The 53,412-nt window shown below is 55.6% G+C and overlaps 3 protein-coding genes and 1 long non-coding RNA gene across 7 annotated transcripts; 2 read left to right on the top strand and 2 right to left on the bottom strand.

Annotated features, from left to right (window-relative positions):
• Positions 1–201: 201 nt before the first annotated feature.
• On the bottom strand, positions 202–8,454 carry ZNF319 (zinc finger protein 319). Of its 2 annotated transcripts, XM_042918154.1 has the most exons (3): positions 8,155–8,454; positions 7,227–7,346; positions 202–6,127 (listed from the first exon to the last, which is right to left on the bottom strand). In XM_042918154.1, the coding sequence occupies exon 3, from the start codon at positions 5,873–5,875 to the stop codon at positions 4,118–4,120; it is 1,758 nt and encodes a 585-aa protein (XP_042774088.1). In that variant the 5' UTR covers positions 5,876–6,127; positions 7,227–7,346; positions 8,155–8,454; the 3' UTR covers positions 202–4,117. The 2 variants fall into 2 exon arrangements, with proteins under 2 accessions (XP_042774088.1, XP_042774087.1); XM_042918153.1 differs by lacking the exon at positions 7,227–7,346.
• A 557-nt stretch (positions 8,455–9,011) lies between these two features.
• On the top strand, positions 9,012–19,632 carry USB1 (U6 snRNA biogenesis phosphodiesterase 1). Of its 3 annotated transcripts, XM_042918155.1 has the most exons (7): positions 9,018–9,324; positions 10,119–10,285; positions 12,372–12,555; positions 15,248–15,301; positions 16,099–16,204; positions 17,418–17,501; positions 18,545–19,632. In XM_042918155.1, exons 1-7 carry the CDS (start codon positions 9,221–9,223, stop codon positions 18,647–18,649), a joined length of 804 nt encoding a protein of 267 aa, XP_042774089.1. In that variant the 5' UTR covers positions 9,018–9,220; the 3' UTR covers positions 18,650–19,632. The 3 variants fall into 3 exon arrangements, with proteins under 3 accessions (XP_042774090.1, XP_042774091.1, XP_042774089.1); XM_042918156.1 differs by lacking the exons at positions 17,418–17,501; positions 18,545–19,632 and adding an exon at positions 17,260–17,409 and having other exon boundaries at positions 9,012–9,324; XM_042918157.1 differs by lacking the exons at positions 17,418–17,501; positions 18,545–19,632 and adding an exon at positions 17,263–17,409 and having other exon boundaries at positions 9,012–9,324.
• On the bottom strand, positions 18,817–31,768 carry LOC122207871. The gene is made up of 4 exons (XR_006197048.1): positions 31,668–31,768; positions 31,407–31,464; positions 30,144–30,315; positions 18,817–18,896 (listed from the first exon to the last, which is right to left on the bottom strand). It is a non-coding gene; the product is annotated as an uncharacterized LOC122207871 (long non-coding RNA).
• A 492-nt stretch (positions 31,769–32,260) lies between these two features.
• Positions 32,261–51,799, top strand: MMP15 (matrix metallopeptidase 15). Its single transcript, XM_042918152.1, has 10 exons — positions 32,261–32,637; positions 43,718–43,866; positions 44,549–44,677; positions 45,981–46,288; positions 46,655–46,816; positions 47,767–48,020; positions 48,400–48,538; positions 49,443–49,593; positions 49,677–49,792; positions 51,145–51,799. Exons 1-10 carry the CDS (start codon positions 32,476–32,478, stop codon positions 51,609–51,611), a joined length of 2,037 nt encoding a protein of 678 aa, XP_042774086.1. The 5' UTR covers positions 32,261–32,475; the 3' UTR covers positions 51,612–51,799.
• The last annotated feature ends 1,613 nt before the right edge of the window (positions 51,800–53,412 follow it).

A 53,412-nucleotide genomic window follows, 5' to 3' on the forward strand; every position in this document is an offset into this window, starting at 1 on the left:
AGGAAAATGAGGCTCGAGAAGTCCCACCACCTGCCCAATGCTTTGTTGCTGCTGAGTGGCAGAGAGGGACTCTAGCCAGGTCTGACTGTGGTGCTCTTCACCACAACACCACACCACTGCCACCATGGCTTGCGAGCACAGGCTCCACCCCCAGAGAGCAGGGTCCTCCCCACTCCCCCCCCCCCAACCCCTGTGCAGGGCCAAGCCCACAGCCAGCCACACAGTGGGAGAGTGACAAAGCTATTGGGATGACAGGCTTCCTACGAAAGTCATCTTTGAGGGCCCAGCCTGCCCTGGCAATGACTTCTAGGACCTGGGAGAATGCCACCACCCCTGCCCCACCCCACCAGTGCAGCACATCTGTCCCCATGAGGGGGTGGGGGGTGGGGTGGTACTAATTCCAAAACGGGGGGTTTATGTTGGCCTCTCCCTCTTGTTCCTCTCAGCTCTGTCATCCAGGTGTCACCTCTCACCCCAAGCAACCACCCTCTTCCTATCCTGTCAGTGGTTGGGGCAAAGGGAATGACTGCCCAGAGACTAAAGGAGGTAGTGTTAGCTCACACCCCTAATCACAATGTCTGGAGTGCCCTCCCGAAAACGGTATGCTCTACAAGAGGGAGGCTCACATCAGCTGTGGGACACAGGAGGCTGTGGGGCTCCTGGGCAAGTAGGTGGGAGGTGCGGTCAGCTGCAGTGGGCAGTTGCTTACGCCAGTCTATCCTGTCTCTGTCACTTATGACTGAAGCCAGACTGAGGCAGCAGGACAGCAGGCTGGAGGCCAGGAGAGGCAGGCAGAGGAAAAGAGGACACGGGTTGATTCTATCACCTTCCCAGAATCAGAGTGTCAGATCTCCAAGGACCCTCAGAGATCAGAGTCAAGACCTCTGTTTCAGATGGGGATCTGGGGCCCCAGGAGGGGCAGTCAACAAACGCCTGGGGTCACTTTTTATCAAAAGACTAGGACTTGAACCTGGACATACATCCAGGCTCCCAGGCTCCATTCAATGCCCTGGTTTTGACACAGGGTGGAGCCCTGAGGCTGAGGGCCAGGTGGGAGCCTTAGGAGACCGGCTGTTTTGTGTGAAGAGGTGGGGGTGGGGACAGAAGAAGAGAACGTCATCATAGGCCCCACATGAGCTCAGCTATAGCCAGCCAGGTTTCCTCCTGCCCCAAGGCACATGAAGACCACTCCATTCAGGAAGGGCAACCTGAAGCTATTAAGCACCAAACACATGCCAGTGCTTTCCAGGAGTCTCTGCAACGTGGGTGGGTTTTGCCTAAGGTCACTCAGCTAGAAAGGACACTAGGCTTCAAACCTGGCACAGAGACAAGGGGCCTGGGTGTCCTCTTGCTGACAGGTGGACACCTGCAGGAAGGGCCACATGGCTCCTCAAGGGAGGTCCTCCCATGGGCACACAAAGAGGGGACAAGGGGAGTGTTAGTTCTGGGTCACATCTGAGGTTCCTCTTGGCCTTTCTACTAAGACTTGTGTGCAGAAGTCACCTCCAGGGCAGGGTGTCTGGCCACCCAGCTAGCCACCCTCCACTGGCTCTCAGATGCCCAGACCTGGGCAGGCTTTCTCCCTCTCTCCCTTCTACCCCTGCCCTTGAGAAATGGAAGGAGCCAAGTCACAGCTGGCCCACTGGGACACTGGGGCAGGGGAACAGAAGAAAGGTGGGTTGGAAGGCCAAGAGGGGACATGGACATGCAGATGGCCATGTGACAGGGTGAGTACAAGTAGGGTGAGAGCAGGCAACCCTCTGGGGCAGGGCATCTGCCTGGGGCCACTGCTGCCCCAGGCAAGCCCTGGTTCTCCCCTGGGGCTGAGCAAGCGCTCATACGCTCATGCTTCCGAGGCCAGGTTCCTGGCTTCTGACCATCCACAAGCTGCCCGTCCCTCACAGCCCAGCTCCCTTTGCAGGAGCTGCAGTTAGACCCCTGGGGAGGCCAAGAGGCTGCAGGCCTATTCCCTGGGGCCCTGGTGAGCACCTTCACGGCTTGCCCACCAGGGCCTCCACACGTGAGACCCTTTAATTCTCACAGCAACTGAGCAAGGCAAGGGTTACCTCCCTATTTTGCAGATGCAGCAACTGAGTCCCAAAGAGGTGTAGTGACTTGCCCAAAGCTGTGTGACCAGAGCATTCAAAACTTGGGATTCAAACCCAGCCTTATGTGCAGCCCCAAGCCTACCACCCAGGCCTGCACAACTCTCTCTCCCTCTCCATGCCCCATCATCCCCCAGTGGAAGAATGACCAGAATAAGCAGTGCTTTGGTCTGTGATGGTCAATGTCTTTACTTCTAAAGCATACATTGGACTCACTATATATTAACATCAAAAGGGGCTATCTAAAATGGAGTCATTCTTTTTAAAAATCCAAATTTTCACATTTTAATAGAAGATCCAAAATGACATGAAATTAAACTATACAATGTTATGAACAGTATAACAACTGCTTTTAGAAAGCAAAAGGAAAGGGGGGAAAATGAGCAGTTGGGCCTATGGTTGGCCTGGGTTCCATGTCTTTTGAGGCATTGTGACGGAGAGCCAGCACCGAGGGGAAGGACCAGCCCCTCTCCGCAGGCACAGGAAGGGAGCCCAGTCTCATAGAAGAGGCAGATGTGGGCTCTTCAGCCTTCTCAAGGTGACAGTGAGACAAGGGGGCCTCTCTGCTCCTCTGGGCCCTTGGCGCAAGCACTGATTAAAGTCTTTCAAGACCCACACCCAAGGAGGAAGGCTGGTAGAGCACAGGGGCACAGCCGGGTTCAAAAGAATCATTTTGATAATAAAAGTCCTCTGGGCTTCCCAAGGAGGGGAGGAGATCACTGGCCAGCGATCTCAGTCGACTCCAGCCACCTACTGGTTCCCTTAACCCTCTTCCCCAGCCTGCTCCCTATTGCCCCAGACACCCTTGACTCCATGAGCCCTGGTGGTCAGCCAGAGACCTAGAGGGACCCCAGGAGGGAATGCTCTGGCCTTGGAAGTCACTGGATGTTGTCCAGGGCATCTTGGCAGTGCAAGACCCCTGGGGTCCAGGCCAACAGCCAGACTGATGGGGAAGGTGCCCACGGGCTGGGAGAGCACTGTGGGATCAGAGTCCTTTCACCTCCCCCACCCTTGGTGCCCAGGCCTGGTCTTGGCCCAGAAGCAGAGCAAAGGCAAGCTGACTGGGGCCATGCCCTTGACACTTTGGTTCACACCTTCAAGGGGGAGGACACTTGTCTGCATCCACTGGTAAGATCATGCACTTGGCCCTGCTTCCTCCCAGGCACCAAGGTGGTCTAACGATCCCCTTCTTTCACATCAGCGGTCCTGTCTGGCCGAGAACACATTCCCCAGAGCTTGGAACTATGCTGCAAAGGTAGGAAGGGGCACTTCTCGAACAGCAGGATTAGCCCTCAGCACAAAAGCTGCCTTTCCTCCTTTCCCTGTGGATGGCACTGTCCCTGGCTGAATGTGTCACAGGAGAACTTCTCTGCCTCCTCCCTTTGGGCTGGGCCAGTTCTCTCCAGGCATACCCAGCTCACAGACGTGCAGCCCTCCTGTTATGTCTCACGATCAGAAACCAGAAGGGCACATCACCCCTAGCTGGAGCAGACCGACAGGCCTGTGGCTCACCTCCTGGTCCCCAGGACCATATCACAAAGCTGGCCTTCTCCCTCAAACAGCAACTTGAAGGAGGATGCCCTACATCCAACCCACCTATGGGGTCTGGCCCTTCTCCCAGGCCCTACGATGGCCATCCTCCTTCCTAGAAACTATCTGGTTTCTAATTAGGCTGAAAAGTTTGGGAAGGTTGGGCTGGCACCAATCCCTCCGCAGGGTAGAGACAGGCCACTTGATTTCCAGCCTGGTTCCAGGCCGCCAGAGACAAGAGAGGCCGATGGCTCTCAAGAAAAGGAATCTTGTAATGGGAAAGAGGTTTGTGGGATCAGGACCAGCCCCAGCAATCTGGCTCCCCCACTTCCAGGTCCCCACTCCCCCACCCCCACCCCCTGGCTGCCCAGTGCCATCTGTCCTCAGGGTCACTCAAGGCCCAGGGCCTCAGACCACGGGCCAGGTAGAGGGCTCAATGCGAGGAGTCTGGGCGGGGACAGGATGGGGGCCAAGGCGCGCACTCAGGGCAGGCAGGCGGCTACCTGGTAGGCGCCCTCCGCAGCCGCAGCCGCCGCGCTGTGCTGAGCGCTGTGCTCCTGCAGTAGGGCCACGTCCAGGAAGCGCTCGCCGCACCACACACACTTGAACTGCTGCTCGCGGGCGTGCACACCCTGGTGCTTGTTGAGATGCTCCCGCTGCTTGAAGGCCTTATCACAATTGGGGCACTTGTAGGGCTTCTCTCCCGTGTGCACCCGCCGGTGCCGCTGCAGGTCTGACGCGTACTTGAAGCGCTTCTCGCAGTCCGGGCACTTGAGTGGCTTCTCGCGGGCTGGGTCGCAGCGGTGCTGCACGAACTCCGAGGATGAGAAGAAGCGGCGCTCGCACAGAGTGCAGCGCAGAGGCTTCTCGGCTGCCGAGCAGTGGGCCAGCTGGTGCTTCTGCAGGGCCGACGCCCGCTTATAAGCCTTGTTGCACACGGGGCACTTGAAGGGCCGCTCGGCCGCGCCCGGCAGGCACTTGTGCCGCAGCAGCTCGGCCGACTGGTCGAAGCCCTTCTGGCACACGGGGCACTTGAAGAGGGTCTCGAGGGTGTGCACGTGCTGGTGGTAGAGCAGGTGGCTGGGCTGCCCGAAGCCCTTCTCGCACAGGCCGCACTTGAAGGGCTCCTCGGTCTTGTGTGTGCGCCGGTGCCGCATGAGCGCGTACTGCTGCTTGAAGCCCATCGGGCACAGATCGCACTTGAAGGGACGCTCCGCGCTGTGCGTGCGCTCGTGCTGCCGCAGGTCCGACGGCCGCTTGAAGGCCTTCTGGCACTCGCCACAGCGGAAGGGCCGCTCCCCGCTCGGCGTGCACGGGTGCTGCAGCAGCTCGGAGGACTCCTTGAAGTGCAGCTCGCACACGTTGCAGCGGAACAGGTGGTGCTCGCCCGAGTGCGCGTACATGTGGCGCACCAGGTGGGAGCGGTGCTTGAAGGTCTTCTCGCACACCGCGCACTTGTAGGGCCGCTCGGAGCTGTGCGTGCGCTTGTGGTGCACCAGGTGGGACGACTGGCTGAAGCTCTTGTCGCACAGCGTGCACTTGTACGGCTTCTCGCCCGTGTGGATTCGCTCGTGCCGCGACAGCTCCGACAGGTGCTTGAAGGGCTTCTGGCAGATGGAGCAGCTGTAGGGCTTGTCGGCCTGTTCGGCGGGAGCCACGGTGGGCGGCGCGGCTGCCGGGGGCAGCGCCGACGCAGCGGTGGCTGCGGGCTCAGCGGCCTCGGCGGGCTTGTAGGTCTTCTCGCAGATGGAACATTTCACGAGGCCACCGGTGCCACTGTGTGCGCTGTGGTGCTGTGCCAGCGAGGTGAGCAGCGAGAAGCCCATCTTGCAGACGCCACAGACAAAAGGCTTCTGTTCGGCCTGCACGCACTGATGTTCCAGCAGGTCGGTAGCCTGATGGAAAATCTTGAGGCACTGCGTGCACTGAAACGAGCGGTCGTGGCCCGCCAGGCACTGGTGCTCATGCGGGCTGGACAGGTGTGCCAGGTCGTGACCGCACACACCGCACTTGGGGCCCGGCTCACCGGCTGCCTGCAGGGGCGCGTGCTGCGGGGGCTGGAGGCCCGGGTCGGGCTGCAGGAGGATGCCATAGACAGCACAGCCCAGGGGGTTCTCAGCTGAGCCTGGGGGCAGCGCGTGCTCAGCCAGGGCCGGCGGCGGTTCTGCATGGTGCTGAGGCTGTGGTGGCTGAGGCTGCTGTGGCTGCGTCTGTGGTGGCTGCTGCCAGCTTTCCGACATGCTTGGGAGGATGAAACAGGGTTTGGAGAGTAATGGCTTCAGTTTCCCACTTAAGGTGATCCAACCCAGACAGAAGCTGCCTGGGATCAGGTATGGACAAAAACCTCAGACAAGGCACGGAAGAGGGACTGGTCAGACGGCCCAAGTCATTAACCAAGATAGATTACAAGGCTCTGCCTGCAGGACAGGGGGCTCTTCGAGGCAGGATGCCAGCAATGCCAGAAAGGCTCTGCCCTTCCCCGATGATTGGTTCTGTAGAGAAAAGAAAAATTGTGAGCTCAAGGCAGAGATACACAGCTGGTCCCTGGGCCCTCTCCCTGTTCTGCCTGCACTTGCCATACCATTGCCACATCAGGGAAGGGATAGAGGTTCAGGGCTGGAAGATGTGCTCTCTTCACACAAGTCCACAGAAGTCTGCTGGCAGCTCAGCTCCTCCAGCAGAGAGCCTCCCAGCTCCCCAGCCTATGACCAGCCCTCTTCAGTCAGCTGTCTCACAGATAAGGGGCTGGGATGATCTTCCCATAATACAAGAAGTCATAAATTCTGCTCATGCTCCAAAGAAGAGGGAGGGGAAGACTGACCCGTTAAGCCAAAATGATTTTAGCAGCATAACTTTTTCTTTTTTTCTTCTTTCTTTCTTTTTTTTTTTTTTTGCAAATAGATTCTTACTTGGAAGCCCAATATATTAGATAAAAGCAGAGACGCACTGGTGCAGGACTCCCTGAGGCCTTCCAGCTCCTGAGAGCCCTCAATCTCAACCCAGGACATTGGTGCTCAGGATAATAGCCTGCCGGAACAGAGAACCAGGCCTCCCAGATCTGAGGGCCCAACAGCAAACAGCCTCACAGTCACTATTTAAAACAGCTACAGGAACCGAAGAGCATCTCAAAAACCTTCTTTTGTGAGGGACTGAACCACATCCCTCTCAAGTATTCCCCAGGCCCTCTATCCTGACGATATGCCTGTTCTTTCTCCATACAACAGTCTGGTTGGCCTGGCAGAGACCTTAGCCACTGTAAGATGGGGGGTAGATGATAGGGCTATAGACCCACCCAGCCTGGAGGTCTCCACAGCAGAACATGCCCCCACTCTAGTTATCTGCCTGAGCACCAAAAACTCCTGAATCCTCTGAATCTGAGGAAGGCCTAGAGGAAAAGGTAAGCAATTAAAAGTTTGCCTCTACAATGTGGGAAGTAGCATGCTAACCACAGAGCATTTCTCCTCTCTCCAGGACAACCTGGAAAAGGCAACCTTTCCAGAGACAGCCCTGTTCCCTTGCTCCAAGTCCATAACATTTTGGGTTATCAATGGAAGGTAAAGACCACCCAGCCCAGGCAAATCTCTAACTCACCACTTTGTGGCAGCATAAGGTAACAACAGTGAGAGGGAAGAACTTTTAGAATTACAGGCAACCCACTTTCAGGTTTCCAGCTCCTCTGCCTCAAACATCAAAAAGTTTCTAAGTTTTCTCCTGAGGGAAAGAGTAGAAAAAAAAAAAAAAAAAAAAAAAAAAGAGGGGGGAGGGGGGGATGCCTTCACAGGCCAGCCCTGCTTCTAACTGTTCTGCCAAAGAAACATAAGAATCGGGGAAAAACTGTCATCCACAGCATCTTCCGGGAAGGAAAGAAGGAAAGGAGTCGCTGCTCCGGGTCGAAGCAGCAGGTTGCATGAGCAAGCAGGTAGGAAGCCTCCCCCAGGAAAGTGGGGAGTGGGACTACTTTGAGCGCAGTCTAGGTCCGGATGCGCCAACCCAGATGATTTTTTTTTTTTTTTTTTCCGTTATGAATGGCTGCCAGAACCAGGATCCCCGGTCCTGGGCCCCCAGCTGCACTGCCCACCCCTGCCCTTTCCAGGAAGGTACAGCGCGGAGGCCTGATAATTCCGCAGAGAGACGAGTGTAAAGGAGGCAAAGGGAGGCCCCCACCTGCGTCCCAAGCCAGCCCTTCCTCCTCCCTGGGAAACCGAATGAAAGGCGATCACCTCCCCACCGCGGGCACTGCTACCCGCCCAGCTGGGCTGCCTCCTGTCAGCCCTCACCGAGAATGGCCAGGCCGCTACGGCCAGAGCGCCGGCCCCGAGGGCGATTGAGCCCGAGGAAGGCCCCAGGGCCGCAGACTGGGCCCGGTTAGTAGCAACGCGCCCAGAGGCCCAGGAGGCCGCCGGGTCGGGCCGGAGGTGGGGGGGAAGTAGGGGGGGGGGCGGGCGGACTGGCTGGGAAAGGGGTGCGGCGGGCACGGGAGTAGCCCCCAGACGCAGCCCCAGGCGCCCCGGCTGCTCACCTGCTCCAGGCCGCCCGCGGGGTCAGGCGCGGGGCGAGTGGCGTCCGGCTGCTCTCTCGGCTGCCCCTTTATTCCGGCTCCAGCGGCGGCGGCGCGGCCTACGCGCACTGCCAATCCCCGGCCTCGAGTAGCGGCGGCGGCGGCCGGCCCGGGGCGGGGAACCAGCTAGCGGTGGCCGGGACCGAGGAAGCGACGTGCGCGGCCGAGATAGCGGGGCCAGGGCGGAGGAGCGCCGGGAGGGCGGGCGAACGGACCGACGGCCTTGCAGAGACCGGCGGACAGGCGGGCGGCGCGGGGGCCAGGGAGGCGGGGCCGGGGGAGGAGCGGCAGCCGGGGCGGCGGCGGCTGCGGGAGGAGCGGGCGGCGCGGAGCGAGGCCGCCCCCTGCTGGGGACCCCGCGGCCAGGCTGGGTCCGACAGTCAGGCGTGCGAGGTGGCTCTCCAGTTACCCGGTCGGCACTCCTCAGCCGACCCAGGGAGGGCGCTCTCTTCCGACCAACCTGTTTGGCCTCAGGGGAAGGAGGCTCCAGCGGCCCGACCGGGGGCCCGACGCCACCACCTGAGAAGAGAGGCCTCCTAGACCCTCTGATCTTCTGGAACTGACCCGCCACTGACTGCTCAGCTTGCTCTTAGGGGACGGGTCCCTGGAGCTCGGCCTTTGGACCCGCTTGAGGAGGGCGCTCCCGGACCTCTGATCCCATCTCCGTTGGATCTAGGGCACTGACCGCTGACCCAGGGGCCGTCCGTGGCTGGGAGGTCTGGTCGCGGATGGCTGCAGACAGAGCAACGGACAGAGAGGTCAGGGCCCAGAGCGATCTGTGAAATGGGCACACGAAGGCTGGGGGGTGGGGTTCCGGGAGGCTCCAGGTAGCGGTCCAGGCGCTGCAATCGGGCAGGCAGCGTGGTGTCGGTGGTAGTCTCGCCCGAGTCCCGCCGGACCCCGCCCCTCCAGGCCCCGCCCCGAGGCGGTGCTAACCCGGCCCCCGCCCCTGGAGGGCACTTCCGGCGCAGCGGAATTCCGGGTGCGAGTGATCGCTGAGTCGGCCTCTGGTCTTGGAGGAGGCCCAATGAGTGCGGCGCCCCTGGTGGGCTACAGCAGCAGCAGCTCGGAGGATGAGGATGAGGCCAAGGCAGGGGCCCAGGCGCGGCCGGGGGCTGGAAGCTGCCCTCGGTAAGGAGCGAAGAAGTCTTTTGGGGGAGGGTGCTGGTTAGCGCGACACCCCGACGGGACCCGAGCGTCTGGGGAGAAGGGGCGATGGTGCGGGGCGGCTCTCCAGGATAGGGCAAGAGAAGCAGCGGGAAAGGAGGATCCAGTGGACAGCCCTGGACAAAGCCCCAGAGTGCCCCCTCCTGGCTAGGCCAAGATTAGGAGGCAGGTAACATGCGCTCGGGTCCAGCCACCGCCTCTGGGGTGCACCACAACACCACCCCTGGGTCTGTTTCCTCATTCGGAGAGTGTTTTCATTCATCCAGTAAATACTCATTGAGCACCCGCTCGGGGCCAGGCTCAGGACTGGGACATTCGGCAGTGAACAAAACCGTCGAAGCCTTTATTTCGTGGAGGTTCAGTTCTCAAGTGCCGTGCTTGGTGCTTTGAAGAGCGCCTTTCAAGCAGTATCTGGGTTGATGTCACGATAGCTTTATCAGGTACACTTCACCGATGAGGAAACTGAGGCCCACACAGTGCACATGACCTGTTCAAGACCCCAAAGCTAAGAAGTGCTACTGCAATTCAGTCTTGTCCAGTTAGGGAATGTGACCTCTGAACCACCTCCTGGGGTTGGTGAGCGACCCGTGAGACAGCCCTGGGGAAAGAGCTTTGTGGTTATCTGGAAGCTGCTTACAGCACCTGGTGGGAAGTAGGTGCACACAGTCATCCCATATAAGGGGTTACAACTTTTATATGTACAGCGGTAGAGAATTCTAGGAGGATAAATGTGCTCGTTTTCCTTTTTTCTCTTGCAGTGCCCAGAGCCCCCTTCCCAGCCAGAGGTTGCCAGTACCTGACAGTGTGCTGCACATGTTCCTGGGCACCGAGGAGGGGCCTGAAGATGACAGTGCAAAACATGGGGGCCGGGTGCGCACGTTCCCCCACGAGCGGGGCAACTGGGCCACCCACGTCTACGTGCCGTGTGAGTAGCGTGTAAAAGACGAGTGGCTGAGACTGATAGGTGCCTCTTGATGGGAGGAAGCTGGCCCCAACCAGAAGGAAGAAACCAGAAACCTCTGACATTGATGGTAGGAGAGAGATGGACTTAGCAGAGAGAGAACAAGTTTCAAGAATTGGGGAATTTTTCTGTAAACTCGGTTTCAGTTTCAAATTCATTGCCTGAAATATTTTTTATTAACCCTGGGTATGTTTTCTCACTCATGAGGAGGTGACCAAGGGAGGGTCTAGGACAGAGTGTGAAGGCCATCCCAGAGTGTGGCTGCAGCTGGCAGTTTATTTCTAAGAGGGCCCTAGATGTGCTGGGGTCAAGTTCCCCTCTCCTCCCAGCCCTCATGAGTGAATGGCAGGCAAAAAATGCCCAGGCTTTGGAGTCAGACCTTGCTTTACTACCCACTGCTCTGGGTACCCGTTAGTAAGTTATTGGACTTCTTAGAACCTCAGTTTCCTCATCTCTAAAATGGGGAGCACGTATCTCCTAGGACTTTTGTGAAGATTGAATCAGATCGTTTATGTCAGGCTCTTAGCACCATACTCAGAGTAAGTGATGGCTCTTAGTATTTTGCATTAGATCAGGTCAACTCTTAGAGCCTCCATTTCCCCATCCACAAAATGAGAATGATTCCTATACTGCCTACTCAGCAAGCCATTTGGACAAATCGAGTAACGCACTGGGTGTGAGCAGACTGTTAACCATGCAGCTCTAGTCACACATTTGATTAAAAAAAAAAAGCGAACATACAATGGTGGTCATTGTAGTGATGTTTGTCTTTGTGAAAAATTAGGAGCATTCTAAGTGTTTATCAGGAGATTCTAAACATCTAATAGGAGGCTTGATAAAAAGTGCGGTTTGTGATTATGGATTAACTATGGGGCTGTAATCATGAGCTTGCCCTCTGCACTGAGAGGAAGGCCATCCAGCATATCATGTTATATGAAGAAAGCCAGTGGAAGAACAGTTTGAATGGTACACTGTCATCTTTTCAACAAATAAAATACATACATTAGTACATACACTGAGAAAAGGCTGGGGAGGGGCGCCTGGGTGGCTCAGTCGGTTAGGCATCAACTTTGGCTCAGGTCATGATCTCACAGTTCATGAGTTCGAGCCCTGCATTGGCCTCTGTGTTGACAGTGCAGAGCCTTCTTGGGATTCTCTCTCTCCCTCTCTCCCTGCTCATTCATTCTCTCTCTCTCTCTCTCTCTCTCTCTCTCTCTCTCAAAAATAAGCATTTAAAATAAAACAAAAGGCTGGGGAGATAGGCATCCAGGTTTGGCAATCTGGATACCTAGGGTAGTGATCTTGAAAGTGGGGTGTATTCCCCTTGGGGGAGAGGTCAAGATGATCCATTTGGAAGAAAAATATTAGAACCTCTTTACATATTCCTTTTTTTCTCATCTCTTAAAGTTTCTGTCCTTGGGGCACCTGGCTGGCTCTGTCAGAAGAGCACACAACTCAATCTTGGGGTTGTGAGTTCAAGTCCCACATTGAGATTACTAAAAAATAAAGAAAAATGCTTTAAATAAATAAAATAAAAGTTCTGTTCTTGAGAGTGTACATTTTACAACACACAATTTTGTAACATACATATTTGTAATTTAGTTATTTTTAATATTTGTGTATTTTTGAGAGAGAGAGAGAGAGCATGAGTGGGGGAGGGACAAAGAGAGAGGGAGACACAGAATCCGAAGCAGGCTCCAGGTTCTGAGCTGTCAGCACAGAGCCCAATGTGGGGCTCGAACTTACAAACTGTGAGATCGTGACCTGAGCCAAAATTAAGTCTACCACTTAACTGACTGAGAGCCACCCAGGCACCCCTGCATATTTCCTTTTTCACTTAAATTCTTTACAATGGGCATATGTGTATTACTTCCTTAACCATTAAATTATATTAAAATTTTATTAAAATACATACAGCTAGGCTGCTCTCAAAGTCATTTTCTCCTAAAACGCAGAGTAACAAAGGCCTTCCTCTGCCTTCTGGGATTCTTCATTCAGTCACACCACCCTGACTAAGAGAATGGCCCACCCTATCCGCTCTTCCCTCCAGATGAAGCCAAGGAGGAGTTCCTGGACATGCTCGACATGTTGCTGCCCCGCGCACAGACTTACGTCCCCCGGCTGGTTCGGATGGAGGCGTTCCACCTCAGCCTGTCCCAGAGCGTGGTTCTGCGGCATCACTGGATCCTCCCCTTCGTGCAGGCTCTGAAAGACCGCATGGCCTCCTTCCAGGGGTGAGTGCCCAGTGTTTCATCTGCCTCTCACCTCCTCTCCACGCTCCTCTTCCTGTCCTCAGCTCCTGTGGGTGGGCAGGTGTGGAGGGTACTACCCCAGCCAGCAGACCAGACGTAAAGGTTAGAATGCTGCACATCTCCTGGAGCCGCCTGCCATATGCCTCATCGTGAGCGACCTTGGGCATGTGACCTAAGTTCTGGAAAACTCGAGTCCTTACCTGTGGGCAGGTCACAGGAGCGGTAGTGGCTGCCTCCAAGGGGACCTGTGAGCAGCATGGCACTTGGCAAAGGATCAGAACTGAACCCTGCCTCCGGTTTTGTCTGCCAGCCTAAGACGTTTTCTTCCTCACCTTTCATATCTCTCTCCTCTTGTTACCAGAGAGCCTTTCCTCCTACCCTTGGGCACCTCAAAGCCCTGCTCCTTCACTGGGGCTCCGCGATTTGGCGTCTCCCCCAGAGTTCCTCAGTCCCAGGGATCATCCCATGCTCTGGCGGCGCATACCCTTGTGCTTATTTCATTCATACCCAGTCATTGCCATGTCCATTTCCCTCTATGGAGCCAAGCGCCCGCAGGCCCAGGAATGCGACTTCTCTCTGAATCCTCTGCATCTCTCCTCCAGGTGCTCTGCTGACTGTAGGCATCAAGTGGATGTTTGCTGAGCCAATGAACAGGAGGAGAGAGGGATCCTCTAAATGTTGGTTCCGGAAGGAGCCTAAGAAGCCATCCAAGTGGTGGTTTTATTTGCAGAGCCTTTCTTAAATGAGGTGTTAACCAAAAGCCTCGTTGTGTAGATGGGCGAGAGAAGCACAGAAATCTTCTAGCGCAAGCCTCACTCCCACAGTGCAGGAGGCCTTAGGCCCAGGGATTCCATAGATGCACTCTGCCCAGGTAGGGAACTGCCCATTTGGTTCAGCCCTTTCTGAGGGCCAGAAGAGGAAGGGAGGAGGTCAGCCTGAGAATCAGAACTAAAACTCCTCTCTGCCTCATTCGATTCCCTCCCCTGACCTTTTTTATTGTCGCCACCAAATTTATTGAGCAATATGTATATTAGTCACTACTCTCTTGGTCACAGGTACCAGAAATCCAACCCAAAGTGGCTTAAACTGGAGGGGGAGGGGGAATTTATAGGCTGTTATAACTAAAAAGCTGAAAATAGTGCTGGCTTCATGTATGCGTGGATTGGGGTGACCAGCAGATGTCAGATGGCACCTGACTGTCACCATCTTTTAGCTCAGGCCCTCTCCACATTGGGCTTCATTCTCACAAAGGCAAAGAAGGCTACCGGCAACTTGGGGCTGCTGGTCTACCAGCCGGGGGAGACAGCCCTTTTTTCTAATGGCTTCAGCAAAAGTCACGGGAATGACTTTGATTGGTCCGACTTGGCTAACATGCTCTCCGTTTGTGAGTACAGTTAACAAAACCCTTTCCCCTTCTCCGTGAGAATGCTTCCATTCCCCTGCTTCCAGCTCTGTTCTCTGGATAAAGGTGGAATGTCAGCTGTGTTTGGGGCCATGTTACTCGTGGTAAAAATGACCTGTTGGCACCCTGCATCTGGGCTGTGAAGACTGTGAGTGAACAAAACTTCTGGCAAGAAGCCGTGGCCCTGGGCTTCCCTGCATGCGGTGGTTCTTTGACTGGACAAGTCCCTTTCTGGGACCTCTGGAAACTTGGCCCAAGGGCCATTACAAGAGATAATGGTCCCTGAGGGGGCACAGATGTACGTTATCCTCTTGCTCACTTTGGGACCAGAGAATAGCGCCTAGATCACGGAGTTGGCTCCCCCTGATGCTCACCTGCTGGTGCATGGCGTTTCCTACTTCGTGTGAGTTCAAGCCTCATGTTGAGTGTAGAGATTACTTTAAAGAAATAAAAAAGGAGCACCTGGGTGGCTCAGTCTGTTAAGCGTCAGACTTCGGCTCAGGTCATGATCTCATGGGTAGTGAGTTCAAGCTGCACATTAGGCTCTCTGCTGTCATCGCAGAGCCCACTCCAGATCCTGTGTCTTTCTCTCTCTCTCCCTCTCTCTCAAAAATAAAAATAAATAAACATTAAAAATTTTTTAATAATAATAAATAAATAAAATATATTTGATAATTTCAAAAAGATATATTGGGGTGCCTCACTGGCTCAGTTGACTCTTGATCTTAGGGTTGTGAGTTCAAGCCCCACATTGGATGTAGAGATTACTTAAAAATAAAATCTTAAGGGCTCCCGCGTGGCACAGTCAGTTGAGCATCCAACTCTGGATTTCAGCTCAGGTCATGATCCCAGAGTGGTGGGACCAAGCCCCCAGTTGGGGTCCATGCTGAGAGTGGAAGCTGCCTGGGATTCTGTCTCTCTCTCTCTCTCTCTCTCTCTCTCTCTCTCTCTCTCTGCCCCTCTCCCCTACTTGCATGCATGCTCTCTCAAATTTAAAAAAAAAAAATTAAAATATTTTAAAAATAAATAAGATAAAATTTTTGCTAGCATCTGAGTGAAGCTATGTGTTAACTTTAACTGGGTGATTATGTAAGGTCTTATCTTGCTCTAATATTTTAGTGTTCAGTTATATCATCTGTATAATAGGGTAACAAAATGAAGTGTGAAATGAATTAACTGTATTTTCAAAATCCTCTTTTTTAAATATAAATTTTTTCTGATTTTTTAAAATTATTATTTCTGAAATGTGGTCTTTCCTCTTCTAAATTCCAGATTCTTCTTTATTGCCAACCGGGTAAAGATTTATACCAACCAAGAGAAAACAAGGTGGGTCTGGCCTTGTCTGCCCCAATTTTTTCTTTGTTTATGCTTTAACCAACTCTATGACTATAAAAGCATCTGTTCCCAAATCTGAACCATTCATTAAGAAAAATAACTAGAGGAACGTGGGGGGAGGGACAGAGGTAGAGAAAAACATCTTGGTAAAGTGAACAAAAGCCTGCCACTGGAAGAAAACCTGGGCCCCTGCCCAGCTCTGTCTCCAGTTGAACGTTTAGCTCATACCTTCACCTCCGTGACCTCTCATTTCCACACTGTCACACGCCTGTCCTTGATACATCCATCAGTGGGCAGTCATGAAGCTTGAATGAGCCAACCGTGTTCCGTAAGTGGTGGAGTGGGTTGAAGCTGGGAGGTAATGGATTAGAGATAGTGACAGTAGGCAAGTCAACTAATAAGTTTTACTGAGACCAGGAGGGGGGTGGCTGAAGATATACCCTCACAGGAGGGTTTTTAAAGACGAGAGCATGTTGAGAGCTGAGGGGAGGGTAGCTGGCACCCAAGAGCCAAGGGTCCAGGCTCAGGAGTGATGCGATGGCGGAGAGCAGGGCCACAGAAGCTTGGGGGTTGTAGACATGGCAGGGGGAGATGAAGGCGGTCCTGAAGGGTTGTGAGACCCTGGGGGAGGGTTACAGACAGAGGAAAGAGCCAGCCAGGAGATGGGGCAAGAACCTGTGGCCCCGACCTAACTGCTTTCTCTCACGTCCTCTGCCCCAGCGGGGATGGTTTATGTTCTCAGAGGCTGCATCTCATGCCCGTGTTGTCTCCACTTCTGCCTTCCCCAGAACGTTTGTTGGGCTCGAGGTCACCTCAGGGCACGCCCAGTTCCTGGACCTGGTTTCAGAGGTAGACAGAGTCATGGAGGAATTTGACCTCACCACTTTCTACCAGGTAACAGCCTTTTCTTCTCCACCAGCCCACCTAGAACTGGAATAAAACCATCCTTAAAGAAGCCCTTGTTGGAGGCAAACTGAAGCAAGCCCTCCAGAACTGGCCCATGTGAAGTGTCCCGAATGCCAGTCTTCAGGGGACACACCTCTGGGGGGGTTGAGGGGTCTGAGGTGTAATCAGGTGCAGCCCATGGAAAGTCCAACATTTCTTACAAATCTTTGTTATATCTTAGATATGCACAAGACTTACCCATTGTACTCCATATGGATCCGTGTTTATCTATTTTTTAAGAAGTAGTAATTCTCCCAAATTTTTTTTAGTAAAACTGACACACCAGGAAGAGTTGTAGCTTCACATGCCTTCCTGCCCCTCGCCCTGTGCCCTCCAGGGGTACTTGAACTCCAAATGGAGTATCAGGTTTTTAAAGGGTTTGATACAGTCTTTTAAAACCATGCTGACGTATAGAAGCATGAGTGTCAGTGGAGATTATTAGTTATAACTTTAGACGTTTTAGTTTTTGTCATTTCATCTTAGAAAGTATGTCACCTATTGAAATCTTTAGACAGAAAAAAGAGCTGGAGCCTGCGTTCTCTTCCATGTCCCAGATCTAATGACTCTGTGTAAAGGAAAGCCTCTCAGAACAGGACTGTCTTAGTCAGCTGAGGTCACCATAACAAAACACTGTAGATGGAGTGGTTTAAACAACAGAAATTTATTTTCTCACAATTCTGGAGCCTAGAAGTCCACAATCAAGGTGCCATCATGGTCCATTTCTGGTGTGGACTCTCTTCCCAACTGGTAGACAGCTGTCTGCTCCCTTTGTCCTCATACAGAGGAAAGAGAAGAAGCCAGCTTTCTGCTCTCACACAGGCATGAACCCCATCATGAGCACCTCATTTTGATACCCTCCTCTAAACCTAATTATCTCCCAAAGGCCCCACCTCCAAATGCCATTACATTGGGGGTTAAGGCTTCAACATATGAATTGGGGTGGGGGGGGAGGGACACAATTCAGCCCATAGCAAGCGCCAGCCCAGGGCTGTTTTCTCTATCAGCAGAGGGTGCTCGGGATCAACACTGAGGGTCTGGTCTCTCATGAAGCAGGCCAGGGATCCAGCAGGGATCCTGTGACAACACTGTGACAGATCTACGGTCATGTCCGGACCTGCCAAGGCATCCAGGTGACCGCCTACTCCCTGCTATTCCTCCGCAGGACCCCTCCTTCCACATCAGTCTGGCCTGGTGTGTGGGTGACGCGCGTCTCCAGCTGGAAGGGCAGTGCCTGCGGGAGCTGCAGGTGAATTCCCGCTACGGGAGCACAGAGGGTGCTGAGAGGGTGACGGGATGCGTGCCGGGAATGGCAGGGGAGCTGACGGGCCCTGAGGGTTAGGCGTGCAAACCAGAATCCCTAGAAATAGCTGACTGGGGAGGGGGCCTCCTCACCTTTCCTTGCTGCTTGAAGGGCAGTCCCGTGGCTGTAGCACCTGGGAGCCAGTTAGCAATCCAGACTCTCTGGCCCCAACCCAGACCTAAGAAATCAGAATTGCCTTTGAACAAGATGTCTAGGCATTTGCGTGCACGTTAAAATTTGAGAAGCACGACCCTAGAACACTGGTCTGAGAGAATGCCAGAAGCCTCTCCCGAAGTCCTTGCCCCTCACCCAGAGGCCAAGGGCTTGGGTGCCCACAGGGGCCTGGCTCGTGTAGGAAACGAGTGAAACGTGCCAGGCGTAGGGAACGTCCACCCAGGGAGCTTTTGTATTTTGATAAGTAGGTGATGTGTCTCACTTTGCCGTCGGTGCCTTCAGAGTTGCTAATACACCACCTCCAGCAGAGGAGAGAGCGGGGAAGGGCTGTCGTGTGGGAATGCGGACATAGTGTTGCTAGCACTTGTTTTTCAAGGGAGGCCAGAAGTCCAGATTTTTATGTGGAACTAATGTGTATTTTTTTAAAAAAAACATGTCGCAAGCCAAACAAAGCATGTGCAGGAGGGACACAGCCCCTGGGCCATCGTCAAGCAGCCACCTCTGCCCTTGGCCTAATCATGCTGTGGGGGCAAACAGCCCTGGTTTCAGGCTCCAGCAGATCCGACCCCAATTCCAGTTCTACTGGGTTCATAATCCGGGGCTCTGAGCACCCTTTTCCTCCTGTGCCAAGTTGGGGCAATAGGACTGACCTCACGAGATTACCGAAGCGCAGAGCCTAGAGCCTGCACGGCCCTCAGTCTCCCTCCACCAGGCCCAACCTCTGAAGGATTTGAGTAGGCTGGTCTGGCTTCCAGTGCCCTCTGGGTCCCCGGTTCCCTTTAACGTGACTGTCTTTTCTCGGCTCCCGGTGGAAGACAATTGTGGACGAGTTTGAAGACTCCGAGATGGTGCTGCGTGTGCACGCCGAGCAGGTCCGCTGCAAGTCTGGGCACAAGTTCTTCTCGATGCCTTTGAAGTGAGCACCAGAGGCCCTCGTCCCAGGCCCCTCTGCAGGCTGGGTGGAGATGGAAGAGCCTGCTCCAGTCCATGGGGATGCTCCCAGCCTCCCACTGGGGGGCCTGGCCACGGTCTCTGGGTGCCCGGGTCCCTGGGGGCTGGTTCTCTCCTGGCCCTTCTGGGTCGCCGGTCCAGCGCTGGTACGTGTGGTCATTGTCAGGAACCACCAGTAGAGGGCAGCCTGGGCCTCCTAGTTCTAGGTCTGTGGACCTGCCCCGCACAAAAGAAAGTAGGGTGACCCGATGAGCCCGCCCAGACTCAGCCAGAATCCCCACTGCAGCCCCTCCAACAAATGGCCCCTCTCCCACACCCTTCCCCCTTCAGCTGTTTGGATTTTGATGCCCTTGGCCTCCACCAGGGCTTTTAAAACCATCATGTCCTGGCTCTTCCCCACTCAAGCTAGACACAGGGTGCTTGAATGGGTCTGTCACCCTCCCTCCTCGAAGCGTGTCACTTTTATTTATTATTTATTTTTAGTCTCACCCCTCCTGTGCCAGCAGAGGGCATTTCAGGGCCAAGGTACAGAGTGCTAATTTGTGGTTCTACATCGGTTTTCTCCATTCCTGCCTCCCACTCACCCCCAGCCAGGTGCCTGGGGAGACGTGAGCAGATGTTTCATTTTGGCCTGGCTGGTGGCTCTAAGCCAGGCCTCCAACGCTCTGTGACCTCTGGCTTCTCATCAGCTTTCCCAAAGAGGCAGCGAGGCGCCTTCCCCCAAAGTTCTCTTTCCGCTGCCTTCAGCTGCCTGCTGTGGGCTGCAGGCGTTCCGAGGGGGCCGTGGAGGTGGGGTCAGGGGGCACCCAGGGCCTTTATTTTTCATCAAGCCTTCACCAGAGCAAAAGGCCAGTCCTCCCTGGTTGTCACCTGGATCTCTGGTGATGGATAAAGAGATATTTTTATGTGGTAGTCTTAAATTATGTTCAACAAATGAAAATTGCAATTTTAATTTTGGCTTTTGTCTGGGACTGCTTCTGTTCAACTAGGTGAAAAGAGGACTTTCCTCTGCCCCCGCCTTCCCCAGCCTGCTTCACGGTGTGGAGGGACTCTTGGAAATCCGTTATGACCGCTAAGGTGGCTGTGAGAGGCATTGACAGAGCCTCAGTCAAATGACAGTGGGGTCACCCGGCCTGCTGGGCCTATAAGTAGCACAAACCACATCCGGCCCAGGGCTTGGCCTGTGGTGGGGGGCGGCCACCCCTCGTCAGTGACATTCAGACCTGACACTGCTGTTAATGCAGCCCTTTCTAGGGTCATGTCATCTGTTCTCCCAGTGACAACCCTGAAAAGTAAGATGGGGAGGAGTGACTCTTCCACTTGGACAGAGAAACAGGTTAAATGTCTTACCGCTGGTCCACCCTGACCTCGATCCTGCCCTGGGGCTCCTGGTCAGGACTGCTCTCCCTGTGCACACAACCCTCTGCCCCCCACCACCACCACCACCCCAGGCCTGAGGCAAGGGGACCTGTCACTCTGGCTCCCGCTCTGCCTCCTGCACCTCCGGACTTTCCAAGGCAAGTTCCCCCTCAGTGCCCAGACACGCAGGAAATCCCATCCTGTGATTCCCCAACCCCACTGCACTGATCTGCTGATTCAACTCCGACTGCTCAGTCAGTGCTGGATTTTGAGGTCACACTGGAGAGGCAGAAGAAGCCAGGCATCTTCCTGGCATGCAGGGAACACAGCGAATTTGCTGTGCAGCCAACACTTACCGCTACCGGCTCTGTGTCTGGATGCTTAGGGTGAGGGGGCAAGCAGGGTGTGCAGAGCAGGATCCCCACTCCTGACTTCGCACTTGTCAGACTGGGAAGCGCAAGCAGAGTCACCCGGTTTCCTGCACGTTCCGATTTCAACATGGAAGCCAGCCTCTTTCAAGGCAGGCTCTGTGGGCACAGACCACCTGATTTTCCCCCGTCTTGGGCACTGGCTCTCCCCAGGAGAGCCCCACCACCATGAACAAACCCAAGAGGACTGGCTGGGCTGGTCCCAGGGGAGGATGTGGCCCGGATGGAATTACAGTAGGGCAACTTTGAGAAATGGGCCAAGATCAATAAAGGGCTCTTCAGTGGGGAATGGCAGGTGGTGGCAGAGGAAGGAAGTAGGAGACTCACTGAGGGGGGAGGGTCGGCAGGCCGGGCAGGAGGCTGGGCAGGAGGCCGGGCAGAAGGCTGGGCGTCAGGGGCTTGGCGGGAGCCCAGACACTGAGTGTGCCTGCTGGAGCCGCCCGCTCACCAGCGCTCCGCTGACAGTGCAGAAGCAGCTGGGGCTCTTCCATAAGAGGAGATGTGCTTCGAAGACAGAAGACGAGACCGGCACAGGCCCGGGGCCACCCCTCCCCAGGCTGGCTCGGAATAGAGAGATTGCTCTTGATGGGGCTTTTATCACACCAGAGAGAGTGCAAAATCAACACATCTGGCCTCGGTGTCCTCAGATGTTCCCTGCAGGGCAGGGAAGTGATCATCGAGGCCTCCTTGGCCCATTTCCACCTGGCACTCTTGGCTCTCTCCACACGCCTCTCCAGACCACCCCAGCTTTGTTTCCAAGGAAGAGGGAAATTACCTCGGCTTGTTTGTTTCTTCCTTGTCTTGGTACCAGGAGCCTGAAGGGCCCACGGTGGGTGGGGTTGGGGGTGCGGGGGGCCTGGGCCTTGTTCCAACCCACAGCGCCTTGCCTTTTTGAGGGACCACAGCCACTACCTGAGCCAGAACCTTCCTTGTACAAACGGGGAGACAAACCCAAAGAGGGGAAACAGCTCGCTGAAGATTGCCTGGTAAATTAGTGCTTGGGCAGCCCCCAGGCCTGGCTTCTAATCCCCAGCTGTTTGAGACCCTCACGGCACCTGAGGGTCTCAGAGTGAAACTGCTATGAAACCACATGTCTGTGCTTTAATTCAAAAGTTTCCAAGAAAACAAAAGGAGTAGGGGGAGGTTCTAGATGAAATGATATTAGCAAAACGTGGGCAATGTTTAAAGCTGGGTGACTGGGGGTGCCTGGGTGGCTCTGTTGGTTAAGCATCCGACTTCAGCTCAGGTCATGATCTTGTTGGTTGGTGAGTTCGAGCTCTGCATTGGGCTCTGTGCTGACAGCTCAGAGCCTGGAGCCTGCTTTGGATTATGTATGTGTGTCTCTCTCTGCCCCTCATCTGCTCACACTCTCTCTCTCTCAAAAATAAACATTAAAAAAAAAAAAAAAAAGCTGGGTGACTGAAGGCTAGGGCCCACATGGGTCTGTCCTGCCAGTCCCCTCAGGCCTTGGGTGCTAGCCAGATCTGACAGAACCACAGACCCATGTCATGGATAGATGGACAAACCCACCTGGAAGCCCAGAGGTGCCTGTAGGGGCCAGAATCCAAATATCAGGAGCTTCAAGGTCTAGTCACAAGGGATGCCTCCTCCTTAAGTAGGATTTACCCCAGGAGAGGAACCTCCAACGGAGAAAAAACAATGACCAAGCTGTCTGGCTTCTAAGATGGTTCTTGGGCCCCTCTCTTTACTAAGAACATCCTAAACTCAAACTCTTTTATTTTTTTAAAGATTTTTTTTTTTTTTTTAAGTAATCTCTACACCCAACATGAGGCTTGAACTTACAATGTGAGTTGCATGCTCTATCTACTGAGCCAGCCAGGTGCCCCTCTAACCCTTCTTTTTTAATTGGTTGATTGGCAATAAATACAGTGAAAGATTGCAATGCATTCAGTTAAACCAAGAATAAGCCTGTTGTCCATTTCTGACAACCACTATACATTTCAGAGTAAAAACTTTAGAAATTTAGAGCATAGTACATGTATAGACCCGTTGAATCACTATTTCTACACCTGAAGCTAATATAACATTGTGTCACTATACTTCAACTTTTAAAACCATTTAGAAATCCATTTCTCAAAGGAGGGATCCCATAGAAAAGGGAGTAGAAATGGACACAATTGTCCCAGCCTTTTCCCTGAAGAACTAAGGCCTTTATGTGTACTTCCTGCTAGAATCTAGTTTTAGCAAGAAACCTGCAAAATCAGTTTAGTGAGAAATCCCCACCCTTGATAATCTGATCAAACTCCCCATCCCCACTACCCCCCCCCCCCCCCCCCCCCCCCCCCCCCGCCAGGTGATATCTGATCTTGGCCTGGCCTGCCTCAGCCAGAACCCACCCCAGACTTAATGTCTCCTTTTAGTAATTTTCCATCCACCAATGCCCCCCTCCCCACTTGCTCTTTGGTTATAAATTCTGCCTTGTTCTGGTTGTATTGGGAATTGAGCCCAGGTCTATACTGAAGTCTCTTCCCCTATTGCAATAGTTTGTTTTGTTGGTTTTGTTTGTCTGTTTGTTTTTCAGTAAAATCTATCTTCACTGCTTTAACTTCTATCCAATTCGGTTTCTCTTTAATGGTTTTTGGCGCTGTGCCCCACTGGACTCTTAGACATGACAACTAGGCTTCGTGGTACACACAGAGACCTTTCGTCTCCAGCCTGTTTGCTGGTTTGGGTATTCGATGATGAATCCTACTCTAGAATCCACCACTCCAGATAAACGTCCCCTGAAGGGGGAGGCCAGATTTTGATTCTCAGGATCCTGAATAAACTCTAGAAGCTGGGTCAGAGTCCCAACCAAGCAGCTGTTTGTAAGAAGCTGGGTTAGAGTCCTGGGTAAACAGAGGCTGGGTTAGTCCTAGGCTTTTCTGATTATAAAAGGCTAGATTCTGTAAGGAACAGAGGCTGGGTTAGAATCCCAGGAATTTCTGTTCATAAGTATAAAGTTCATTAATCAAGAACATAGGAGCTTTTGGGGTACCTGGGTGGCCCAGTCAGTTAAGCGTCCAACTCGGTTTTGGCTCAGGTCATGATCTCACAGTTTGTGGGATCAAGCCCTGCGTTGGGCTCTGCACTGACAACAGCACAGAGCCTGCTTGGGACTCTGTCTCTGCTTTTCTCTCTACCCCTCCCTCACTCATGCTTTCTCTCCCTCTCTAAAAATAAACAAACATTTAAAAAAAGAAGAAGGAGGAGGGGGAGGGGGAGGGGGAGGGAGAGGGGGAGGGGAAGGGGAAGGAGAAGAAGAAGAAGAAGAAGAAGAAGAAGAAGGGGAGGAGGAGGAGGAGGAGGAGGAGGAGGAGGAGGAGGAGGAGGAGGCGGCGGCGCCCTGGGTGACTCAGCTGAGCAGTCGACTTTGGCTCAGGCCATGATCTCACGGTTTGTGAGTTCAAGCCCCACATCAGGCTCTGTGCTGACAGCTCAGAGCCTGGAGCCTGCTTCGGATTCTGTGTGTGTGTGTGTGTGTCTCTCTCTCTCTGCCCCCAAATGCCTGTTCACTCTCTCTCTCTCTATCTCTCAAAAAAATGAATAAATGTTTAAAAAAAAAAAAGAAGAAGAAGAATATGGGAGCCTTTCAACCAACTGAAACCTCTCCTCAAACTCCTGCTGACTATATGCTTGTACAGCGGAATACTGTCTGCTTTCTTTCTCATTAGCAAAACTTTACTAAAAACTCTCTTGAGCTACAATGGGCCCTCTGGGGGGCTCTTGGGATAGGACCAAATTAGTCCACCTAAGGGGAGCCCTAGGGCAAAAAGGAACAAAAGTCTCTGATGCACAATGGTCTGCTTTGTTCACTTGTATGAAGCTGAACAGCAACTAAATGATTCAAACCTCATTCAAACTATAGAACTTCTTAAACAATGTCTTCAGAAAATTTGTTCTGATTCGGTAAACCCCCTAGAACTCCTCACAGCACCCCCATTTTCCCCTCCTAGTTCTCCTTCATATCCGTCATGCTCTCCCAAAATGTTCTTCACCAAGACCACCCCAGTCCTTCAACGCCCTGTAACTGTAAGGTGCACGCCCATCTCTTACGGAGGAAGGCAGGGTGCAACCAATTTAAACCTTTATCTCAGAATTAACATGTCATCTGTCATCATCAAGGACTCTCTTAATTCCCAAAAGAAAAGGAAAAGATGTGTTGAATACTTTAGGATTGTTCTGGGAGCATGCTCTCCAGATTCCCTGGTTTACATCAACTTATCCACCTATCTTTTGGCCTGGGCGATGCCACCCCTCGGTTTGGAAAGGCCAAAGGAACACCCTACCCGAAGGCCATCAAGGGTCTCAGACTACCCCTAATTCCCATTAGAAAATGAGGAAAGAAAAATTACTAGAAGCCATCCCTCAGGTCTCTCTCACCAAAACTGATTGGTCATGTATTCAAAGTTATAAACAAAGGAACTAAATATGCCTAATGATCACCATCAATCAGAGACAACATGGAAAGAGCACTCGGGGCTGGACCTGCCTTTCCAAACAGCCTCAGCTCTGGCCACAAGCTTTGGAAACGGTCTCAGACTAGAGCTCCATGACACATTCCAGAAAAATAATATTAACTGGTAAAAGGCAGACATGTGTAAGTGCCAGACATTAGCCCAGCATTAAGAACATACTAGTTCAAAAACACTGGGAAATCCAGAAAGCAAGCTTATGGTATTGCAGTTAAAACAGCCAGGAGGACCTGAAATTTTTAATCTACAGCAAATTCTGAAATCAGGATCTCCCTTTGATCAAAACGCTTGCTGAAATTGTAAGAAAAAAGGTTGTTGGGTCTGGGAGTGCCAGGCTTCAAGAGGAGGGAAAAAGCCCAAGTCCCTTCCTCACCAGAAAACGCTGGACTCTCCTCCAGTGCCCTCAACTGCCACCAAACTCACAAGGAGAAATAACCCTCCACGTTAAAGGGCACCCACCACACTTCTCATTGACCCCCCATGGCAACACATTCTACCCTTAGCACCACACTGTCCCCTGCCCCCCTTCCTCGGAGTCACCAAACTTTACCAGTGGTGAGTTTTGATAATTTACCTCATAAACTGTCTCTGTCTCAACCCCTTAATATTTCCATGGGACCTCTTAAAGCTCAGCATTACTTTCTTCTCAGTTCTGCGGCCGCGGAAGGCTGTTAGGAAGGAATCTTCTCATGAGGTGGGATATAAAAGTTTATCCTGCGCTGGAAGGACTCCTCCTACAGCTCCCTGACTCCTCCCCTTCACGTCTATGTCCCCTAATAGCTGTGTCTGACTTCCCGGGGGTCCTTTGCCCCCTTCAACTAATACCTATGTCACTGACTATTTAAATCAACTATTAGACAGGATTCCTTCTTCTTTATGGAAAAAAACGAAAACAAAAACCAAAAAACCCCACAAAACTCCACTAATAGGGACGCATATAGATACAGAACCCCTTAAGGTAGAAATAGATCCTTCCATGCCCCTCCCCAGGATTCCTCAATACCACTTAAAGCTAGAAGGACTTGAGGGTCCCCACACAATAATCCAAGGTTTATTAGACAAAAAAAAACTTCTAATCCCCACTTCTAATCCATGTAATACTCCCATTTGGGCCATTAAAAAAAACCAAACAGGGGCGCCTGGGTGGCTCGGTCGGTTAAGCGTCCGACTTCGGCTCAGGTCATGATCTCACGGTCCCTGAGTTCGAGCCCCGCGTCGGGCTCTGTGCTGACAGCTCAGAGCCTGGAGCCTGTTTCAGATTCTGTGTCTCCCTCTCTCTCTGCCCCTCCCCTGTTCATGCTCTGTCTCTCCCTGTCTCAAAAAACAAGTAAACGTTAAAAAAAAATTAAAAAAAAAAAAACAAACCAAATAGGCAAAACTATCAGCCCAAGATCCAAGATCTGTCAATAAAACAGTTAAACCCAGATTTGTCTTGGTTCCTAATCCTAACACTATCCTGTCTGCTATTCCTTCCAACCCCTAATATTTCAGTCTTCAATTTGTGTTCCACCTTGTTTAGAATTCCCCTTTGTAAGGAATCCGATACTTGTGTGCCTTTACCCGGGAAATAACCACCAATGTACCTGGACGGTTGTGCCCCAAGGCTTTGCGGAGGCTCCTAGTACTTCTCACACACCCCACATGGCAGTTTGAGGGAACTAAAATTCCCAGAAGACTCCACCTTAATCCAGTATGGAGATGACTTCCTTCGACGTTCTGACAGTTACCTTCTTAAGGCATTAGCAAGAAAGGGCCACAAAGTGGCTAAAGACAAACTTCAGCTATGCTCTTTGTGCGTCTGACATCTGGGTCATGGTGTTTCAGCTGTAGGGTAAAAACTATCTTCACAGACCAAGGCGCCCCTATGCAACATTTTCCACTCCCTGAAAGAGGACGACAACTGATAGGTATTTTGGGTCTTGTGGGATATCGTAGGATGCAGATATACCTACCTTCTCTATGATTGCCTCACCCTTCTATGTCATGACTAAGGAGTCATCCTCAGACCCAGAAGTCTGGGGCCCCCTATCCAAAGATGCTTTTGAAAACCTTGAGGATTCTCTCTCTACTTTCATTTCCCACCTTTAGGCTTACCAATTACTCCCTGCCATTTTCTTTGTGCATGAACAAAAGGGTCATGCTCTCAGAGTGTTGTCCAAAAAGCATAATGGCCATGGAAGACCTCGACCCAGTGACTAAGACATATGCACCTTGCCTATAAGCCGTGGCTACAACCATCAAGTTTGTCCGACCTACTTCTGATTTAGCATTAGCTCATCTGCTCGATATACATGTTCCTCCTACTGCACAGACCCTATTGCGTGATGAAAACACATAGTACTTTTCTGCATCTTGACTTACCTCTTATGAAATCTTACTATTCTCTCTCTCTCACATCACCAAACATCACCATCAAAACCCTGCCACCTTTCTTCCCTTACCCACTAATGAGATGCCTCACGATGGTGTCTTTAACACTAGACCCTGGTCCCGTCCTAGGTGAGGTTAATCAGAACCCCCCACCCCCCGCCCATCCCCGCCCCCCCCCACACACATTGACCTTACTCTTCATTTCGATGGCTCCTACCTCTGGAAGGAGGATGTGGCCTTCCAGTCTGGATATGCCATCACTGATCAACATAAACCTCTAGAATACTGAGCCCTGCCAAATGTCAGATCAGCCCAGGTTGCTGAGTTAATTGCTCTTACTGTGGCTTGCATAAGAGCAGAAGGAATAAAGGTTAACATATACTTATAGCTGCTATGCCTTTGGGGTAATACATGATTCAGGTATGCAAAACAGACGGGACTCCTGACAGCAGCCAATACCCCAGTCAAAAATGGACCCCAAATAGCAAGACTTCTAAAGGCATTGTTTTTTGGGTTTTTTTTTTTTAATGTTTATTTGTTTTTAAGAGTGAGAGAGAGAGACACAGAGTGCAAGCAGGGGAGGGGCAGAGAGAGAGAGGGAGACACAGAATCTGAAGCAGGCTCCAGGCTCTGAGCTGTTGGCACAGAGCCTGACACAGGGCTCAAACTCACAAACCATGAGATCATGACCTGAGCTGAAGGCTGACGCTTACCGACTGAGCCACCCAGGCACCCCTAGAGGCATTGTTATTATCCCAGCAGATTACCATGGTAAAAACTGAGGGACAATGTACAGAAAATTCAGAGGAGACCTAAGGAAATAGATTGACTGATAAGTATACTAAATTAGCAGTCTCCTCCCTGACCACCCAAGAAATCCAAGCAGTTTCCAGGCCTTGGGACTACACCCTTGTATCCTCTTTGAGCACCTAGATCCCTGGTAGGATTATTCACCTTCCCTTGTGAGAGAGAAAACTATTTTAGGATGACTCCTAAGGAAATCATGAAAGAAATCCACATGGCCCAAAGGAAAGCTTCAGACTCAGAAAGAATTAGATGGGGAAGAGTTGGATATTTTAGCCATTCGGGTGGACTTTGGAAATACCAAGACGTCTACTCCACAGGCCCCAAGTTTATCTCTCGAGTCATTGTGTGTGGTTTAAACAACACAGCTCACATGGAAAGGGACAAAATGCAGGATATAGTAGACAAACGGTGGTTTGGACTGTTTGGCTTTTATTTTGACCAAGCACTTGCCCCTTACCTCAACTGCCAGAAACATAAGCCTGGAAAAACCATAAAGGTGTGGCAATTTAAAAAAAAAAATTTTTTTTAAGTTTGTTTATGTATTTATTTTGAGGGAGAGAGAGCGTGAGCAGGGGAGGAACACAGAGAGAGGGCTAGAGAGAGAATTCCAAGCAGGCCCCAGGCTGACGCAGGGCCTGGCATCATCATGACCCTAGCCCATCACCCCGGAGGAAACCAAGAGTCTGAAGCTTACTGACTGAGCCATCCAGGTGCCCCTCCCCCGCCACCATTTTAAACCTTGCAACTAGGCATTCTGAGAAAACCCCACACCTACTCCAGTCTATCCTCACAAGGGTCCTGTCCTTTCCATTGTAGTTTTATCACGGGCCCCTTTCTGAGAATGTACATTCATTGTCACACTTACCTAGCCATCACTGAGTCCAACATAACCTCCGCCTCAGCCACTACAGGGTTCCCTGGAGATCCCTCATATGAAAGAAAATGTCCCCAATGCTCCTCTTACCTAGTTTCTCAGAGGGAGCCCAACCACCATAAACCACCTCCAGACAAATCTTTTTCCTCATCCTCAAAATTAGCATGCTTTGGTTATCCTCAGTGACCAGATAATTATTTCTATGACCGCTGTCTAATTCCCGATGATTCTGATTTTTTCTGGGGAACCCAAGCTTATTGGGTGTTACCTGCCAACTGGGCCAGATCTTGCTACCTTGCCGATCTTTTTTTTTTTTTTAATTTTTTTAAATGTTTATTTATTTATTTTTTGAGAGAGAGAGAGAGAGCGAGAGAGAGAAAGAGAGAGAATGAGTGGGGGAGGGGCAGAGAGAGAGGGAGACACAGAATCTGAAGAAGCTCCAGGCTCCAAGCTGTCAGCACAGAGCCCGAGGCGGGGCTCAAACTCACCAACCATGAGATCCTGACCTGAGCTGAAGTCAGACGCTCAACCGACTGAGCCACCCAGGCGCCTTGCTACCTTCCTGATCTTACCAATCTCTTCATCTTACTCTATTTCCTACAATCTCCTTGCATTCTTAAATTATCTCTAAAACAATCACCCCCTCCCTCAGGGTCACCTCACTCTTACTGTAAGAACAAGAGGTATTCACAACATTGCAGATCCCCCCATAGGTGAGCTCAGTTCCAGGGAAGGTGAGGTCACAAAAACAACTACAGAACTGGGCCTATGTTCCATCCAGGACCTCACGACTTTTTGGGGAGACGTTTGCCACTTTTGGGGTACCATCCCCAGAAATCTATCACCTGGCTCAAGAGGTTAGATTCAACAACAGAATCACCTATTCGTTGCTACTGAAGCCATTCACCTCGTCCCTGGATAATCTCAGCATGGGCTTCCGGATCAGTGACTAGCCAACTACAAGAAACCCACGTGGGCTGTTCTCAACTTCAGTGCCCTCGATGTGACCCTGGCTACAGAAGGAGACACTTGCACAGTGGTCAGACACAACTACTACGCCTTCATCCCCAGCAATCTGCTTGACACCTTTGCCACAAGCAGGAAGGGCCGAGAGGTGAATGAAGAAATGTTTCACTGTCATTGCACTCACACTGCCAAGGACAACAGGCACTGGGGCTTCTGGTAGATCTCTGAAGATCTGTGAAGTTGGGTACACATACTGGTCCCGTCTCTAATCTTCATCTATTTGTCTTCAAGTTATCCCTCTCATTCAATGTCTTGTGGGTCATACAGGACAGCAGTTATCTATTGTCAGCAAGGCTCTAAACAAATAAAGGTGACCACATGAGGAAAGAAGAATTTCTAAGATTCTTTGCTTGACCAAACTTTTGTCAGGATCCCATGAACCCTCTTTCCAACCAGGCCCTTCTGTGTACTTCCTTCTAGAATCCAGTTTTAGCAAGAATTCTGCTAAGTTAGTTTATCTAGAATTTTCCACCCTTGAGATCTTATCACACTCTCATCCCTACTACTCCCCAGGTAATATCTGATCACCCTGGCTGCCTTCAGCCAAATCCCCCAGACTCCACGTCTCCTTTTAGTCATCTCCCATCCACCAATCCCCACCCCTTCCCATTCCACTTGCTCCTGGCCTATAAACTACCCCCTTGTTCTGGTTGTATTTGGAACTGGGTCCAGTTCTATACTGGAATCTCTCTTCTCCTATTGCAATAATTTTTTGGATAAAATCTATCTTTGCTAGTTTAACTTCTGTTTGCCTTCCCAGTGGTCTTTTTCTTCACCCGCAAGGTCTCTGAACAGGCCATTTGTAAGCTCAGCCAGATCTCTGTCTGATCTGGGATCTGATCTGATCTGTCTGGTTCCTGGAGGTGAGGCCTGCTGGACCACCCTAGGGCTTACTCTAGAGAAACCTGCCCTCAGGTAAGGAAGGTTCCCATTTCCAGGGTGAGGAAGTGGCAGAGAGGGAAGGTCTCAGTCCCTGGGGCCAGTTTTAGGACCGAGACTGCCCTTGGTCTGGATTCGCAGCCTCTGGGGACTTTAGACCTCCAAGGCCCCCGCACCACCTCAGGCCTTCTGCAACCAAGCAGATCTCAAGCTGCTCCTGAAATAGAATGAAATCTAGCACTTTCAGCTCTGTGCTGTAGAAGTTTTGCCCACTGGCCCATCACCTTGAGGAACCACACTGTTACATTTCACTTGCACAAAACAGTGTCCTCTACTTGGACAGTTAATGTGTGGAAACAGCCCAAACATACCAACCCTCAGCCGACCTTTGCCCCACATTCCAGATAAGGAGGCAGCAGGTAAATGGCAATGGTGAAAAGGGCAACTGCCTCCCTCTGAAACCTGTGTTCTGTTGACCACACTGCCCAGGCAAGGTACCCAACCTCACCTGGTAACTTGAGGAGAGTCACTCAAGGGCCAAAGACATCTTGAGGATTTGAAGAGACCTGGGCCAACAAACCATTAGATTTTTATCTCCCCCCTCCACTTCCACCCCAAGACAGGACTCTTGGGTCCCTCTTTCCTCCTTCCTGACCACCACAGCCTTATAGCCCCACACACCCGCCAGGTGGAAGAAAGAAGAGTCGTCCTTCCTCCTAGCTCCCTCTCTCTCTCTACGGGGTCGCTGGGGAGGAGGGGAGTGTCAAACCTGCTCTCCAAAAGCAAGGGTGGGAGTGACGGGGGCGGGCAGGCAAGAATCCCTTCCTTCCTGGAAGAGTAAAAGGGCCGCTGGTCCGACTCCACCTTCGGCACCTGCTGCAGAGAAGCCCCGGGCTGAGGTACCGCCCCCGGCCCTCGCCCGGGTCCGCGCGCAGAGAGAGCACTGGCCCTTTAAGAGCGGCGGCGGCCGCGGCGCGCGGGGAGGAGGGTTGGGAGCGCCCGGAGCTGCGCCGAACTCGCCGGGGACGTCGGGCGCCGGCTCCCTGGCTCGCTCACTCGCTCCGACCGGCTCCCTGCGCCTCCTCCCGGGACTGAGCGGGGACCCCGGCCCGGGCGGGCGCGGGGCGAGCAGAGTCCCCGGGCGGGAGGCGCGCGCTCCGGGCAGCACCCGGCCCCGGGCATGGACAGAGGGAGCTGGGCGCGCAGGGGGCGCCGCGGGACCGGGCGGCCGGAGCGCTGAGCCAGACAAAGGCTCAGGAGTTGCGCTTGCTTTCGGGAGCCGGGCCCCGGGCGCCGAGGCTGCGGGACCCCGCGGCGGGCGGCTCCGGCCGGCCACCTCCCCCGCGGGCCGGCTCCGCGCGCCCGGACCTGCCCTGCCCGCCTCTCCTTGGGCGTGGGAATTTGCCGAGGGGACCTAAGCGGCTCCGGCGGGGACCCGGACCAGGAGGTCTGCCGCGCGCCCGCCGGGCGGGGAGCCAGGGAGCGTCGCAAGTTTCCGAGCCGCGTGCGGGGCCCCGGCGCCGGCCAGCGGGCGAGCCCTGCGTGCAGCGCTCCCGGCCGGGCTAGGCGCCGAGAGCATGGGCAGCGACCGGAGAGCGCCCGGACGGCCGGGCTGGGCGGGCAGTCTCCTTGGCGGCCGGGAGGCGGCGGCGCGGCCGCGACTGCTGCCGCTGCTCCTGGTGCTTCTGGGCTGCCTGGGCCGCGGCGCAGCGGCGGAGGACGCAGAAGTCAATGCCGAGGTAAGGACCCCCGCCCGGCCCCTCTGCGGCGGGCTAGGGGCTCGGGGGCTGGGAGGGAGGGAGCCACGCCCGCAGCCTGGGGAGAGGGGTGGAGGGCTCGCAGACGAGCCCCCGTCCGGGAGATGGGGGGCGGGGAAGAATGGGGCCCGGCAAACTGCCTCTCCCCAGCTCGCCCTCTGCGGCGCACCTCATCCCAAATCCTGGAGGGCGTAGGGCTCGTGTCCACTCTCTACCCCTACCCCGGACACTGATCCGCCCCAGCCCGCGTCCCAGGAGTCGCTTCTGCTGCCCCCAGCCCTCGCTCTCCTCCTCTCCTCTCTCCGGGCGGCCGATTCCTCGAGAGCCTGGCGGGCGCGCCGTGACGTCCTCTGCGAGTGGGGAGGGGGCTGCCCTGGGGGGACCACGGGCGGAGCAGGCAGCGCTCCCGCCTCGGTAGCCCTTGGTCTGGGTGACAGCGAGCCGTGCGCGCAGCGGGCCCGGAGGGGGCGAAGGGGTGAGAACCTCCGACACAGCAGTCTCCGGTTGCGGGGGCGCTTTGGCGACTTACTTGGGCTCTTAACGCGGAAACCGCTCCACGACCAGGTGGGTCCAAGAGAGACCCTGTCTCCCCCGGGGCTTCCTCCCACTAGTGCCCCTACGTCGGAGAGGGCAGACTCCGCAAGTGTTTTTACCAGGAGCCCGCCTGATAAAACCGTCTCCGGATCGGTCCGGCAGGTGACCAGGCGCGGCCTCCTGGCGTAGAGCGAGGTCCAACCTGCATCCCCCCGCAATACCCCACGCGGTCTCTGTGGGTCGCCCAGCGCCGTCCTCCTGAGCATAGACAGTGAGGGCACCAGCTCCGTTGCCCCAGCAAAAGCGGGGTCTGTTCTGTCCCGACTTATAAGACCCACTCCCAGTCCGGGACTAGGAGAGGGTAGATAGGACAGGAGTGAGACGGTAAGAGGAGAGACCCGCCTCTTTGTTGGCTCCGGTAGGCTGGGGCCTCGGTGCCCTTGGGCCGGCCTGGAGCCTCGCAGCCGGAGCTGCTGCGTGCCTTCTATTTGCAGCCGGGCCGGTGCTCCCTCCCAGCCTCCCGGCGGCTTCCCCACCTCCCCCGGCAGCCTGGGAGATTTTTCCGATGGAAGCCTGCCCTTCCCCGCCCTACTTTAATAAAAGCATGGAGGAAGGGCAGGGAATTCCTCCCGGCTCAAGTTACACCTCCAGCCAGTTCCCCACCTGCTCTGCCCTCCCTCCCTGGCCTGGCCTGGCCAAGCCACAGGGAGCCAGGCCTTTGGCAGGAGGTGGAGTGGGATCCCAGACCCGGCTGGTCCAGCTGCCCCTCATTTTACACAGGCGGGCAGGCAGGGGCTTATATGCAGCTTCTGCTGGTGGGCACCCCCATCCAGGTACTGGGTGGAGAGTGCTTATTGGACCCACCTACTGCTCTGTGGAGCTGAGGACCAGAGGATTGCAAGTCATAGACCCACCCTTGAGGAGTTTATAGTCTATTTAAGAATGGCATCTCTGCAGGGCACCTGGGTGGCTCAGTTCATTAAACTTCCGACTTTGGCTCAGGTCATGATCTGAAGGTTCCTGAGTTTGAGCCCTGTGTCGGGCTCTATGCTGACAGCTCAGAGCCTGGAGCCTGCTTTGGATTCTGTGTCTCCCACTCTCTGCCCCTCCCCTGCTCTCATTCTCTCTTTCTCGAATAAATAAAACATTTTTAAAAATTAAAAGAATGGCTTCTCTGCACAGGAAGCAGTTATGGATCAAGCTGGAATTTGGTGGCCATGTCTGTGAATTGGCATCCTGGTTGGCCAGAAGCTGGGGCGCTGGGACCTATGGTTTGAAGGGCCTTTCTTTGCTTCTACTTCTCCATCACACCCTCCTATCCCAGCTGAGGGAGTCCCCATACCCCAGGACCTGCACTGTCAGGCCTGAGTGCCCACAGACCATGGCCCTAAGCCTGTGGTGGCACTGGCTAGAGATTTGTGACTGGCCTGCAGCCCCTCTCCTGGGGGAAAACTTGGGTCAGGTCATTGCTGGAAGAGACTCTGGAGGGTGGAAAGACCCTCGATGTTAGAAGCCAAAGTAGACGGAGGGCTGGAGACAGGTGGGCTGTCCCAACAACTAGAGGTGGCTTTGGGGTACAAGGTTGTTCTTTGGAGTCTGTGAAGTCTGTCCAGATCTGGGACCAAAAAGTCAAATGACTTAAGCAATCAGCCCATTTGCCAGGAAGCCGTGGGAGAACTGTCCCCAGGCCCATGCTATCAGAACACCAGCATGGGGGAGACTCCTGGGCCTGGCCCACACCCTGTGTACAGAGAGCCTCCTTCCCTTGAAGAAGGGCTCTTGGTCCTCACCCCAGAACCCCCATAGCTCCAGACTTCAGGTCGGGTCATGGCTGGACCTTTCTTTGAGCAGCCTGGCAGCTGAGTCAAGGCCAGCCTCTCTCCCCTCCCCTCCCTCTCCCAGGACAGAAACCATAGGAGTTTCACCAGACTAAGGAACCAGGGAGCCTGGCATGTGCTCGGAGCTGGCTGCCACCGGCCACCGGCCACCTGCCACCTGCCAGGCCTCAGCCTGGAGAAGGCTCTTTCTTGGGGAAGCCACCACTGATTTACTCTGCCCTGTCCCACTCACTCCCTTGGATGTCAAGTCCCAGGCTCCAGCCCAGAATGGCTGTATAGACCCAGGCCCTGCATAGACCCCGGCCCTGCCTGAGTGGGGTGCCCGCTGCGCTCCTGGACTCCCTCCCCGAGAGTCCAGCCCCCACCTATGGATCTCAGTCCCGCCGTTTCTGGCTGTGGCACCTAGCCTGCTTGAGTGCCTTTGGTTTTCACCAGAGAATCTCCAGTTCCCCCCATGCCCCGACTGCTTCCTTTTAGGCACAACTTCAGGCTCTCAGCCCCGCCCCATGGGAGTGACTCAGCTGCCAGAGTTCACAGGTGTACTGCCACTAAAACCTGGACACACCCAGGTAAACAGAGGTGGACTCCCACAGATTTCCCTTGCCCCTGAGTGGGGGCTGAGCAGATGAGCAAAAGGAGGGGTGCAGGTCACCTTGAATTCTGGTTTTGACCTTCAGGTCTCACTGGCAAGCCAAAGCCCCAGGCTCCTTGTGTTCCAATCTCTGCCCGCACTTCCATGCTGGCCCCTGGGGGCCCTACTGGTGCTCTCTTTTTAGTACCCTCTCTTAAATGTGAAACAGAAACTGCAGAGGGTCCCTGTGCCCACCCTCACGGAAAGGGGTTCATGTGAGGGCCTTGTCATCGGGAACCTGCAGAAGCTGAATCTTTTCTCCTCCCTCGCATCTCTGCTTTTCAGTCTCTTCTCTGACTACTAACAGACCACTCCTCTCCCATACTCTGTTCCAAAACCCAGAGAGAACTGGGCTGATGGGTACAGCCAGGGACCTGGCATCCAATTGGGCCATGCCCTTCACCTCCAGCCCTTTTGTCAGGTCCCCCGTGTTTGGGCCGCCCCAGGGTCCAGTCAGTCAGCTGCCTCCATGCAGAGAACAGCCTGGCATGTGCTTGTCTGAGCAGTGTATCTGCCTGGCCTGGCCTCTCTGGGCCCTGGACAAGAAGGTCTTCCTTTGCCCCACCCCAAGGAGCAGAAGAAACAACATAGAAACACAGCCAGATGCCCCAAAGAATTGCAGCCCTCACGGCCTATACTCTCTGACGCCAACTCAGAATGGCTACACTGCCAGGCATAGAAAAGCCCCTCCCTTCCAAGCTTTTGGTTCTGGCCCCTTTTGTTCCTGGACCACACGTTCCCTGCCATCATCACCTCTGCCCAGCTGGGATTTTGACTTCTGCCCAAGGCCAGCTGTAGTGGCTGCTGTGGGTCACCACTGATTACAGTTGGTGCTCTAGACTGAACGTTTGCATACTTTCCACCACCCCCCCCCCCCATTCATTATGTTGAAACCCGACTCCTAAGGTGATGGTATTAGGAGGTGGGACTCTGGTGATTAGGTCATGAGGATGGGGCCCTCATGAGTGAGATTGCTGCCCAGGAAAGTTCCTTTGCCCCTTCTGCCATGTGAGGACACAGCAAGCCGTCGGCAGTCTGCAACCCAGAAGAGAGCCCTCACCAAAACCCGCCGGGGCTGCCCCCCTGATCTTAGACTGCCAGCCTCCAGGACTGTGCGAGATAAATGTTGTAGGCTTTCCAGTTTATGGTATTTTCGTTACAGCAGTCTGGATAGACTAAGACGTTTGGCATCTTCCGTATCCTCTCAAGATTTATGTGGCTTGCATAGCTGGCCACGGAGGCGGGGGCCAAGCTCCATGGCCAGCTTATGCTTTTGGACATGGAGATGTGTTCTCTGAGTCAGCAGAAGCAGAGAGGGGTCAGGGGCTCTCTGCTTGGGGTCTCTCCACTACAAAGGGTCCTGGGAGGACTCCACAGGTGAACGTGGGGCCCTGGGGTCCTGAAGGTGGCATCATGAACACTTATCTAAGCCTGCAGCACACCATACATACCTTCTAGCTGGATGAGCCTCCCTGAGTCAGGGCACAAATGAGGCCGGCTGCTCCCCAGAAGGACACTGGTTCCAGGGATGCCTGGAGACCAGTGGCTGTGGGCTGGGCCCTTTGGGGGAGGTAGCACAGATTTTGCACCCCCAGGCAAGAACAGCATAGGTATGCAAGCTGGGCTTGGGTCAGAGAGACAGAAAAGGATGACTTTTACCAGATCCCATTTCCTTTGTGGGAACAGCAAGAAATGAGCAAAAGACCCAACCCAATCTCTGATATCTGGACAGACAGATGAGGACCTGGGTAGCAGCCATTAGCCAGCCTTCAAAGATGCTTCTCATCCTACTGCCATCTCATGCTCCAGCTTCCAGAGCCTGGAAACCAGGGTGTGGGTCAGCTTTCCAAGGCTGGCTCTTAGCCCCGAGAACTACCTTGTCCTCCCAGGAGTGACTGCCACCATGAGCAGTGAGAGCCCAGCTTCACGTTGAGCATTTATGAGCGTGGCACTGGGCATAAAAGAAGCACTTGCAAAGTGGTAACCAAACACAGCAACGATGAGAAACAAGTGGCATTTGCTGTTGTGCGAGTCACAAAACCTTTCTGAGCCTCAGTTTGTCTACAGAATGAGAATATTAATAGCATCTACTGGATGGAGTTCCTGGGGAGATTCGGTGCATTTGCGTGTAAAATGCTGAACGCTGCGCCCACTGGTCCTCACATGAGGCCCAGTGAGGATCAGGTGTTATTTTTGAGCACCTTCAACCTACTTGGTTACATCCTAGGCACGGCCTATGAATGTTCTGTAAGCATTTTCACATTTAATCCTGCTATTACTCTGCAAACGTGGGACTATCATTACCCCACTGTATAGAAGAGGAAACTGAGACTAGGGGGTAAGAGAAGTTGCCCCAGATTCCCCAGCCAGGGGGTGGCAGAGCTGGGCTCTGAACCCAGTTGGTCTCACTTGGAGCTGAGCTCCCAGCCCGCAGGCTGGGTTAAAGGCTGCAAGGTGCCATGCCATGGGGAGCCGGCTGGGCTGGAGCCAGGTGGGAAGGAGAGGGTGGAGATGGGGCCACACATGCCTTTACCCCTCCCCACCCCCGCCAATCCAGCCACCCAGGCTTTACCCCATGAACAGCCCTATCTACATGGACAACATCTACAGGAGAGTTTCCAGGTGAGGCCCTAAGAACTGGCTCACAGCCAGCCCCGAAACCACTAGCAAACAGGGTTTTTTCACCCCACCCACTGGCCAAAGGACCGTCTGGTTCTTCCTCCAGGTTAAGGATTGCAGGAGCAGACTGGGAAGGGGCCGGGTGAGGGAGCACAGGAACTCAGGTGGCCACCTCCTTCCTGCTTGCCTGGCTGGACAATCCCCCAGCCCTCCTACTCTCCCAGCCACCCAGAGCCCCTTCTCCAACTGCAACTTTCACATAGTGGTGGAGGGGGTCAGCTTGAGCCCCAAATAAGCAAGTATGTTCTTCTGGAACTGCTTAGGTATGAATCGTGCTACCTTGAAGGGTAAAGGACACACCAAGGACAGGGGGGCTGGCGGAGTGCCCCCGCTCTTCACTGGCCTTGGGTCTGCGTCATCTGTGCTGCCATCCCTGTGTGGCAGTGGGGAGTAATATCGACCCCATTTTGCAAAGAAGGAGCAGAACGGGAGCTTAGAGAAGCTTAATAAGCCCCCCTCCATCACTCAAAGGCCTGTTATGTGGACAAGCAGTCAGGACCAAGGAACAGGTGTCACTGGGAGGCAGATTTCTGCTCAGCCTGAGGAGGAGCTTTCCAACAGTCACTGATGCCCAAAGACAGAATGGGCTACCTCAGTGGCGGTGGGCACCCCATCTCTGCCGGGGTGCAGGCTGGATGAGTCATGGGCCCAGCTATAGTCCTTAGAGGCTTCAGGGAGGCAGCCGGACTTGATGGCCTGAGGTCCCCTCCAGCCTAAGGCTGGATGAGTCTCGGGTTTGTTTGGGTCACCTTGCCGGCGAATGGGTTCCCAGCTCGGATCCCCTAGAGGGGGGGCCCGATGGGCCCAGGGTGCACGCTCTGCGTCTGCAGGGTCTGTGGCTCCCCGGGACCACAAATCTCTTTCAGCGCCGGCTCTGTGCCCAAGACTGGGAGTGCAGAGCCAAGCGAGGCCTTGGCCTGCTCCCAAGAGCCCACAGCCTGGGATACAGGGTAAGGGAGACGGGCACGATGAGGACCTCACACCGTGGAAGGTCTGGGTCTGTCCTTGGCAGCCCTGACAAGACGCCTTTTGTGCCTGGCTGGCGACCCTGCCAGGGTCAGCCTGGACTACAGAGAGCTGTGGCTGACAGAAACGGAGCAGAGCCCAGCGGAGACTGGCTTTTATCGCACAGAGGCCGATAAGGCTGAGTGGGAGGGGCCCCAGCCGTCTGAGCCCGGGGGGGTGGCTGTGGGGGCAGCAGAGCAGGGGAGCTCACCCCGCCCCTACGGCGGCTTAATGCACAGTATCGATCCGCGGCTCCTTCGCAGACGTACCCTCCCTGCAGGCCTGGCTTGGCATTGTCTCAGCCGTCCTGGTGGGCAGCCCTGCTGACATGGCCCAGCGCCCAGCCCCAGCCAGAGATGTGGGGTGTGGGGAGGATTAGATGCCCTCCCCCAGTGCTGTCCTGGGCACTGCTCCTCGGCCAAGAGGAGCTGGTGCTACTTCACAGGCAGTGGGCCAGTTGCACTGCTTATGGACTCCAGCTCTAGCCAGACCAGCTGTGTGACCCTGGGTGGGCCACTCACCGTCTCCGAGCCTCACTGTCTGTATAATGGGATGGGGTACTTGTGAGCTTTGGATGGGCTGATAAGAGTAGGCTGCCTGGCCCACAGCAGGGTCTCAACCTTCTGCTACTGTGTTTACGGCCTCACCTAGGAGCCAGGGGCCCAAGAATCTCCCCCTTCCGACTCCTGATGGCCCCACGTTTCCGCACCTGGGGCTAGACATGCACCTGAAGCATCTATACGTACTCACGGGGTGGGGTCTGGAGCTTAAGAAAGAAATGGCTGTGAAAGAACTGGAGTGGGTGGGGTCTCTCTGTGTGGACCCTAGAGCTCTCTTCAGAACCTTCCCGGCCTCCCACTGGACAGCGGCTCTCATGGAGGAGCTCTCTCTACTTTGCCGCTCCCTGACCCATCTGAGCCTTAGTTTCACCACCTGAGAAACAAAGTTTTACCTGCTTGGCTGACCCCACCTGTGAGAATCTAGGTAACAAGGAAAGAAAGGCGGCAACTTGTGTAAAGGACAGTCTTTACGGTCGCCAGTCGGGGCGGCAGGGGCTTGAACACAGCCTCTCCCCAGCTTTGAGACTGGGAGGCCAGTCACGACCCTGGGAATTGCTACCCACTTTTGGCCCGTGGCAGCAGAGCCTGTCAGCAAGCTGGGACTTCAGGGCACAAGCAGCCCCTGCCACCCCCCTGTGCACCCCTGCCCCATGCCCCCTTCCCTCTGCATCTGCATCTTCCCCTCCTGGACTTGTCACACTGAGTCCAGCAGTAGGAGTAGGGTGGAGAGAAACATCCTCCCAGACGCAGGGGAGAGGAGAAGCCCACAGCCCTACAGGGGGTGTAGACTGATCGGCACTTGGCAATCAGCCCCGAACACAAGTTTGCCAGAGTCAGGCAGCCTCCGTCAGCTTCTTCGCCTTGTCATCTGGGGCTCAGCTGCTCTGGGCCCAGGCCGCGTATCTGCTCACCCTCCCTCACAGGCCGCTGGTTCTCAGCCTGGCTTCTCATCCTGGCGGGGGCCGAGGGCATTGAGGGTTCAAGGCTTGGCCCATATTGAAATGGGAGCTCTTGGCTTCCCTAAGACCCAGAGGGTGCTTGTCTGTGCGGAGGAGGGTCCGCAGGCACCCGTGGGACCTTCCCATCACCCCCCGAGCTGCCTCCAGGATTGAAGGGCCCCTCAGCCCCATCGGCTGGGCTGGGCCCTGGAGCTGTTCACTGCAGACAGGCCCAGCTCCCCTCCCGTTCCCTCCCCAGGGCCCCAGCCTGAGCCTCCCCTGCCTGCCCTCCCTCTGTCACTCTGCAGACACCGCTAATCAGCCCCTTGGTGGCCTGTGATTGCGCTCCAGTGAGATATTTTTACCTTATGCAAATAGGTGATGTAGAGGCGACCTCATCTGTCAGCGGGCAGCTCCACCTCTCCCCCCACCTCCTCTGGCTGCTGGAGCTGGGCTAGCGGCCTGGCCTTGCCTTCCAGGTCTCCCCATGCCTCTTAAGGGAAACTGTCCATTACGGGTGTGGACCTCCCGCCCTGCCCCTCACACACACAGCTTCAGGAAAGCCTTCCCGTGCTTGGGAAGAACAGGGAGGGTGCCCGCGGCACCGCCAGTGTCCGTTGGAGCTGAGGGAAGGAGCCCTGGGCCAGAGGGGTGAGTGAGGAGGGCTGGTGGGGGAGGCCATGGGGGAGGCCGCTGCTGTGCCCTCGCCTGAGGCTGCCCGGCACTCAGGCCCCCTTGGAGCCTGGACCCTCCAGCTCTGTTGGTGGAGGCAAAAGGCTGCGGCTCCACGGACAACCAGACAGGCCTCTGTCATTAATATTACATTTATTGAGCACTTTCCCCAACCCGGCACAATGCCAAGCAGTAGTGTGGACTCCCAGCTTAACCCTCACAGAAACCCAGGAGATGAGGCAGGTCCTAGCACAGCACCCGTTTTCACTGACCACGGACTGAAGCCCGGGAGGCATGTGGCCACACCTCAGAAGTGGCAGGGCCACAATTTGTCCCCAGATCTGTTCCCAGAGCGGACGGTTGTTTCCCACCTCCATGTCTCTGCCTTATTCTGTGGCAGTTCCCCAGGGCCCGGGAGGCCTGGAAGCTGGGGCCAGGCGTCTGTCTGCCACCCTCGTTGACTCAGCAGCCATTCCCTCCAGCTGTAACCTGGGCACTGCTGAGCTGGCTATGTGGGCAGCCCAGCCGTGCCGGGGACTGGTGGGGGGCACTGAGGGAGCAAGTGCTTGAGGAGTTGGATGTGACACTGGTGGCAGACAGATAAGGGCGTGGCCCTGGCCAGCTGACACATGGCTGTTGGTCCACAGCAGCCACCATATCGGGCCATCATCCTGCCTTATGGGACTTTGATATGGGGTCTTAACCTTCCAGAGCCTCCCAGAGAGCAGGCCTCAGGTGCCCTCACTCAGGGGAGGGGGAGGCCCCAGAGGCCCCAGGGTGGGCCAGGAAAGGTGTAAAGGACACTTCTGTGTGGCCAAGGCCCACAGAAGTCCCTGGCCTCTGTGCCCACCAGCCTCCCATGGCGGTCACTATGCTCTCATGGCCAAGGTGAATTCTTACCCCAGTTCAGCTTGGCTCATCGGGGATCCCATCCTCCGGCTGCAACTGTGACGGTCCTATCTGCTCACAGGCCTGCAGGTGTGAATCCCTCCCTCTCTGGGTACAGTGGGTCTCCCCAGGGAGCTTGTGAACCCCTGGAGGTCAGCACCCCTCTCCCGTGGTCCTCCACAGCCCCCAGCTGGCATGGTACCTGGCACAGAGAGGGTACTCAGAAAGACTTGGCAGGAGGGGTGCAGTGGGTGAATGGATGGACAGATGGATAGATGGAGGAGAAGACAAGGCCCGCCCAGCAGACTCTGGAAAGGGACGGGTACCCCCATTGCGTGCCAGCTGCACTTCCCAGGGCTGTCTCTCTCAAATCTCACGACCCCAATAACCCCATTGTCCCTTGAGAAAACTCAGGCCCAGAAAAAGCAAAGCGTTTGTGGCAAAGCGGGGACTGGACTTCAGGCCTCCTGGCCCACCTGTTGGCCCCAGGTGGGCTGCCCCAATCCATCTGCTCTGCTTCCAGGAGGCCTAGGATTTGTCAGGGAGTAGCCCAAGGGGCTGGTTTTCCTGCTTGGTAAGGCCTCAAGAGGTTCTGAACCTCTGAATCCCCAGCGGTCTGTCAGGAGTGGTAGGGGGCCCACCCTGGTGTGCCCAGTCCGACAATAAGGACAGCAACTGTGGACTGCCCTCACGGACAAACAATGGGGGAAGACAAACAATAAATACCTGAGGGAAATATATAATGTGTCATATGGTCACAAGTACAGGGAAGAAGAAGGGATGCAGGGTGTAGTGGATGTCTTCTTTTAACATTATGTTGTCAGGAAACACCCCTCCAGTAAGGCGGGGTTGAAGCACAGACTGAAGAAAATGGGGGTGTGAGCCATACAGAGCACTTGGGCAGCAGGAACAGCAAGTGCAAAGGCCCTGAGACAGGAGCATGACTGCCTGTGGGGGGTGGGAGGAGTGAGGTCTAAGAGCTGAGGCAGGGGCAGGTAGTGAGGGGCCTGGCAGCTCCTGTAAGAACTGGCTTTGACTCTGAGCTGGGAAGTTTCGGGAGGATTCTGAGCAGAACCAGAAGGTTGACCAGACCTGACTTGTAAAGGCCTTTTGTTCTGGCTCTTGTGTGAGAACAGACCATAGGAGGTGGAAGCAGGCAGAGCAGCACCGAAGCTCATGTGGTCACTTTAGCAGGAGGCGGCGGCGGCTCCGACAGAGCGATGGCGGAGGTGGTGGGCGGTGGGCGGCTGCAGGCTGTGCGTGTCTGGGACTAGCAGTGCCAGACGTGCCGACCGAGTTGTGGCCTGTCCTTTGCAGAACTGGCTGAGGCTCTACGGCTACCTGCCCCAGCCTAGCCGCCACATGTCCACCATGCGCTCTGCCCAGATCCTGGCCTCAGCCCTCGCCGAGATGCAGCGCTTCTATGGGATTCCGGTCACAGGCGTGCTTGACGAAGAAACCAAGGCGTGAGTCCCTCCATGGGGCCCTTCCCAGACCCCACTGGCACCTGCCCTCCCGGCTTGCCCTGAAAAGGGGTTGGCAGGTGGAGTTTCCGGAATAGAGTGACCTAGATAAGAGATGGCGAGTGGTTTGATCTTCCACGCTAGTTCGGACTGGTTGGGATTGGCTACCTGAAAACTCGTGTTGAGAAAGCTCCTGAGGTGAATCTGGCTGGGCAGCAAGGAGGATGGGATTGATTAGTGATGTCTGCCACAGGCACAGGAATGGGGAGGACCAGCAGCATGTGCCTTGGATGGGACATCCTCACTAGGCCACAGCTCTGCTCTGAATCTGACAGGGGTGATGGGACCCAAAGTCACATCCTTGGGCGTACGTGAGCGTAACGTAGCAAGGACAGAGGGCCTCAGGGGTAACTCTCCCACTCCTGGGTGATACTGGTGATACTCCACAAAGGTGAGCCTCTGTCGGGCACTCAGTCTTCCAGGCTGAGGTCAGTGTGCCTGTTTTTCTGATGAGGAAATAGAAATGCAGAGAGTCTCCCACTGCCACCACACCCATGCAAAGGGTGGCTGGGGGCCCAAGGCAAAAGGGTGGAAGAAGGGTGGACTGCCTGGAAGAGGCAGAGCCGAAGCAGGAAGGCGTGTGGAGGAGAGGCTCTGGGCTTACCCCTCCGTGCCCATGACCCAGGTGGATGAAGCGACCCCGCTGCGGGGTGCCAGACCAGTTCGGGGTGCGCGTGAAAGCCAATCTGCGGCGACGGCGGAAACGTTATGCCCTCACTGGGAGGAAGTGGAATAACCACCACCTGACCTTCAGGTAGGGACCATGGCTGTCCGTGGTAGCGTCCCTCCCACGGCATTGCCCAGAGACCGCTCTTTCCTCTCCTCTCCCAGGCTGAGGCCTCAGGCTTCCCAGTGGGCTTGTCTGGAAAGCTTCCTTTCCCAGAAGCCCACCCCGGGGTGCCCAACATAGACAAGCTGACCCTGCTCCCACGCTGACAAGATCGGCCGCACACCCTGGCCAGTCTTCCCCCAGTGAAGGTCAGGACCCTTGGAGCTGTTTCCGCTCTATCCTCCTTCCCTCCCCGCTCCCCACCCGCCAGCAGCCCGGGCCGGCCTCACAGCTCAGCTCCTGTACCAGTACAAACTGGGGGCCTCCACAGTGTAGGGCACGGGGCTTCAGGTATCTAAGGGGTTGAGGGTGAGGGTGGAAAGGGCTGGAATCCAGGCAGCTGTCAGGTGTGCAGGCAGCAAGTCCCCTGCAAAAACCCTGGTTCAGGGACCTTCCTCCTTTCTGCTGAGTCCTTTGGCAAGAAAGCCTCCTGAGCCTTGAGCCATGTGGCAGTCCCTGAGGGCTCCCCTTCTTGTTTTAGCCCCTCCACAGTCCTACCCGCAGCTCTATCTCCTGAGGAAGAGTGGCTCCCGCGGCCACTTAGACCCTAGGCCCCCAGAGTGACTTCATGGCTCCAACAGCTTTTAAGGGAGGAGATCTGTCCAGCACACAGAAGCTTAATCTGATTTATGTGGGTAATAACGGGCCTCATCATGCTTTTATCACGTGCAGACTCCAGGCCCATGTTCTACATGAGCTAATTCATTTAATCCTCCCAGGGCCCCCAAGATGAGAGCGCTACTCTCCTTTTCCCCATTTTACAGATGAAGAAACTCAAATTCAGAAACACTTAAGTCACTTGCCCAAGGTCGCATAGATTATGTTAGAGCCCGGCCTTGAACTTAGGACAGCCTGACCCTGCAATCATCAGAGCCATTTGGCCTGTGTTTCCTAAACCTCAGCCATTTGTATCAAACTGTCTAGTTCTTTCTCTTAGCTCCATAGCACTTTTATTAGTGGTTTTCTTATTTAAGCTAACTGAATACAATGCAACCTTATTTAGCCATATCCTAATGAACTCCTGGGTTTGACATGTTAGTTGTCTTTTTCAAATTCACATCAGAATAAACTAGTAGTTGATATTGATGGGCACCGTCCACGAACCAGCTCAGATCTTACACATGTTCCTTGTGACCATGTGTCTTCGCCCCCACCCAGTGGGTGCTAGCAGTGGACAGCGGACCCAGTAGGCCCTGGGTTCACTCCCTGGTCTCCCTGCCCACTGCAGCATCCAGAACTACACAGAGAAGCTGGGATGGTACCACTCACTGGAGGCAGTGCGAAGGGCCTTCCGTGTGTGGGAGCAGGCCACGCCCCTGGTCTTCCAGGAGGTGCCCTATGAAGACATCCGGCTGCGGAGGCAGAAGGAGGCTGACATCATGGTACTCTTTGCCTCTGGCTTCCACGGCGACAGCTCACCATTTGATGGCACAGGGGGCTTTCTGGCCCACGCCTATTTCCCTGGCCCTGGTCTGGGCGGGGATACCCATTTCGATGCAGATGAGCCCTGGACCTTCTCCAGCACCGACCTGCATGGTGAGAACACCTGGCCGGGGCAGGGGAGGGGAGGCAGAGCCGGAGCTGGGCATTGCCCTCTGACCCAGTTGAGCAGAGACAGGGTTGGGAGGGGAGAGCTTCATCCAGGGCAGTTTTCCAGAGCACTGACCCTCAGTATCTCAGTCTGTTGTCCCATGACCTCCAATGGGTGGTAGGGAAAGGGAGGGATCATTTTACCCACCTCTCAGATGGGGAAGTTTGAGGCCTAGCAGTCAGAGCAGCTCAGCCCCTTCTGAGAATGGCAGAAGGGCCAGCTCTCTGATGGCCTCAGCCCGCAGGGCCTGGGCCAGGGCAAAGCTGACTGTGCATCCCCCCCACCCCCACCCCGGCCGATCCCCACTGCAGGGAACAGCCTCTTCCTGGTGGCCGTGCATGAGCTGGGCCACGCGCTGGGGCTGGAGCACTCCAGCAACCCCAGTGCCATCATGGCGCCATTCTACCAGTGGATGGACACCGACACCTTCCAGCTGCCCGAGGACGACCTCCGGGGCATCCAGCAGCTCTACGGTGAGCGGGCAGCGTGGGCACGGCCAACGGGCTCTGCACTCCAGCTCTCAACTCCCAGCCCTACGAGGCATAGGCGCCACTGCTCTCCCTGTTGTGTCGATGAGGAAACAGGCCCAGAGAGGATTAGTGACTTGTCCACATCGCTCAGGGAGTGAGTGATGGTGCTGGAAGTCACACGCAGGACTGGCCGACTCTAGGGCCCTCATGGTGGCTCCAGACTGGGGTCTCCAAGGCCCCTCACAGACCGCTCCTCTCCTCCTCAGTGTCATTGATACTCTTATTAGACAGAAAATGCCCTGGTCCCAGATCTCGTTCCTCCTACTCTCGGTCCCAACCCAAGCCTGTCCCAAGCTCGCCAGCGAGTGTTGTTGGCTTATCACTTCCCGGTGGCTTTGAGGCAGGTGGCACCCCCCTCAGCCCAGGCCCCACCCGAGAAGGCCTCCAGTGGTAAGGGCTCCTGAGGACTGATTCTGTGGGCCCGGCTTGCACTCAGCACCACCCCAAGCCCCTTGTTAGGGCTGGCGGTACCTGCCTTGCTGGGCACGTGACAGATACTTCCTCACTCTGTCCCCAGCAACCTGGTAAGAAGATGGGCCCCTGGCAGAGGACACAGAACCATGTTCTTTCCTCTGCATGTGTCCACCAAAGCAGGCTGGTGTCCTGAGGGGAATGTCCCCAAGGGGAAGTGGAGGAAAGGGCAGCCTCAGGGGCACAGTGACCCACGTCCAGTGTGGGGAGGTGAAGGAGAGGGCTGTATGGAGGACAGAGGTCCTCCTGAGGGTGATGGCAGGTGTGGGGGAGGGGTCGGCTGTGGACAGACAGGGGGGCGCGTCACCTGGGTAGACCCCACCACCAAAGCACATGTCTCTCCGGGCTGGGTGCCCCAGGGTCCCCTGGTTCTGAGTAGGGGCTACCTTCTGACTTCCCACTCACCCCACCCCACTTTGCAGGCACCCCGGATGGTCAGCCACAGCCCACCCGGCCTCTCCCCACTGTGACTCCCCGGCGACCGGGCCGGCCAGACCATCGGCCTCCCAGACCCCCTCAGCCACCACCCCCAGGCGGGAAGCCGGAGCGGCCCCCAAAGCCGGGCCCCCCAGCCCAGCCCCGAGCTACGGAACGGCCTGACCAGTATGGCCCTAACATCTGCGACGGGGACTTTGACACAGTAGCCATGCTGCGTGGGGAGATGTTCGTGTTCAAGGTCTGGCCCCTGCCCGTGTCTCCCCTGATCCCTTGGCCCCGTCTCAGAGCAGGAGAGCAGCCCCCACATCCCACCCCTGCATCCTTGCCCCACCTGACTGCCCAAGCACACCCACCCCTCCCTCACTGAGCAGTCCCTGGGGAGCCCTCAGACCCTAGACCAAGAAGAAACCAGCCTGAGGGACACGGGACTTGCTCAGGGTCACACAGCGAGTGCAGGGGTCCACACCCCGCCCAGGGCTCACTTATGGGTGCTGCCCTGGCTTTCCAAGCCACCCCTCTGGATCTCCCTGACCTAGGAAAGGGCAGCCAGATGAGGGGCCTCTCCCAGTATGAGGGAGTGAGCTTGCCCTGCCCACTCACACCCACGCCCTCCCCAGGGCCGCTGGTTCTGGCGGGTCCGGCACAACCGCGTCCTGGACAACTATCCCATGCCCATTGGGCACTTCTGGCGTGGTCTGCCCAGTGACATCAGTGCTGCCTACGAGCGCCAAGATGGACGCTTTGTCTTTTTTAAAGGTAAGCCGGGGTAGGTGGGAGGGCACCTACCTCCCTTCCCTGACCTCTGGCCTGGCCTCTGACCCAGCGGGCCTGAAGGAGGAGGAGAGCATAGGGCTACATGGCATGTCCACAGTGTGGGGAGCCGAGTCAAGGCAGGGGTGGGGCAGGAGGAGACAGAAACCTAGGGACAGGAGGACCTGGGCCCCTGGGGGCCAGCGGCTGCTCTGACTGGAGGCGAGCGTCCATCTGCAGCACAGGGGCTCCGCATGTGACTCCTCCTTCCTTGTGTCTTGTGCCTCCTGCAGCCCCTCCTCATAAGACCAGAGCCCCCCCGTCCCCTCCTTCCTGGGCAGGATTTCTGTGGTCTGTCTGCAGGGACAGTGGAGCTCCCTGCCACCGGCCCTCCCTGTGCGGCCTGCCTCTCTGGGGAGGGCCTCAAGGGCGGCACCCCCGGTGGATCAGCTGTGTCCCCAGCCCAGCTGGCCTGAGCCCACGCTTAAAGCCCCTGGGCTCAGAGTCCAGGCAGGGCTCCCCCTCTTTCCTCCCTCTGTACAAGAACTGTGTGTGGGGGGGGGGGGGGGGGGGGGGCGGACGTTCACATGGGAGTGCAGGCCATTTATAGTGTGACCGTGTGCTGTGGGTACAGGTGTGAGTGAGTGACTTGTACGTGTGTAAATGAGTATGTCACAGGTGCCCGTGAGTGCTGAGTGTGTGTGATGTGCAAGTGAGTTGTCTTGTGTGTGTGTAGGGGTCAGTGCCTACACTGTCCTGTGTACAAGGACGTGGGGCGGGGGGGGGGGAGGTAAGTGCAGCAGTGGATGTGTGTGGATGTGTAAGCCTAGGACAGCATTCCCCATGTCCCCTCCCTCCCACGCCCCTCTGCCCCAGGCCTGTCCTCACCCACCCGCCTCTTCTCCTGCAGGTGACCGCTACTGGCTCTTCCGAGAAGCCAACCTAGAGCCCGGCTACCCACAACCGCTGACCAGCTACGGCCTGGGCATCCCCTACGACCGCATCGACACGGCCATCTGGTGGGAACCCACAGGTCACACCTTCTTCTTCCAAGAGGACAGGTGAGCACCGCCTTCCTCAAAGGCAGAAGGCCCCAGCCGAACCCCCCTACCCAGAGAACCACAGCCGGTGCTTCTGCTCACAGGTACTGGCGCTTTAATGAGGATACACAGCGTGGAGACCCCGGCTACCCTAAGCCCATCAGCGTGTGGCAGGGGATCCCTACCTCCCCCAAAGGGGCCTTCCTGAGCAACGATGCAGGTACTGGGCCAACTCCCTGCAGCCCGCCCAGCACTCACCATCCCCTCCTCCACACACAGGGTTCGCCCAGCCTTTCGATGGCAGGTGTGAGGGACGCAGCCATGGCAGGCCCTGGGTCGGGGGCTTCCAGAGCATGACCGTCCTGGTCCCTCCTGCACTGTCTCCATCCCCTCTTTACAGACAGTCACACTAAACCAGAGAGCTTGAGTAAAGGGCCCCAAACCCCACAGCAAGAAAGTTGTGGGGAACCGAGAATCCAACCCAGGTCCGCCTGTGTCCAGAGCAGGAACTCAGAACTACCCTGTTCCCTCCGGGGCAACCCACAGGGAGCCTGAAGCCTGAGGGGGGTTAGCTTGGCTCAAAGCAATGGCGGGCAAGAGTCCTGCCAAGGTGCCCGCTTACCTGCCTGGAAAGGAAGCTTGACCTCTGTCATTATAACTTAGCACCAGGGAGCTGTGGCTTTTATTTCTCCAGCAGGGTCTCTGGCAAACTTACGAAAAACCATTAGTCTTGGTTCTCAGGTTCCAGGTTCTTAGGCTCAGGGGAGACCCCACTGACTTTGCCAGTGCTTAGGCAGGTCACGTGGCATCTGTGTGTGACGGCATCGCCATGCAACTACTCTGATCTCATTGTGATCAGCAGAGTATAGACTCACTCATAGTTCAGACTTGGCCCTTCGTGGGGCTGATGGGACATGGGCAGAGCACCCAAAGCCACAGAGCCCATCCAAGGCAATGTTAGACTCTGCTCCAGGTCTGCTGCAGGCTGGCCGTGTGCAAGGCTGGCCTTGAGCAAGACATTGACCTCTCTGGTGTGGGGTGAGCCAGTCCTGGGACAAGGTAGCAGGGCCCCCTGACCGTAGCCCTTATGCGGCAGGCTGCAAGACCCTTCTGCGTGCTGCCCCAGCCAGGAAGCACAGGCAGCACCGTCAGGTCCTTTCCCCAAACCCTGCCCCTCTCTGAGCCAGGTCTGGCTCCCATAAGTTGAGAGGGGCCAGATCTGAAAATGCTCAGGCAAGCGAGTGAGAAGGTGGGTGTTTTAAGTTTTTATTTATTCTGAGAGAGACAGAGAGAGTGTGCAAGCAGGGCAGAGGGGGCGAGGGGCGGGGGGGACAGGATCCCAAGGAGGCTCTGTGCTGACAGCAGAGAACCCGATGCGGGGCTCGAACTCACCAACCGTGAGATCATGACCTGAGTGGAAGTCAGATGCTTAACTGACTGAGCCACCCAGGCGCCCCCAGGGTGGGTGTTTTCAAGCTGGGGCTCCTTCAGCATGTCCTGGTCTTCTTTGAGGGTCACCGGCCGGCGGCTGGGGCACGGCCTGACACCGCTCATCCCCGCTTGCCCCTGCAGCCTACACGTACTTCTACAAGGGCACCAAGTACTGGAAGTTTGACAACGAGCGCCTGCGAATGGAGCCAGGCTACCCCAAATCCATCCTGCGGGACTTCATGGGCTGCCAAGAGCACGTGGACACGGGACCCCGATGGCCCGATGTGGCCCGTCCGCCCTTCAACCCCGATGGGGGTGCAGAGCCCGGGGCGGACGGTGACAGCGAAGAGGGCGATGAGGGCCGCGAGGCCGGCGCGGGTGGCGGAGAGGGGGACTTCGGGGAGGGGACAGGTGAGGACGGGGGCAGCCGAGTGGTGGTGCAGATGGAGGAGGTCACGCGGACAGTGAACATGGTGATGGTGCTGGTGCCACCGCTGCTGCTGCTCCTCTGCATCCTGGGCCTCACCTACGCCCTGGTGCAGATGCAGCGCAAGGGCGCCCCGCGCATGCTCCTCTACTGCAAGCGCTCGCTGCAGGAGTGGGTCTGACCCCGCCCCGCGCCCGGCCCTCCCGCTCCTCACGGTGCTAACGGGGCCCGGGCTGGCGGTGCCCGTGGTTTTGAGACGGCTCCTGGGGGCACCCAGCAAGGGCCTTCCATGGCTCCCTCAGCCCCTGGGTGGGGGCCCCTCCAGGCCCCTCCAACATCCCTGCCAGCCCTGCCCCATTGTTTATTTATGCCCAGGGTTTTCTTTTCTTTCTTTCTTTCTTTCTTTTTTTTTTTTGCACACTAATTGAGTATTTGTTTCTACTTTCCCGACTAGGAGCAGCAGTCCATCAGGGCAGGGGTTAGAGTTTTCTAAATGTAGTTCTGCTCTGGACAGGGGGTTACCTCCCCGACCCCACCCCTTCCCACCCCGTACTGCCTCTGGCTCGGGCACAGCCAGAGGACCAGAGGGTCAGAAGGCCCAGTTGGAAAGTAGCTGAAGGGTTTTGGAGGGGCCCTCCTCAACCTGAGCGAGCTCTGGAGACTGGGGGGACCTGACTAGTCTCCACCCACCTGAATCTCTGACTTAGGAAGAGCTTACTCCCCGGGGGCAGCCCCAGGCCACAGGGGACAGACAGGAAGGTGAGGTAGCCTACTGGCCATGAGTCATGTTGAGTTTTGGTTGCTTCCCAGCCCACCTCTCTCAACCCCAGTAACTGAGGCTTCTCGTGTCTTAAGACGCCCACCCCACCCCCAACCAGCCAAGGGGCCCACAGCCCCAGCTCCCACATACCGCTTGAGCCCACACCTCCTGGCCTGCCTTACCAAGGACCAAAGGGGGTCTGCCACGGCCCCTCCACCCAGGAGCCTCGCCCCCCCCCCCACCCGCTCCCCCAAGGCTGGGCTTCTAGCCCCCGTCCACTCCTCTCTGAGCTATGACCCACTTGGGCTCCTTCCTTGGGCCTCTTCCCACCCACCCTCATCCACACCACTGTCCTCAGGGGTCTCAGAACCCCACCGGTCTCAGGCCCCAGCTGCCAAGGTCCCAGTGGCCCCAGGGAGACAGGGGGCTGATGGGTGCCCACAGCCCACCATGCACCAGGCTCGGGGGTTCCTCCCCTCCCCTCCCTGTCCCCCAGGGCACTGGGGTGGGGGGGGGGAGACATGTGGAGAGGGGCCAGCAGCTCATCCCCTCATGCAGACTGGGATGTGGCTGTGGAGCCCCAAGAGGAGCCCATTGTGGCCTCGGAGACTCCCCTTCTCCTTGGCTCAGCCCTAAGGGCAGAGACACTTCCTCCTTCTTTTCCTTCCCGAAGTAAGCAGGCGGCAAGGCTGCTGTGGAAATGGTACTGTACAGCCGGCTCTGTCCCCTCTGCTTCCCCTCAGCCCGGGGCAAGCGTGCCTGCCACCCAGATCCCCGAGGCCCCTGGAGGGAGGGGTTCTCATGGGCTGACCTGGATCACAGGTCCAGCGGCTTGCTCCCCCCTCCATCCTCAGAACCGGAGAGCCAGCCAAGGGATGGGGGGTGGAGGTCAGTGTCCACCCTCATATGTTTCTTTCTGTAAATAATCTGCACTGATTAAATTGTACAGCCGGCAAGTGTGGCCTCCTTTGTGAGAGGCCCAGGGCTGGACCGTACAGCTGGAGGGGCTGCAGGTGACAGGAGTGAGTCCAGGCTGGGATTAGGGAATTTGCCCTCATGCTGAAGGGACCTTGTTTCCAGGTCTATGGTGGCTCCTTCCCAGTGGCCCTGGGAGGGGCAGCGCTCAGAGGAAGGGGTGGTTGCCTTGCATAGACCCGAGAAAGGTGAGGCAGGGGACCGGGATTGACCCTGCCGGGGTGGGAAAGAGAAGGAGTACAGCATT

The sequence above is a fragment of the Panthera leo genome, chromosome E2 (assembly GCF_018350215.1).
Source record: "Panthera leo isolate Ple1 chromosome E2, P.leo_Ple1_pat1.1, whole genome shotgun sequence".
In the NCBI taxonomy this organism is placed as follows: Eukaryota; Metazoa; Chordata; class Mammalia; order Carnivora; family Felidae; genus Panthera; species Panthera leo.

What these genes read in the sequence shown, in the direction of transcription:
- ZNF319 (XM_042918153.1), bottom strand. Translation starts at nt 5,875, where the DNA reads ATGTCGGAAAGCTGGCAGCAGCCACCACAGACGCAGCCACAGCAGCCT.
- USB1 (XM_042918155.1), top strand. Translation starts at nt 9,221, where the DNA reads ATGAGTGCGGCGCCCCTGGTGGGCTACAGCAGCAGCAGCTCGGAGGAT. An exon ending in CGCATGGCCTCCTTCCAGGG is followed by an intron (nt 12,556 to 15,247) that starts GTGAGTGCCCAG and finishes TCTAAATTCCAG; the next exon opens with ATTCTTCTTTATTGCCAACC. An exon ending in AGTGCCTGCGGGAGCTGCAG is followed by an intron (nt 17,502 to 18,544) that starts GTGAATTCCCGC and finishes TCCCGGTGGAAG; the next exon opens with ACAATTGTGGACGAGTTTGA.
- MMP15 (XM_042918152.1), top strand. Translation starts at nt 32,476, where the DNA reads ATGGGCAGCGACCGGAGAGCGCCCGGACGGCCGGGCTGGGCGGGCAGT. An exon ending in ACGCTTTGTCTTTTTTAAAG is followed by an intron (nt 48,539 to 49,442) that starts GTAAGCCGGGGT and finishes CTTCTCCTGCAG; the next exon opens with GTGACCGCTACTGGCTCTTC. An exon ending in CTTCCTGAGCAACGATGCAG is followed by an intron (nt 49,793 to 51,144) that starts GTACTGGGCCAA and finishes TTGCCCCTGCAG; the next exon opens with CCTACACGTACTTCTACAAG.